The sequence below is a fragment of the Moschus berezovskii genome, chromosome 28, assembly GCF_049115385.1.
Source record: "Moschus berezovskii isolate FMDL1 chromosome 28, NW_MosBer_1.0, whole genome shotgun sequence".
In the NCBI taxonomy this organism is placed as follows: Eukaryota; Metazoa; Chordata; class Mammalia; order Artiodactyla; family Moschidae; genus Moschus; species Moschus berezovskii.
Genome location: NC_142487.1, coordinates 30,283,658 through 30,354,447, shown reverse-complemented (window position 1 = coordinate 30,354,447; position 70,790 = coordinate 30,283,658). Strand labels below are relative to the sequence as shown.

Genomic DNA, 70,790 nt, shown 5'->3' with positions numbered 1-70,790 from the left:
TTTTGCACACCGTCGTTGTTGCGCCATGGTTCTCGTAGTTCTGCAAGTGAACTTGCTGGGTTATCCATGAGCTCGGCCAAGGTGGCTTCTTGGCTTTGTGCCGTGTGACAGATGAACTCGGTAAAGGACCATTGGAAGAGCACGTGCAGCTGTTCCAGTGCCGTGAGGCAACTTCACGTGCTATTTTAAGGAGATAAGTCTTCAGTTTTATACTCGCTGGAAATCATTGCTTGCTTGCTACTTTATATTTTATTATTAAAGAATAAGGGCTTCCCTGGTGGCTCAGTCACTGAAGAATCCCCCTTAATGCAGGAGATTGCCTGCACCACAGGAAACCCATGTTCGATCCCTGGGTCTGGAAGTTCCCTGGAGAAGGAAATGTCGGTCCACTCCAGAACTCTTGTCTGAAAAAGCCCATGGACAGAGGAGCGGTCACCAAGAGTGAGACATGACTGAGCACGCATGCGCCCTTCAGGGCCCCAACGGGGAAGCTGAAAACCCACCCTCGCCTCCACCACTGGCAATAGTAAGACGGTGGCCCATCACTGCAGGCGGGAATCAACGGGCGTCTTGGACTGACCGCCCTAGGACAGTGTAAGAGAAGGGGGATTTGAGGGCCTCTTCTGTGTTTAACCCTCTGAGAGAGTTCTGGAGGGAAGCATTCATCACGGTGACACTGAGAAGGCAGTGAACATATTAAGGACACCATTACCTGATCATCATTTCATGTTATCACAAATAGAAATTAAGGAGGATTTCTTTTTTTAAAAATTGTTTTTATTTTGTTTTTTGGCCACATCTAACAGCATGTGGGGTCTTAGTTTCCTGACCAGGGATCAAACCCCATGCCTCCTGCAGTGGAATCCCTGAATCTTAACCACTGGACTACTAGGGAAGTCCCTAAGAAATTTTTCTAATAAAATATTCTGATTGATGTCTGTTTTTTTCTGTTGTGAATTTTACTCACTGTATTATTGTGAATATTGAGGGCTTCCTGGTGGCTTAGCAGTAAAGAATACACCTGCCAATGCATGAGACACAGGTTCCATCCCTGGGTTGAGAAGATCCCCTGGAGAAGGAAATGGCAACCCACTCCAGTATTCTTGCCTGGAAAATCCCATGGACAGAGAAGCCTGGCAGGCTACAGTCCATGGGTAGCAAAAGAGCTGGACACACTTAGTGACTAAACAACTAAACACTATTGAGAAAGAGAGAGAAGGATGGAGGGAGAGAGGGAAGGAAAGAAAAATCTGATTCACTTTAGAGCCTAAAAAGATTTAGCCAAAGATTCTACTAAAACGTGCACCGAATCAGACTTCCACTTATCCAGTCTTTTCTTGTATGTATTGAGTTGCTGCAGAGTACTAAAAATCCTCCAAGAATTTAAGGCATTTCATGTATTTTATTATAGTCAATACAGAATTCACGATGTTATATTTACATATACAAGAAAAATAACAGATTTTAAGAGCCAGCCAAAGTTGAAGCCCTTACATTGGTCTTCCGAAGGTAATGTGGCCACTTAACCAAGAGTTCACTGATACAAACAAGTCAAGAAAATCTAATCTCCCAATCTATTTCCCACTGAGTGGATCATATCACCTGGACAGCACTTAAATGACACCCCAAAGATGAGAGACAGAGGCTTGTCTGTAGCTATAGCTTCTTCCATGATAACCCTCATCTGAGGCTTCACCAACTCGTGGGATAAGCTGGGAGATGTCCTAGACCCATTTTGCAGAGGAGCAAACTGAAGCACGGAGGAGGCTGAGGTATGAACCGCTTTTAGTTGTGGTTTGTCCCTGCGCCTCCTCCGTGACCCTGAACCTTGCTCCACTCACTCTGCTCAGGGAAAGGCCAGCTTGCCACAGAAGACAATTGTGTTGGTGTGAAAGTGCCTGATGAAGAACAGGAAGGGGTGGTTCGCCACGAACTGAGCTCGGATGGGAAGTCTTTTTACTACCAGGGCATCACCAGTGGCCGCAGCTGCCTCCGTGCCCTCCTCGTTGACCTCCACGAAGGACTTGTGGATGACCTTTGATACAAAGAGGCCCTTGACTGGTGATATTCCAGAAAGATCTGCTTTGACCTGACTGAAGATGTCTGTCATCCCGAGGGACTCTAACAGGGAATTGAGCTCGTACTTGATCTCCAGTTTGAATCTCGGGAGATGCACTTCCACATCCCTCTCCACCATGTTGGACGGGCTGGTCCATTCCTGAAAGGTCTTTGAGTTCAGCTGCTTTTCTACCTAAGAGACAAAACACAGGTGAGCCCGCAAGAGCTGAACACATGCCCTCTGTGTTAAATGCTATTTGTTTTCTAATTCTTGGCGTCAATGCAACATCAATCTCTTCTCTACCTTTGCAGTGTGCTCCAGTCCCATCTGAGAACAGTGGAAGCCTCGCGTGCGGCCACACCTGCCCTCTCCTCTTGTCTATGCCTCACTGATGCTCCGTTATTAACTTGTCAGTGTGAACCCTACACTCTTTGGCCTCATTTCCTCAGCAGGTAGGCATCTCTTAAACTCCCTCTATTGCCGTGAAGTCCTTGTGCTCCGTTTCCCGGATGAATTCAACCATCTCTTCTGGGCGTGTGCATCTGAAACATGAGTCACGTCTCCTTTATGAGCTGGTTTCGCCGCTCTAATCCCTCGTGTCCTGCCCTCATTGTGTCGGAAGCTTCTGAACCCTGGATGCCCTCTGCCTTCACCAACAATTCAGTTCCTGGGTCTGTGCTCCGATTTCCCCCCAAGCAGCCTCACAACTCAGACCTCTCACCCTACATCCAGTTTCAAGAGTTTCTGAAGCCTTTCAAATTCTACCCTTGGTCATTTGAAACTCTCTGTTCAGACCTCCCCGCAGCTCCAAACCAGTATGTCAAACCCCAGCAATCTACTACAAGAGTTGAAAACTTTTTTGTCACGTTTTTCCCCATCCTGACAGTATAAAATCAGACATAAAGGCGGTTTTAATTCCTAAGCCTCTTTTCCTTCTGTGCTTTTCTGCCCTGATCCAAGTGACCATGACTTCATGTCAGACCCACCTCACTCCCTCATACTTCTAAGGCATTTGCACGTGTTCTTTGCACTGGTTGAAGCAACAGGTATTGCCTTTGTTCCACTCCATCTCCTACTTATCCAGTGAGGCTGGCATTGAGTTTACCCTACTAGGATACCTTCCTGATCTCCTCAGTCAAATTTGGACTCTCTGTGCTTCCACATGGCTTTCTGCAGGGTCTATCACAGCGCTCCTGACACATGCAACTCGTGTTGTAACCACACATTCATCTGTGTTTCTAGAACACAGCAGAGTTTCCAGCTTGCTGTAGACACTCACTGTTTAGTGTATGAATGAATAAATGAACAATTAAACAAATGAATCACAATTTAATAACCATTTCCGGGACATCCCTGGCAGTCCAGTGGTTAAGACTCCACCTTTCCAATTCAGGGGGCATGGGTCTGATCCTAGTTGGGGAACTAAAAATCCACATACTTCACAGTCCAGCCCAAAGGTAAAAAAGATCACTTCTAAACTGCTTCCAATTGCTCTATACCTCCAAATATCTTCCACTGAAGCCCATAGACCTCCAGAGACCTGAGCTCCCCCTGCAGTGAACCACACCTCTGCCACACGTGTTCTCACAGCCGGGACTGTGCTGCTTTTAGAGCTCCAGAGCATGCATCCCAACCCAGGGATGTCCAGAAGACTTCCCTACTTTCCAAACCTAGGGATCGAATGCAGGTCTCCCACATTGCAGGCGGATTCTTTACTGTCTGAGCCACAAGGGAAGCCCACTACAGAAAGAGGTTTCCCAAATGTCCAATGGCCAGCCTGTGTGCGTGTGTGTATGTGTGTGCGTGTGTATGTGTGTGTGCGTGTGTATGTGTGTGTGCGTGTGTATGTGTGTGCGTCCGTGTGCGTATGCGTGCATGTGTGTGTGTGCGTGCGTGTGTATGTGTGTGTGCGTGTGTTTGTGTGTGTGCGTCCATGTGTATGTGTGTGTGTGTATGTGTGTGCGTGTGTTTGTGTGTGTGCGCGTGTGTATGCGTGCGTGTGTGTATGTGTGTGTGCGTGTGTATGTGTGTGCGTGTGTATGTGTGTGCGTGTGTTTGTGTGTGTGTGCGTGTGTATGCGTGCGTGTGTGTATGTGTGTGTGCGTGTGTATGTGTGTGCGTGTGTATGTGTGTGTGCGTGTGTGTGCGTGTGTGCGTCCGTGTGTATGTGTGTGCGCGTGCGTGCGTATGCGTGCATGTGTGTGTGTGTGCGTGCGTGTGCATCTGCATCTGTATGTTTGTGTGTACTGGTCCCACAGGCACCTCTGCCTCCAGATGCCCTGTTTTTAATGTAAGAATAGACTGTTCTCCCTGAATACATCATCCTGAAGTCAGGGACTTGGGGATGTCCACCCTTTGCTCTCATAGCACCTGGGCAGAACTGCTGAACCGGGTAGAATTAGTGACTGGCAGCACCGTATGGTCATGAAATGCACACCGTGTGTGCACACATACACCGTGTCTTCACTGCACATCAGCATTCTCATAACCTCACCTGGCCTACGTCAGCCGTGCCCACTGGAAGCAGAATGATCATACTGAGTGTGTTGTTGACATAGGGCAGCTCCAGAACCTGCATCTGTGGGTCCTCGATGAGGGCCAGTTTAAACTTCCCAATCTGATGCATCATCTCCACGGTTACACTTTTACCCTATGTTTTTGGAAAAGAGTTGCAATTAGACGGTACAGTTACACATGTGCGTGTACAGGTACGCGTGCTGATTTTCCTTTCAGAATAACAAAGATAACTGCATCAGCACCAGAAAGGCATGGGTAAAACAGAAATGACAAAGTACACCCAGAAATGACAGAAAGTATTACATTGCTTTGCAAAGGTTATAAGTTTTTTAATTTTAAAATGTCTGTGTTCAGATAATATACATACTAATAAAAATGATAACATCTATGTTTCCCCAAAACACAGGCAAGGTCTCTAGATAAAGTGATTTATGTGGGAAAATGAGATTACAGGATCATCTCCTTTTTTTGGATCTAATTAGAGACTTTCCGGGAGAAAAATAGTACAACCAGCTCTGCTGCGCTTCTAGAGAAACTATTTGCTAGAGAAAGCAGGTCTGGAAGAATGAAGACCTAGAAGAACAGTAAGAAAAGGACAGACTTTCTTCTGTTCCTGATCACCCCATTAGGTGCCTTGTGAGAAGGTTTACCGTCACTTCATGGGAGCAACAAAAACTAAATTCATGGAAACACAAGGCCTAGAACCAGCATTTTCACTGAAATTTTCTAAATTGTCTTTAATGGATATGGCATTCTCCGAAATTGATCATCCATCTGAAAATAAAGTACTCACCTTATTTAACTGAAAAGGGGTTTTAAACGTCTCTCGTTCCTGAAATTTATTCTGCCATTGTCCTTTGAAATATATGGCATTCACCAGGACCATGACACATGAGGGGTCAATCGTGCCTTTTCCAAAGAGGTTAGTGACTTTTCCTTGTAATAAAAAAATAAATAAATAATAGATTTGAACTTATTGATAGTAGAGAGCTGAAGAGTTACAAGAAATTTGGATCCTTTGTTCAGGCTAATTATAGATTTGAGATGCCAGAAGAATTCCTTCGTCTGTGGCCATAAAGCATGTTCTTGTCAAATGAAGTTTATTTCAAAGAATACTGAATGCTTTGTTACTTCTAATCAGAAGTTGGCATTCAAGGATTACCAAGTCTGTTAGCTGTGAATCAACCTGTCTTGTAACTAGTCATTTCCAATGCTTTCTTATACATAGCTGGTGTTCTTTTAAAATTCCATAATCATCTCCTATAGTGTGTTAGTCTCTCAGTCATGTCCCAATCTTCGTGACTCCATGCACTGTAGCCCGCCAGGTTCCTCTATCCATGGGATTTTTCAGGCAAGAATACTGGAGTGGGTTGCCATTTCCTTCTCCAGGGGATCTTCCTGACCCAGGGATCAAACTTGAGTCCCCTGGATTGCAGGCAGATTCTTTACCATCTGAGCCACCAGGGAATTGTCTCCTGTGGCTTATTTTTAATATCTTTCAGACTTTATAGTTACCAGTACCTCACCAGTTCCAAATACTTTACATATTCCAAGGATTCACTGGTCCTTGCAGTATGCTAACCTTAGTGTATCACAAGCATATATGCCAACACTTGAAGTAAAAATGTATCTGAAAAGTCAGGATTTATAAATCTATACCAAGAATTTCTTGCTGTAAATATATTGATCAAAACGGAACACCAAGCCCTCTTGGAGCATTTTGGAGTGTTGCAATTTATAGCATTTTTGGGGAATATAATCTATCATACAATATGAAACAGGGGTATATGAAGTATCAGATTCTAACTCGATGAGAGCTTTCATTTTTATTGAACTTTTGGGCCAAACACAATACCTAGCATGTAATAACAATGATGAACATCATTTGCTTATATATTTACATATGTGTATACATACATATATGTGTATATATATATATATATACACACACAAATGAATGGATACATAAATAAACACACAAATTCATGACAAAATGATGATAAGTCTAAACAAATACACAGCATGAAGATCTGTAATGACAGACAACACTAATCAATCTATGCTCAAAATTTTTGCAGAAGTTTTATGTGCCAGGCATTATTCTAGGCACAGAAGCCTAGACTGAGGCCAGAACACTAATCGAAACAAACGCCATCTAGTTTCCTCCTTAACATTAACTCAGCAAGTTTATCAACACAGCTCAAATAAATTTTGGAGACACGTGGTTGACTTATCCTCACCATCAGTTTTACTTTCAACCCAAGCATTGATGGTTCTCCTTGTTTCTTCCACAGACCGTTCAAAATCAACGGTTTGCAGCCTGGCTTGATACAGTTGCTCAGAACAGTGTAAGTATCGCTGTAAAAGAAAGGACAGTTGCATATCACCAAAAAAATAGTGTGAGGAAAGTTATCGCTTAACTGGATTCTTCCGTGCCTGTATCCAGGGAAAGCTTAACTGAGAGCAAAACCTGGCCCTTGACCCAGTTCTTGCCCTGAGCTGCGTCCAGCTACGGCTGGAATATGCTTATGTGACGGCTCACAGCCCAAGCAGTGGGAGTTTTTCCAGACATAATCCTGGGATATCAGTATCTTCTGACACAGACCGAGACAACCTAATGAAATTAATGGGGAGCTTCTCAAGTCAGCGTCTCATGTCAGATGTAATCATTGTCTCAAGTCAGCATCTATTACAATTACGTCCAGATCATGAAAGCTTTGAGGGAGACCAAAGAATGAGAGAGGGGCCCACGGTTGCTAATCCCCTCACTTCGGGCCCTCTCCGTAAACGTTCTCTGTACACTTCTCCGGCTATAGAAGGAAATACCTCTGAAATATCTGTGCTACCAAGATAGGCCACACTAAGTTGCAAAAACTCTGACAATCCAAATCTTGCTGAGTATAAGACGTAGCCTGCACCACCAGGCTAGGGAAGAACATTAGATAGTCAAGGCTGCATCTCGCTTCACCCAGCTGACATTTGAGTTGTTGTTGCCCAGTTGCTCAGTCGTGTCTGACTCTTTGTGACCCCGTGGGCCACAGCATGCCATGTTTCCCTGTCCTTCACTGTCTCCCGGAGTTTACTCAAGTTCATGTCCATTGAGTCGGTGATGCCATCCAACCATCTCATCCTCTGTGGTCCCCTTCCCCTCCTGCCTTCAATCTTTCCCAGCATCAGGGTCTTTTCCAATGAGTCGGCTCTTCTTATCAGGTGGCCAAAGTATTGGAGCTTCAGTCCTTCCAGTGAATATTCAGGGTTGACTGACATCTAAGTCACACTGGTCAAACCAAAGCTGTGTAACTGAATCTAGGATCTCACCTCAACCGTCGCAGAATAATGTGGTATTTAATTTACAGGAAGATGGGTTTAGATAGGGGTCCAGTCTAGGCTTTGTCACTTTATGTCTGTGGCCTTTATAGAATCTGCTTCATGACTGTAGAACTGATAACAGTTTTATAACTACGTCTTACAGGACTACGTAAGAAATATATGAGATTAAGTAGAGTGACTGGCACGTAATAAACACTCAGTACAACTGTATAGATGAGTGCCATTGGAAAATGGTATCATTATTGTTAGAATTTGGGAACTAGAAAGAACGTAGTCTAATCCTCTCATTTTACAGGTGGAAGGGATTTGTCCAAAGTCATGCCTCAATGGGAGCAGCTCTCTTGGCTCCCAGCCCAGTGTACTTTCCATTAACTCTCAATATTCTGCCATTAAGGACCTTTGAAAAAGAGATGAGAAATATATTTTGTTTTCTTTCTGGTTCATAAGGGATAATTATTATCAAATTTGGTTGTGCTTCATCCATGACCTTACTCTTGGACAACATTGGAAATTTGCAGGAAGTTATGTGACATTTCACAACCTTAAATAGGAGTTTGGTAAAAACCATTTCACTGAAACTCTAACTTTGCTCAAATGTAATCTCTTGAAGATGAACATCATGTGACGCTTCTTATCCTTCATTTTATTTTATAATGTGAAATTCAGAGGATGCCAAGAAAGCTGCTGGCCTCTGTTCCAAAGGGACTTACCTCATGGAATGCCATCGCCTTTGTCCCGTAGAGTCTGTTGGCAATGCTGAGGGTATAGTTAGGGTCTGGCCGATTGATGTGGGAGAAAAGGACTCCTAACTCTGAGTGAATCCTTCCAGCTTGGCTGCACTGAAGCACCAGTAAATAAAGAATGGAGTATTAAGTTGCTAGATTTCTTGCCATTAGAGAGTATAAATAATGTAAAAGCAATAACCAGACAGTATGACGTTTGCCTCTGAATAGAAGGGCCGTGAACATGAACAAAACCAGAGTTGGCGAGCTGAGAGCCTTCTCCTTCTCCAGATTTCCTCTCCCGCAACAACCTCGGCACTCTGGGACTTTGGCTACAGACCGTGTGCAGAGCTGTAAACCGCTGCAAACACACATGGACTTGTCAGCTCTCATGGTTTAATCCAAAACCAGACATTTTAATGAAGAGATCCTAGTGGGGGTCTTCAGAGTGATCATCCAAGTTTGATTGTTGCCTTTGTACCTAAAGAATCATTTTCCTTCTCTAGCCATCATGCTCCTTTCAATGTCTCCATTTTCTATGTGGTCACTTAATCAAATACTGAGCTCTTCATTAAACTGAACAGACACACCCATCTGTCTCTGACAGGAGCAATTCATTTAAGCAGGTGGCTTTTAAAAAATTTATTTTTTATTATTTTTTTAAAATTTTAATTGGAAGCTAATTACTTTACAATATCATATTGGTTTTGCCATACATTGACATGAATCCACCCCAGGTGTACATGTGTTCTCCATTTTGAACCCCCTCCCATAAATGAAGGATAGTTGCTTTACTGAATTTTGTTGCTTTCTGTCAGACCTCAGCATGAATCAGCCATAGGTACACATATATCCCCTCCCTCCTGAACCCCACCCAGCAAGGTTGATACAGAGCCCCTGTTTGAGTTCCCTGGGACATGCAGCAAATTCCCGTTGGCTGTCTAGTTTGTATATGGTCATGTGAGTTTCCATGTTACTCTCTCCAAACATCTCACCCTCTCCTCCCCTCTCCCCGTGGCTTTGATGCATCTGAATTCATGGAAATTGTAGGGTTTATGCGTATATTCCCCAAAGTGAATGTTCCCAAACTATGGGCTCTAATTTCCTAACAATAAGGGTTCCGTGAAGCAAGTATTCTATGACTCTAGGCATTTATGTCTTTTCTCAATCAATCACAATCAAGCATACATATATTTTCATGTGGCAGTTCTATTTAATTTTGATGTCAAAAGGCATCCTTTTATTAGACAGAACAGAGACCATAGTCCTGAAGCACGTGGGTTGGGTGACATCAGGCCCTGTTTTCCTGCTATAGAATTAAAAGGTAAAGCATCGTGTTCTTTCTCAGTCCCCTCATTGAACTGAAAGCCTGACCCTGCGTAAAAGAGCCTGACAGGCTGACCATGGGGCACAGTCCATAAGAGAGCAGAAGATCGAATGAGAACGACAAAAATCAGATGATAGAATCAGGGGCTTTACTGTGGCTGCTATTATCCTCATGTCAAGTCTTATTGGCCACAGTCACCCTCAGGAGGGTTAAAGGAGGAAAGCAAGGACTCATCACTTGCGCTCTTATGAATCAATAAAGTGCTCTGCCGCTCAGCGCCTGGACTGTATTATTTCTTGGTGCTCTTTTATCAAAGAGCATTTGACAGCTCAGCAGAAATATTATCATACCTTAGCCAAGTCCTTGAACTCTGGTCCTGATGATTCTACAATATGATTAAAGTGAAGCACCTAGAAAAAAAATGAGATAGATTGGCATCAGAAGCAACATATAGTCTATAGAGGCTGACAGTTACAAGTTTTTCCACTTCAGATAAAGACCTAGTAAGAGCTAATGTTCAGTGATATTATATTCCAAATCCTGAACTAAGCCTTTGCATATCTTACTTAATCCTCCCAACAACTTTTAAAGTAGATCCTGTTATCCTCATTTTCTGTCAGGGAAACTGAGTTCATGAGGTTAATCCACTTGGCCCCCTACCCTCATTGCCTGTCTGGCCCCAGGCCCTGAGTTCTGGCTCAGACTCCTCCGCCACCCCCACCCACTGTTGCGGACCAGCACTGACAGTGCTCTTCTGGGGTTGTGCAAAACACCGCACAGTTCCCCACTAGATTATTTATTTAAATGCAAGAAAATCCTAAAAGTGCATCAAAATATGAAATAAAGGACAAGAAATAATAAGATGTGAAAATACCCTGGGAGTTGTTAAGTGACATTCTTCTAGACTTTTCACAGAAAAAAAAAAATGCTCCTCTGTCTATGGGATTTCCCAGGCAAGGATACTGGAGTGGGTGCCGTTTCCTCCTCCAGGGGAGCTTCCCAACCCAGGGATCGAACCTGTGTCTCTTGCATCTCCTGCCTTGGCAGGCGGATTCTTTACCATTACTGCCACCTGGGAAGCCATACATATGTAAACACATGTATGAACGTGTGTATAAGTATGCATGGTGGAAAACCACTGCATATCAGCTTATGTCAGCATTCTTTCTTGGCCTCAGTTTAGTCTCTGTTTCCCCATCTGTACAATGGGAATAATGAGCCCTGCGCCTCACACACAGGGCTGGCACGAACTGCAGATGTGTATCTGAGCACTGTAAAAACTAGATAACTTTTAAACAGTCTTTTTTTTTTTTACTCAATTTGGTCATTTTTTTTTAAAACACTATTTTTTCATTTGGAGTATAATTATTCTACAACACTGTGTTAGTTTCTGATAGAAACTCATTTTATTTTAAGTTAAAATTGTAGAGGGCAAGAATCATACCATATATGTGTTCTCTGGCATGTTTAAATAACTGTAAGGATAAACTATGAAAGTAAATTTCAGTCATTTATGTGTGAAAGTGTCGATGGCAATGCATTCTGAGCGTGGCATGCATTGTTATTTGCATTATAATGTATAGCATTATCTAAGCCATTAGTCGTAAGAAATATGCTTTGCCCACAAGTGGTTCTTCTTTCACAAGATGGCAGCATTTTCTGGGTATGGAGGTGTAAGTCACTCTGAGGAAGACCCAGGCCACCCAGGATTCCTGCTGTGTCCAGTACCTTCTCCATCTGCTCTGCGCTGTCTCCTCTGGCTCCCAGGAGGATCATACTAAGAGCATAAAGAAGACTCAGCGGGGAAAAGAAGACATTGTCTCCTGCGTGGTTATAGTTCAGCTCCTTGAACACGTCCAGACAAAATTCAGCGTTTGCTCTGCTGAGGGAATCCATTCGAGGCAAAGCCCCACCTGAGAATGGACGGGAAACAAAATCTCAGACTCACCTGGAGGCACAGATACTGTCGAGCCATATCACACTCCATGAACGCAAGCGTCTGAGCTTCACGAAAAGTTACAGCTGTTGTCACACTTTCTGAGGAGCCGATAGATGCTAGGGTGGGGGCGGGGCCTTCACAGTAGCTTTTTATTCTCATGAAGAGAAGATTTACTGTTCTCTTCAACCAGTACTTCAAAGCTCTCTCTCTATGGCTTGTGTACATTTAAAAGTGACGGCTAATTTTTCTGGAACAAAAGCACAGAAGAAATTGGATCCCTCGGCCCTTACTTTCCATGCTTTAGGGACTCTCCTCATCCTGGAATTTGTACAGAAAAATCCTCGGGCTACACAGCCCAGCCGAAAGAGATCCTCCCAGCCAACTCCAGTCTGCACAGCCTCCATCCTGCCACTCCTGCGCAAGCAAGGTGAGAGACAGTGGGCAAACGTGGATGATACTCTCTGCACACTTCATCACCTTGGTGAACCTTATTTCCTATCTCCTCCACAAGAGTAAGGGGATCCTAGAAAATAGGTCATGCACCCAAAGGTGGCCAAAGCCTTCAGCCCAGCATGATGTCAGGAAAAATGGAGGAAGAAAGGAGGAAAAATTGAGAGGAAAGTAAAGATGCTGGGAATGAGTGCTCTCTAAGGACAGCGGCACATCGGGAAGGAAGAGTTTATTTATTGGGCCCCCCAAACATTTACTGAGCACTGCCAAGTGCAGAAACGATGGAGCATCATCTTGCCTCGGGAACGTTTCACTTTCTAGGGCCCTCCACTGCCAACAAACACTTCCTTCCTTTAACTTCCTGGTCGTCATTCTCTCTTTCCCTGTCACTGGTTCATCCAACCTCACCTCAGCGGCCACCTCAGCCTCTTTTTCAGGATTTTTCTCACATTCTCAACCTCTGGACACAGTAACACATCAGGATGCAAATCTCTGCCTTCTATATGATTCTAGTTTAGTTGCTCAGTCACGTCTGACTCTTTGTAACCCCATGAACTGTAGCCCGTTTGGCTCTTCTGTCCTTGGGATTCTCCAGGCAGCAATACTGGAGTGGGTTGCCATTTTCTTCTCCAGGGTATCTTCCCAAACCAAGGATCTAACCAGCATGTCCTGCATTACAGGCAGATTCTTTACCACTGAGTCACCAGGGACGCGCCCCTCCTCCCAGCCTTGCATTGCATTTTTTAATATATTTACCACATATATTATAAATGTGTGTTTTATACATTATATATACATGACTTTATGTAAATATAAGCAATGTTTATGTTTGTTTATATAAATAAAACACATATATGTACTATACATGAATCTATTGCCTGACTTTCTCGCTAGAGTACTATCCCCATTAAAGCAAGGAGTTTGTTTTTATGCTTTATTCCAGCACCAGTCCTGACCAATTCACTAAATATCGATGATACACAGATGTACACAGAATACTGAGGAAGCTCACGGGGGACAGAACTAACCCAAGAGTCACAGGAAGTCTTCCTGGAGGAGGTGATGTCCTACTACCCCTTGAAGAATGAAACAAGTCACCCAGGTATACACATAAAGGAAGATCATTGCTGACAGAAGGCAAAATATGAGCAGGGACTCAAAATCCTGAAAGAGAAATTTGCATCATGAGAGTGCAATGTAGGAGGCCAAAGGTGGTGGTTGGCAGGACCGGAGATTGGGCAGAAATGTCCCGGGGGCCTTGCACACCCCACTGAGGAGAGATCAGAGGGGGCCCGAGGGCTCACGGAGTCGGGGCTCCAGGCTGCCTGCCGGAGCTAGGGTCAGCTTTGTGAGCTCTCCCTCTTGGTCTCCTGACTTGGATTCTCTTCTCAGAGGTCTCCCTCTCTCCCTTTCACAAGTTGCTCTAACAGCCACCACTGAAACTCTTGCTCACAATCACTCCAGCAAGCACGTCTTCCCTCTTTCAGACACCTTCAAATTCTCCCCACACAGCACATTTTTTAAAATGTTAATTGCCTGCTGTTCAGTCCTTCCCTTCCATCCCCCTATTCTATGCTGAGAGATGGATTTCAAGGTGCAGTTTTCATGTAGAATGTCCTTCAGAAAAGGCTTCCCACTTCTCAGGAATAAGCCGTGATTGGTTTAAGCCAATTGAGGCATTCTGTATCCCACATCAGTGAAAAAAACTTGAAAGTGTATGTCGCTCGGTCGTGTCTGACTCTTTGCGACTCCATGAACTGTAGCTGACCAGGCTCCTCCATCCACGGGACTCTCCAGGCAACAGTACTGGAGTGAGTTGCCATTTCCTTCTCCAGGGGATCTTCCCTATCCAGGGATCAAGCCCACATCTCCTGTATTGCAGGCAGATTCTTTACCATCTGAGCCACCAGGGAAGCCCTAACTGGTAAAAACTTTCACTTATAAGAAGAATAAGATCTAATGTACAGCATGGTGACAATGGTGAATGATACTGTACTGTGTGCTCAACGGTTGCTGAGAATAGATCTTAAGCTTGTTCATCACACACCAAAGAAAGGTTTAACTCTGTGAGGTGCGCGCATGCGTGTGTGCTAAGTCACTTCGGTCGTGCCTGACTCTTTGCAGCCCTATGACTGTAGCCCTCCAGGCTCCTCTGTCCATGGATTCCCCAGGCAAGAAGACTGAGTGGGTCGCCATTTCCTCCTCCAGGGGATCCTCGGGACCCAGGGATCGAACCTGCATCTCCTGCCTCTCCTGCCCTGGCAGGCAGGTTCTTTACCCCTAGCACCACCGGGGAAGACCCATCACTATATGTTAAATATATAGCCATTCTTGTCAGTCATCCCTCAGTAAAGTTGGCGGGGGATAAATGAATAAAATCTTAAAATCGGAAGCTGTGGCAAACCTTGCTAGTAAGGCAGCAGATTTTGCTGCAAGACTTCTGGAAAATTCCTTCTGATATAAAGAGACTCTCAGAAGGAAACCAGTCCTCTTCTCTGTTTTAGGGTTGTTTTGCCTTCATGTGGCCACTGATGCAGCAGCTATTTTGTAACCAAGCCAGGGTGTCAGAGAGCATGATGGAAAGAATCTGAGTCTCTGATGACACACCTTTGAGTGGAAGCATTAACCCACCTGGATCTGCCCTACCTTTGGACATTTTTTGTCCTGTAAAATGATAAATTTTCCCTATTGTTCAAGCCATCTTATCTGAGTCTTCTGTTTCTTGCAGCTAGAGGCATCTCAAGTCTCTAGGAATTGCTTTACACATCCCTGTCCACCTGGACCAATTAGACCACTGACCTCACGTGCGTGCTTTTCTACATCTTTTCCTTCATTAGTCCCACAGGGAACTGGAGTGATTTCATTCTTCTTTGTCTCATCTTCTAGATCACTGGTCCCCACCCTTTTGGGGTTGGGGTTGGGCTAATGCCAGGGACTGGCTTCGTGGAGGATAATTTTTCCAGGGACCAGGGTGAGGGGTGGTTTCAGGATGATTCAAGCACATTTATTGTGCACTTTATTTTGAGTATCATCACGTCAGCTCCACCTCAGGTCACCAGGCATTGGGTCTGGAGGTTGGGGACCCCTATTCTACATGACAGCTGTGCCCCCTTTTGGAATGCTAGTCTAGGGTTATAATCTCTAGGCTATTGAGACAGGTGACCAACATACATCTCCACCTGTGTGTATTTATTTTAGTTACTAACTTACCTTGTTTGCCACCCATACCCACCTGAGCTGAGCTCTCTGGAAGTGCATTCTCTGGTTGCTGATTTAGGCATTGCATAGAGTTTCTCACTAACCGCGATTCGCGCACTGGGAGCCAAACAGAGCCAAGGGCCAAAGCTTCAGAACTGGGACAGGGAGGAGAGTGCATGGCTTAGCATTAATCAGGCAGAGAGAGACTGAAGGGAAGTGTGTTGCTCGTGGACTTTCAAAATAATGGCCCATGACATTTATGTGGTTAAAAAGATGACCACACATCCCTGTCATCAAAACTCATTGTCCTAAAATAATCTTAAGGAATAGATGCTGCGTGTTCCAATCACCAGCCCACCCAGCCTGGTTTCATGGAGTCTGACGGTTATGTTATACCGAGCCTGCACCGTACCCTTCTCTGCCCCTCCCAGTTTTTTAAAGCTATAACTCAAAGGTTGGGCTGGTCTTACCTCATGAAAATACTAGTCCGTGCCTTTGACAAGATGCTGCTCTGCAAGTTACTGTCAGTGCAGCGCTCTGTACCATGCCTGATAATAACCGTGTCTCTGGGAGCTCTTTGTTTAGTTACCTTGATAGTATTTTAATAACCAAAGCACATTCCACAGTGAAGCATGTCCAAGCCAGACACGCTTCACAAGGCATTCTGGGTAACGCCAGGTTCTGGGATGCAATTTCTGATTTACAAGCAAATGTGAGTTTATTCTTCTTAAATCTTTGTCTTATTCTCATTATAAAACAACCTGCCTACATAGCATAGGTGCTGTAGCCCAACAGTTACTGGGACACCTAGGAAGAGTTTGGAATATACTGATAGAGTATTTATTGTGCTATTTTTGCTGTTGTTCAGTTGCTAAGTTGTGTCTGACTGTAACTCCATGGACCATAGCCCACCAGTCTCCTCCCTCCATGGGATTTCCCAGGCAAGAGTAATGGATTGGGTTACCATTTTCTGCTCCAGGGAACCTTCCTGGACCAGGGATCAAACCTGTGCGTCCTGCATTGGTAGTGGTTTCTTTACCCCCGAGCCCCCAGGGAAGCCCTTATTGTGTACAGGCACCCTCCTTTCATTAAACGTTTCATGTGTTTGTGTCTGCTTTTTACTCATAAGCATAAAAAGTTGAGGTAGTCACATCTCTCCGTTCTTAGCATTGGGCTGCAGAAGTCATCCTCTCCTTGGCTTATTACCTTCAACCCAACAGATCCCCTTTCTCCTCCATTCCTATAGAAGACAAAACTTGTTTAAAGCACGTTCTTCTATTTATGTGTTCATGTATAATATTGTTTTCTTTATATATGCGTTTTTTACTTTCATAAATGAGCTTATGTTGATTTTTTTATTTAGTATTATGTTTTTTTAGATTCATCCATGAGGACTTCCTTGTAGTCCAGTGGATAAGACTCCAAGCTCCCAGTGCAGGCAGCAGGCAAGTTTGAAATCTGGTCAGGGAACTAGACCCTATATGACTCAACTAAGAGCTTGCCTGTAGCAAATGAGAGATCCCACGTGCTGCAGCTAAGACCCCGTGCAGCCAAACAAATGAATATTTTTTAAAAGACTCATCCATGTTACTCTGAAAACATAATCTGTTACTTCTGGGTAACTGTGAGTTTATGCTTTCACCGCATTTGGTGTATCCACTCCTTAGGGACAGACACCCAGTGGCCTCCTAGTCTACACCATCAGGAGCACTGCTGGGTGCATCCTACACACTCCCTTACCCACCTGGGTGGGAACTTCTCTGTAAAGCAAACAGCTGGATCACAGGGCTCAGGTATGCGCCAATCACCACAGACACATTACTCAGACTCTGTCTTGCAGAATGGGTCATGTTACCCTGGTGTTGCAGATGAGACAGTAAGGACCTGGGAATTCACACACTCAGTTCAGTTCAGTTCAGTTCAGTCGCTCAGTCGTGTCCGACTCTCCGCGACCCCATGAATCACAGCACGCCAGGCCTCCCTGTCCATCACCAACTCCCGGAGTTCACTCAAACTCATGTCCACAGAGTCGGTGATGCCATCCAGCCATCTCATTCTCCGCCGTCCCCTTCTCCTCCCGCCCCAACCTTTCCCAGCATCAGAGTCTTTTCCAGTGAGTCAACTCGTCGCATGAGGTGGCCAAAGTATTGCAGTTTCAGCTTCAGCATCAGTCCTTCCAATGAACATCCAGGACTGATACCACCAAGTAAATAGGGCCCATCTCTTCTGAGGCCTACGCTTTTTCCACATACTGTCATACACTATTCATATTAGCATTTCTGTGTGTGAGTGCACGCATACGTGTGTGCATGTGCAGGCCAGGTCACTTCAGTCGTGTCTGGCTCTTTGCGACCCCATGGACTGTAGCCCGCCAGGTTCCTCTGTCCGTGAGGATTCTCCAAGCATGAATACGGAGTGGGTTGCCGTTTCCTCTTCCAGGGGATCTTCCTGACCCAGGGATCGAACTTGCGTCTCTTATGTATCCTGCATTGGCAAGCAGCTTCCTTACCACTGCAGCCATCTGGGAGGCACCTGTGCAAACTTTTACTTGAGATGAGATGATCTTATTTTTATTGCACTATGATTGTTATAAAACAGGGATGATTATTATCCCTATTTTATAATGATAGCATTCTACCAGAAAAATTAAAAATTTGTCCAAGATGCAAAGCATTAATAGGCTTAATCTGATAGTTAATAAAACAGTATTATTTACCTTACTTTCCAGTTGGATTTTATCATTTTTCAAACATTTAAAGCACAGAACCAAGAAGGAAAACTTCAGGCTCAAGTTTTTCTTAAAATTATTAGGAATATGTAATTAAAATTAATTAATGAGCTATGGTATTTGTTTATTGGCAAGACTGAGTTTTAACTATTGTTAATCCAGCACTTGAGAATTCTATTTCCTCCATTTATTTTCCAAAATTCCACCTTTCTAGCTGTTCGAAGAGTTCTTCCCCAACAGAGCCTGTGTTAATCTTACATTCAACTGATTTTATGCGGTTTCCTTAACTGAACAATTTCCTCTACACCTGGTGACCGTGCGGACACAGGTAATCATGGATAAGTTTACAGATTCGTGTTCATTGCATAGGCTAGTCTTCATCACTAGATTTAACATTTATTGAAAGCGGGGAAATTTTACCTGGAAATTATCAGTGTATTGCACAGTCACCCAGGAATCAATATGTATTAGCAACAGGGACATTCTACACATTTTACAACTTCTGGTCTCATTAATATTACCCAGTCAGTTTCAGGATAGAGGAGCCCATGGATCACAGAAGCCCCAAGGCACATGGATCTCACCAGAGATAAAAGCTGCAGTCCATGGAGTCACAAAGAGTCATACGTGACTGAAAGACTAACACACACACAGGGAAGATGGCACCCAGGCAGCGAGGGCAAGCTGGAAGTGTCCTTAGTGGCAGAAGGACTTCAAAGTAAACCTCACAGACAGAGAAGCACAGACATTTTCTTTCAGTGTGCCTCTCTATCTGCTTTTAGGGTAAATAAAATCCCTCCAAAGCAGTGGAGACGTGTCATCTGGCAGTGTCATGGGGGAAAAGAAAAGACAGAAAAATAGAAGGATGCCCAAGGCTGCAGCTCTTCTAGGTTGAGAAAGGGAGACTTCTGTTCAGGAAATGAGGAGAGAACACGCCTTGCTGTTGAGTTGCTAACTCGTGTCCGACTCTGTGACCTCATAACCGTGGCCCACCAGGCTCCTGTGTCCATGGGATTCTCCCAGACAAGAACACTGGAGTGGGCTGCCATTTCCTCCTCCAGGGGATCTTCCAGAGCCAGGGATGGAACCCGTGTCTCCTGTATTGGCAGGCAGATTCTTTACCAGTGAGCCACCAGGGAAGCCCCTTAGAAGGGGATACTGACGACTAAGAGATTGCGAGAAGACTCGGGGTCTGGGTCTGTCCTTCTGGGGGAAATACATCTCCCAGGGTGGCTAAGACACCAAGTTCTTAAAACCTAGTGCAGAGCCTGGCTAAATTCTTAACCATTTCATACAACAGCTTTTCTAGTGCCTCTTCTCCTTCCCTAAATCAGGGCTAATCTTTTACTCCCAGGCTCCGTCCTTCAAACTTTGTAAATTTCACAATATGCTTATTGATCCTAGAAGTAGTAGGAGCTTTAGAATGGCCACCCCATCACACAGACACAAGCCATCAGATTTTACATTTGTTTACAGAATGCAGTTTTACCTTCAGAGACTAATGTTAGAGCCCTAAGAAGAAACTTAGACCCAGAAAACTAAAAGAATTCTTCCCCACACATGAGGTTTTTACTAAGGCATTTCCAGTGAAGTTGAGATCCTCTAAGGAACAAAGACATTCTTCATCACATGGATGTGATAGCCATCGTGACCAGCTGTGTTCTGAATAAGAGTTATTAGGGAGTCTATAAAAAATATCCACAGAGTTCTGTTTTACTAAACGAATCGGAAATCTGAAATCAGTTTCACCTGCCTCAGAGATTTAAAAATGCACACTATCAGAGACATTCAGACCGGTTAAGGTGTGTATTAACAGAAAACCGCCCTCGTTACAGAGTAAGCTCCCCTCAGCGTGGTTCCTGGCAACCCTGTTCAAATGCCACCGTTTATTGCCTCTGTCTGTTCCCCTGTGACTAGAAGCACAGCTGAAATGATAAAGCACAAAGCTACTTCTCTTTACCTTTGCTGTTTTTCGGTGGTGAAATGGACAGTCAGGCAGGAGATATGCAAGCTGCGTCTCTGTAGAGGAAATATAAGCCTTTACGTTCGGCCCCTCCCTTTCCCTGTGTGCCCTTCGTGATTCAACTCTCCACCTGCTGGGCGGAAAGGACGGCTCTGAGGGGGAAGTCCTTCTGAGAGGCCCCGAAGCTGCGCCGGGGGGGCTCTCAGGAAAGGACGGCTCTAAGGAGGAAATCCTTCTGAGAGGCCCCAGAGCTCTCAGGATAGCCACCAGCCCGAGGTGTGTCTCCCAACGCTGGAGAAGCATGCATGTCAACCTCCCTCCGCTTTGCTAATGGGGAAGCATTGTCGAGCCTAACCTCTGTTCAAGAAGATAAGCTGTCTTTCTCAAGAGAATAACTTGAATCCATTCAAGTCCATGGTGCCATACTCAGTATGGGAAGGGTAGCTGGAGTCATGAGCATGCACAGAGCTACTCCAGGGGAAGCTCTCTAGCCATGAGCAAAGCTGCCTGACCTGAGGCACGTTCATCCTGAGATCTCCTGAGCTCTGTTGCAGAAGCAATCTGCTGGCAGGTAATTCCCGTCCCATAAAAAGAGCACAAGGATGAGCTCAAGCAAGAGTTATTCTGTGGTTTTCATTTAAAAGCTTGCTAGGAGCCATGAGCCACCCTGCCTCAGGTGCGTTAGGAGGTGTGAGCCAGTGCCATGTGAGAGAGACTAGAGATGACGGGTGAAAACTGGAGACAGAACAGTGTTTGGGGTGCACAGGCACCAGGATCAGCACCCTGAGTGAAGGCCGCTCCCCCCAGGCTCCCCGGCCGTGCCATCCAGGCTGACACCCACACCACAGCCCAGAGGGGAGCGGGAGAGCTGAGCTGCGCCACGCACAGCGAGGGGACGCTCTGCACTGCCACACTGCTCTCTGCATCCCCGGCAAACACGTCCTCTCTCCGTCAAAGCTCACCCTCCACAGACACAGAAGGAGAAGAGTCAGGTTTGCAGGTATGCCCCTACTCTGCACTGTGCCCGCGAGAGTCTCTGGAGAATACTTGCACACAGCCATCTGCACAGAATTAAAAGGAGTCCCAAACCTGCCCCACCTTTCTCTGCTCAGAGAAAGTGCTTTCTGATGGGAGCCCCTTCCAGTGAGGAGTTTCTGGCATTTGGAATCGTCATATCCAACGTTAAGGCTGATTCTCCACCTTTTCATCTTGCTCTGATCTATTTTTCTTGTTGTTGAAATTTAGTTGATTTATTATGCTGTGGTAGTTTGAGGGGTACAGCGAAGTGACTCAGATTTTATACATATATATATATATTCTTTCTTCAGATTCTTTTTCATTATAGATTATTATGAGAAGGAAATGGCAACTCACTCCAGTATTCTTGCCTGGAAAATTCCACTGAGAGAGGAGCCTGGCGGGTTACAGCCCACGGGGTCACAAAGAGTCAGACATGACTGAACACACACAACGATAGGCTATTATAAAATATGGAATAAAGTTCCCTGTGTCTATCACCTGAACTTTTTAAACAGTTCAAGGAAGAACCTGGAGGCAACTCGGAAGGCCCAAGTGATCTCCGCAGAAGTTGCTTGAACTTCTAGGTGCGGAGTCTAGGATGCAACACATGGCAGAGCATCTTGGAGAAGGGCCCGCCTTTCAGGTGAAGTTGTGATGTAAGACGATACTGGAGGAAGAAGAGCTGACGAGGCCTTCTGTCTGCAACTGCAGCCTAATCAGACGGGGAGACAGTGAGTGGCGTGTGTCAGACCATTCCTCCCTGCCTCCCTTCCCAGAGGAAGGAGTCAGCAGAGCAGCTACGTGAGCCGGGGCCCTCCTCTGGCTTCAGCTGAACAATTGGTGAAGGGTGAGGAGGGGCCCAGAACCAAGAAGCTGAAGAGCTGCCGGGGGGCTGAGAGCCTCTGGAGGGACGAGACCACAGCAGGGAGGGAAATGGGCAAACCGGGGCCGGTTTAGACTGAGTTAGTTGCTCTTAGCCCCCAGCAGGTGCCCCACGGAGCGGGGACCAGCCACCTCCATGGGGCCCCGTTTGGCTTCCTGACCCACAATCACGAACAAATGAAATGGTTCTTTTAAGACACTTAGTTCTGGCATCATTTGCTGTGTGTGTGTTAGTCACTCAGTCGTGTCCAACTCGTTGCAGCCCCATGGACTGTAGCCCGCCAGGCTCCTCTGTCCATGGAATTCTCCAGGCAAGAACGCTGGAGTGGGTTGCCATGTCCTCCTCTAGGGGATCTTCCAGACCCGGGGATCGAACCCACATCTTCTGCGTCTCCTGCATCGGCAGGCAGGTTCTTTACCGCTGAGCCACCTGGGAAGCCCCGCATCGTTTGCTACTCGGCAACTGAGACATTAAAGGGCCAAACAAATCGAAAGCTACCAGAGGAAAGCAGATACACTCGTTTGCTTCTCTTCCCCATCAAGTCTGGCTCTATGCCAGTGGCAGGGAGTATAAATCGATTCATGAAACACCAGACCCTGTGAGCGCACACCGCTCTCAAGTTCTGGCCATTCTGCCAGGATCTTGGCTGCCGTCCTTAGGGGAGATGCACCCAGTTCAATTATCACCATAAAATTCTTTCACCTGTAGCTTTACAAGCAGAGTCAAGGATTAGCTGGTTTCCTTCTGTGGCATGAACATGTTCAACTGGCAAACAAATACAACAAGGAGGAGCAGAGATGGTGGTTCACAGCCTTTCTTTCTAACTCTTCTTCCTTAGAAATTTGTCAAAAACCTTACTTGAATATTCAACCAATATTTACGGGATCCTATGGACAGAGAAGTCTGGTGGGCTACAGTCCATGGGGTCACAGGAGAGTTGGACACAACTTAGTGACTAGACAGCAACTAGGTGCCAGCACTACTCTAGACTGCTGCAGGGAATAACCCCCTCCCCCAGACTCCCTGCTTTTTCAGGGATCTTTTCTGGACCACACGGATCTTCTTGAGACTTCCTGGTTTTGCTTCTGTCCCTCTGCCCTTGTTCCAGGTAGGTCCTGATGTTCTTATTACAAAAATAAATAAATAGTAACAGAGGTACCCTTATTGCTTATTAACTATCAGAAATTCTGAGTTTCCAACTCTATCTCCAGTTATTAGTGCACCCTCTTCATCAACAATAGAGATGAGGGGTCTTCCCCCACTCGCCTAATGTCTGCTACTAGTTATCCCTTGTCCTAGAGAACAATTCTCTTTCCTCTACAGGCCCCACAGCTTCTGCTTGGATGTGTGGTCTTTCAATCAGATCTGCTTGTCTCTCACTGGAGTGGTAGAACACTGCATCTGAAATGAAATGGAACATGTGCATGTGTAGTCAATCTGTCGTGTCCAACTCTCTGCCACCCCATGGAGCCCACCGCCTGGGCTGTCCATTCTCCAGGCAAGAAAGCTGGAGGAGGTTGCCATTTCCTCCTCCAGGGGATCTTCCCGACCCAGGGAGGGAACCCGTGTCTGCTGTGTTTCCTGCGTCTCCTGCATTGGCAGCCAGATTCTTTACTACTGGAGCCACCTGGGATGGAGCATTGATGGTGTGCTGAAACTGCAGGTATCTGACGCCTCTGTGGAGCCCCAGCATACCCTCCTCTGACAGCCCAGGGCCCTGAATTTTTGCCAGTTTTTCTTACCAGGGTTAATCTGCTTCCTGGGTTTCTCAACCTTTCAGCAAATCACCTCCACCCCAACCTGGCACCAGCCTCTAGGTTTTCATGTTCCTTAGAGACTGCAGTCCACAGGGCTTGTGTTACTGCATGGGGAAACAGAATTCAGCTTCTCAAAGGGAGGCTTACCCAGGAAATATACAGTCAGACAGGTGGGAGTTACTGTACAGCAGCCACACTGTTGGTTTTAGGTTTCCAACCTGTGCATTGAGTGTCGCTGACAGCAGGAAATAGTGAATATTATGTGCGCTTATTATCTGAGGTTTATGTTTACGATAGAGTCTTATTTGCAGAGTTTAAAAGAAAAGAAACTTTTGCAGGGCTAAGATCCAAAAGGGAGCATCCGGGGCAGGAAGAGAAGTTGTTTTTAGCGGATGTGAGGGGTGGAAGTTGGTATACAAATCACAGAGTAAATGCAGAGTCGCTAAGCAGTTGAATTAATGGGCTCTTTGGGGAGGCTTCCCAGGTGGCTTTATTGGTAAAGAATCCACCAGTCAATGCAGGAGACCCAGGAGATGTGGGTTCGATCCCTGGGTCGGGAAGATCCCCTGGAGCAGGAAATGGCAACCCACTCCAATATTATTGCCTGCTAAGTCACTTCAGTCGTGTCCGACTCTATGTGACCCCATAGACGGAAGCCCACCAGGCTCCCCCGTCCCTGGGATTCTCCAGGCAAGAACACTGGAGTGGGTTGCCATTTCCTTCTCCAATGTGTGAAAGTGAAGCCACTCAGTCGTGTCCGACTTAGCGACCCCACGGACTGCAGCCTACCAGGCTCCTCCATCCATGGGATTTTCTAGGCAAGAGTACTGGAGTGGCTTGCCATTGCCTTCTCCGATATTATTGCCTAGAGGGTCCCAAAGAATTAGACACAACTGAAGCAAGTTGGCACATGCACACACTCTTTTATAAAAGAGATAAATATAAAATATTTATCACATCCACTTGTAAAATAAAACAAAGATTCAAAACAAAACACTAGATTTAATAAGCATAAGTATACTAAAAATTTCTATAGCTGTTGTTCAGTCGCTCAGTCATGTCCAATGCTTTGAGATCCCATGGATGGCGGCATGCCAGGCTTCCCTGTCCTTCACGATGTCCCAGAGTCTGCTCAAACCTATGTCTATTGAGTTGGTGATGCCATCCAACCATCTCATCCTCTGTCGTCCCCTTCTCCTCCTGCCTTCAATCTTTCCCAGTATCAGGGTCTTCTCAGTGAGTCAGCTCTTCGCATCAGGTGGCCAAAGTATTGAAGCTTCACACTAGGCAATAAAAGAAGCGGGGACGGAGCCGGAAGTCAAGGTGAGGGACAGAAGCAGAGATAGAAGCGGAGGGGAAGGATGTGGGTGTGTGTGCTCAGTCGTGTCCGCCTCTTTGCGACCCGTGGACTGTGTAGCCCGCCAGGCTCCTCTGTCCATGGGATTTCCGAGGCAAGAATAACTGGAGCAGGTTGCATTTCCTCCTCCAGGGAATCTTCCCAACCCAGGTATCAAACCTATGTCTCCTAGGTCTCCTGCACCGCAGGCGGATGCTTTACCGCTGAGCCATCAGGGAAGCCCAGAAGTGTGATGGGAGTCAGAGGAAAAGAGGAAAGAAACAGAGAAACTGCAGGCTGGTGGGGAGGGAGGGGGAGGGGGTTAAGGAAGAGACCGTGGCCCTCGTGGCCCGCTGATTGAGGTCACATGACTAGTCCCATCTCCTGGGCCATCTGAGAAAATGTTCTTGGCCTCGTTTTCCTGGGTTGCATGTCAGGCAGGTGGAGCAGATGGTTTTCTGGAGTTCCTTCTCTGTGCTGGTCGCGCCCATCTCTGAGGCTTGAAGGTGGCTCCATGCGGAGGCTCTATCACAGCAGCCCTACTGAAAGCTTGCCCTGCTGTTCATTTTGCTGAATGTTTAATCTGCTTGTAGCCTTTTAGTCCTTTAAGTATATTCTGTAATTTATTGCATGCCTCTATGATTACTTGCCTCGCTGAGATTTTGGTCCTAGCTGTTATTAATGCTGTGATCCAGGCAAGAAGGTCTGTACAGTGTTGAGCCCTGAGATTCTGGAAGCATCCTGGGCAGGAACGTCAGAAGTCTGCTCTGTTGCCTAACTGGTTGCTCCTCAGGGAAGAGGCAAACCAGGGTTTCTTCTTCCGGTTACACGGCACCATGAACAGTGACAAGGAGACCACACTTGTCGTTCATGTTTGTTCAACTTATTAGAGAACAAAACTAGCAGAATCACTGGAGCTTGTTCATGGGAACCAAACAGTGCAGAGTGCTAAGGTTTTGAGGTTTACTGTGCTTAAACAATGCTCCCAGATTCCTCAGGCGGCCTCACAGAAAATCAGCGTCACCCTCTTGAACATTAAGTCTAACCACAGGCTATGTATTGGCCCCGAAAGTTACTTATTCACATCATTGAATGTGTGCTTACTGGAAGAAATTTCCAAATAAGTGGTTGAGTAACGTGAGTGGGAGAATCTGTCTCTCCTTTTTACATTTTATCTTGTCCAGGACCTCAGACAAAACTGGTACTGAGGGAGCATACAGAACATACTTGTTTAATTAGTGATGCTGAATCAAATGAACCAATAAATAATTAATGTACAAATGACTGAGGTTGGCTTGTGATGCCAGCAGACATACCAGAACAGGTTTCTATGTCCAGTCATCCCTGAATCCAACTGCCTCAACAGTTGGGAGAAATTTATGGAGGAAATTTGGCTCATCATTCTAATTTAACTAAGTGTGAAAAGGATGGATTTCAGCTTGTATATATGAGAGTTGGACGACACGTCAAAGTTCACTGAGGACGAACTGCTCCTCTTGCACAAGACAAACCAGGGAAGCTCAGATCTTGTGTGTTTGGTTAAGGCCTCACTAGGACTCGGTCCGGCTGTGGCCAGTCTCCACCTGGACCATTAGAGCTCTTTATCTTGTTGGTATCTGAATCGTCCTTTCTTTTAACTGCGGCCTGTGCCCAACCAAAAGTCCTGCAGGAAATTATGGGGGATATTCTTCTGCCTTTCTCAATGAAATAGATCAACATATTCCAAAATTTATAGCCTCTCCTTCTGCGGAAGAACCACCAAAGGAATACTCTAAAAGTTGCCCAGAAGGACTCCCCTGGTGGTCTAGTGGTTAAGACTCCCCGCCTCCAATGCAAGGGTAACGGGTTCATCCCTGGCCGGAGAACTAAGATCCCACATGCTGTGTGTCCAAAAAAAAAAGATAAAATTTGCCAAGAAAATGGCAAGCTGGTTTGTGACCCCCAGGACTGGAGGAACAGCACAGCAGTAAAACATCATATGTCCCTCCCTCAGACAGAAGGGAGCCAGATCCAGCAATTCCTGATATCGCCCCCACTGGAAGAAAATAAGCTGAGTAGGCTCACTCTTCAGGCTGACTGGATAGGGACCCCTCTAACACTATTAACTGCGTCTCTGGTATGGGGAATGAGTGGGAGCTTGGCCAATCTGAATGCCTTTTTTTTCTTTTTCTTTCCTGACTACCCTAGCTAGAACTTCCAAAACTATGTGAGTAGAAAAGGAAAAAGAAAGTGCCTGTCCTTAAGGTAGCCGCTTTAAATTTTCACTCTGCAGTGTGAAGCGAGCTGTGGGTATTTCATAAACATCTTTTATCATGTTGAGGAAATACCCTTCTGTTTCTAATGTGCTAGATGCTTTTATCAAGAAAACGTGCTGAGTTTGTCTAATGATTTTCTACATAAATTGAGACGATCACACGGTGGTTTTTCCTCTTCGTTCTTTGTCTCTGTGCTGTTGGTGGTGGTAGTTTAGTGGCTCAGTCGTGTCTGACTCTTTGCAACCCCATGGACTGCACCCCACCAGGCTCCTCTGTCCATGGGATTTCCCAGGCAAGAATACTGAAGCGGGTTGCCATTTTCTCCTCCAGGGGATTTTCCTGACCTAGGGATCGAACCTGGATCTCCTGATTGTCAGGCAGATTTTTTTTACTACTGAGCCACCTGGGAAGCCCTAATGTGCTGTAGAAGCTGATTATTTCAATGTGTTGATGTATCCTTGCATTCTAGAAATAAATCATACTTGGTTATGATACATAGTTCTTTTAATATGCTGCTGAATTCAGTTTGCTATTATTTTATAAGAACTTTTGTATTAGTATTTATGGGAGATACTGGTATGTAACTTTCTTTTTTAGTGTTTATTTAGCTTCGGTATCAGGGTAATGCTGCCTCTATGGGATGAGTTAGGAAGTACTGTCTCCTCTTTGATTTGTTTGAAGTGTTTGAGAAGGATTGGTGCTGTTTTCAAATATCTGATAGAATTCACCAGTGAAAGCCATTAGTGCAGGACTTTTCTTTGTGGGGAGAAACAATGAATTTTAGTGAACACAGAATAAGACCTCAGCCTTTTCATGATAGATGAAGTATAATCCATCCACCATCCTGTCAATTAAATATCATTCTCTCTCCCTGGATTCTCTCTCTCCTAATAACTTTAAGAAGCCCAGGGTGGTTCCAAGTTGAGATATACAGGAAAATCATCAACCTTACACTTTTTTTTAAGAGAAAATACCAGAAGTCTGTGTTGTCCCACGTCTTGTACGGCTGAGTTGCTGTTGCAGCCACTGCCACACGGTGTCGCTAGTGGTCCGGCCAGAAAGAGGCCGCGTTTGGAGGCACACAGCAACATGGTGGCCTGAACCTGGCCCCTGCAACAGTGATGTCCAAACCTTTTGTTCAAGAACAGCTCAGAACTTCTGTTCCAAACCTCCTGTAGTTTTTAGTAGACATCTAAAATTTGTCCGTGCTGTAAATAGTTATAAAAGATAATTCATGACCTACTCTGAGCGTTGCTGTTTTGTAATAAAACTGTCACATCACATTTTAAAATGCATCCAGTGGAATCAACCCTAAGATACTCACTATCATCCATCTTCAAAATACATAACAAGCCCTGTAGCTTTCTAATATGTTACAGTATTCCTCCTTACAAGGAAGCTGTATTTCTACTCCACTTTCTCCAAAAAAATTTTACCCTGATTTTATATTTTACAGTCTTTTATTGATAACTTCAGAGAAGGCAATGGCACCCCACTCCAGTACTCTTGCCTGGAAAATCCCATGGATGGAGGAGCCTGGTGGGCTACAGTCCATGGGGTCGCTAAGAGTCGGACACGACTGAGCAACTTCACTTTCACTTTTCACTTTCAGGCATTGGAGAAGGAAATGGCAACCCACTCCAGTGTTCTTGCCTGGAGAATCCCAGGGGCGGGGCAGCCTGGTGGGCTGCTGTCTATGGGGTCATACAGAGTTGGACACGACTGAAGTGACTTAGCAGCAGCAGCAGCAGCATTGATAACTTTGTCATCTTTGCTTTCAAATGAAAATATTTATAAATTTAAAATATGAAAGATTCTTATTTTCTATGATGCTTTTTCTCTAAATTAGAGACCTAAATTTCATAGGTCTCTTTTGGATTGAATTACCACCACACTTACCTTTACCACACAAGTGAAAAAATAATACATTAAAAATTCAATAAATGATTATGAAAACAAAAGCTAATTTTTTATTGGAACAGCATTCTCATTCTTAATGAGAGTCAGACCAAAATTATCCATATTGTAATTTATGGTAAAAATGTAAACTACTAAAAATTCATTGGTTCTGCATCTAACATAGAATCTTGGACTTTCTTAATAACTAACTGGTGTAGCATTTAACACTTTTAGAGATAAAGTAAAACGAGGAGTTCTTTCACAGGAGAAAATAATCATGATGAGATTTGATGAATTAATTGAATGATTTATAATTTTGATAATTGACAATTGATAACATTAATTGAATGATGAACACCATATCTGAAAAAAAATTTTCATACATTTTATCCAATGAGACTTGAAAATATATCATCCAGTAGAGCATTCCAGTTGGTTTGGTATTTTCTTGTCACTGACATTAAGCATCAAGAACAGCAGAAAAGAATTTGCTACACATAAACTCACTGGTAGAAAAATATTTGATTTCAGTAGATGCCCTCTGCTCTGGTCTCCAGAGGAGCTCAATCTTGACCACAGTCAAAGCCTCAAAGAGGCTAATATTATTGAACATATATCATTACTCCCACCATTCCCCATCTTAATTTATGTATATTCTTAATTCAGAACAAGTCAATATGAACTAAAATACCCACAATTCCCCCCTTTCTTGGCCATTCCATGTGACCTGTGGGAACTTAGTTCCCTGACCAGAGATTGAAACTTTGTCCTCTGCAGAGGAAGTGCTGAGTCTTCACATGTTACAGGAAGCTGTATGAAAAGGGGGAAGGCAGAACCCTGTGCGTGGGTCTGTGTGCCTTGATCCATCAGTAGAAGAGTTTTGACTTTGTTGCTCCAGGGAGTTTCTCATCAGGAAGATCTGAGCAAGGTGACAAGGTCACTGTTCTTTTGTGAAATGCTGGTGGGTTAGGAAACCTGCCCCTGTGAACACAGGAGATTCTCAGGTAGCTACATTTGGAGACAAGAACCCATGCACTTGAGATATTGAAAAGCTAGAGCAATAGAAACAGCCCCGTAGACACCTTGAGATTTACTCTAACAGAAAGACCACTGTTTGAGATGATGTGTGGGCAAGGGAAGGGCCCCACCATCAAATTCCTGTCTCATGGAAAATATCCGGGCTGTTTCCCCTCAAACTGTGAAAGTGATCCGTCTCGACTAATGAGATCGTTATTTGTAGTGGGTTGAATAGTATCCCTCAAAAATGTATGTCCTTGGAGAACTGCAGAGTGTAAACTTATTTAGAAATAGGTGATTTATTAACTGGGTGATTTAATAACTGGGCTTCCAGGTGGTGCTAGTGTGAAAGAATCTGCCTGCCAAGGAGGAGACACAATAGATGTGGGTTCAATCCCTGGGCAGAGAAGATCCCCTGGAGAAGGAAATGGCAATCCACTCCAGTATTCTTGCCTGGAAATCCCACGGACAGAGGAGCCTGGTGGGTTACAGTCTATGGGGTCGCAAGAGTCAGACACGACTGAGCACAGCTGCAGCAGCACGGGTGGAACTAGATAAAAGATGGCCGATGAGCTCAGGGCGGGTCTTAGTCCAATGACTGAGGTCCTTATAAGAAGAGACACACAGAAAAGAAGGTCATGGAAAGAAGAGGCACAAGCCCAGGAACTCCGGGAACCACCAGAAGCTGAAAGAGGCCGAGAAGCATTCTCCCCTAGAGCCTTCAGAGAAAGTGTGGTCCTGAGAACACACTGACTTTAGACTTCAAGCCTTCAGAAGCAGGAGAGGATGAATAGTGTGAGTTGCTCCATTGTATCTGACTCTTGGCGACCCCATGGACTGAATGCCTGTCATTTTTAGCCTCAGTATCAGGTCCACCACGATAGCAGTTCTAGGAATCGAACACGCTGCGTGAGAGCAGAGGAAGAGTGCCCTCCCACACTCCCTGCCTGCATTGCTAAATGACCTTAATTTACTAGAGCAAAACTCAAGGATTTTAGCTGTTAAAACAATACTTCCAGAGAAGGATGTGCATATCATTGGGAAAATACTGTAAATCAAAATAAATATTGACCAAATAAATAATTGAATGTACTGAGTTTCAGGAAAAATAATTTTACATAGAGTTATGTCATCATGTACTTTGTGAAGAAATCCTGTACTTAGGGAGATGCCTCTGGGATCATTTCAAGGTCAGAAGTTTCTTGTGCAGTAATAGACAATTACTGGTACCTTGGGGAATGGATGCTCTCATGCTTGGGCAACTGGGAAACTGAAGGACGTGATAATAACTATTCCTGGCAGTGCTGGGAGATGATTCCCAGAATCACTTCCAGAAATGCAGAGGCTAGTTTCAGAAACAGTGAGATGAGAAGTGCATGCTGATGGAGCAGTCTGGCTCAGGAGGTGAGGTTTAGCAAGTCACTTGTACCCCAAAATAAAGGATCCTTGGCAAACCTCTCTCGTGAATAAGTCCCTGCTTCTACATTACACCAATCCTTAATTTTTAAGAACTGACAAAAATTAAAGACAAAGATAAAATATTAAAGCAACAAGGGAAAAATGACAAATAATATACAAGGAAACTCCAATCAGGTTATCAGCTGATTTCCCAACTCTGCAAGTCAGAGCGGAATGACAGGGTACACGTAAAGTGATGAAAGGGAAGAAAGTTCAACCAAGAATGTTCTACCCAGCAAGACTCTCATTCAGATTTAATGGTGAAATCAAAAGCTTTCCAGACAAGCAAGAAATGCTAAAGGAACTTCTCTGGGCAGGAACACAAGACAAGGAAAACACCCACAGAAAATAAACCCAAAACAATTAAGAAAATGGCAATAGGATCATATATATCTACAGTTACCTTAAATGATAAAGGATTAAATGCACCAACTAAAAGACAGACTGGCTGAGCTGATGAGAGTGTGCGCATGTGAGCACTTCCACTTAAACACACCGCTCAGCTTGCCGCCCCCAGGTTGTATGAGATTAGTTTATATTGTCAGGTTAGCCTTGCTCCCACTAAGGCTTGTGATTAAATCATCTTTTATTTTTTGCCTGGCTATTGATTGTGAAAACTGATGAACATCTTTTACTATTGTGATTATGTAACTGTTACTCATTAATACCATTATATCATGATTGAGCAACAGAAAAATAATAAAATTATAAAGCACCAAAACTACCATTTAATATAAAAGCTTGTATTCACTTTTTAAAATCCAGATGCATATTGGAACTATCTTGAAATTTTTTGAAAAATACAAATGCCCAGTAATGCTTTTTTTCTCCAAAGCCTCTGATGTGTCTCTAATGAGCAGTCACGTTTTGGACTGTACGGTGACCTTTTCCTTTTATCTCGTTCCTTTCATTTTTTCCGTTTCATATTCAGGGTTCCTGTTTCATCTAGTTTATGTTTTCTAAGTTCTCCATCTCTTCTTTTTTTTTTAATGTTCTTTCTCAAACTTTTATCAAGGGCAGTGAAAAGCTTTGTATGTGTGCGTGCGTGCTCAGTCGCTTCCGTCGTGTCCGACTCTCTGTGACCCCACGGACTGTAGCCCACCAGGCTCCTCTGTCCATGGGATTCTTCAGGCAAGAATACTGGAGTGGGCTACTATTCCCTTCTCCAGATCTTCCCAACCCAGCAACTGAACCTGCGTCTCCTGCATTGCAGGCAGATTCTTTGCCACTGAGCCACTAGGGAAACCCCAAGCTTTTGCATACATATATATAAATAGTATGTATAAAATGCGTATTTTAGAAAATTATGAACTTTTGCCTAACTAAAAGATTTATGACATTTTTTATTCCTTTTGTTTGATTTAATATGAATAGAATGCTAGATTTCTAATTTTAAAAAAATCAATATGCAACACTCAATAAAGGTTTACTGTATGGCACAGGGAACTATAGTTAATATCTTTCAGTACCCCATGATGGGAAATAATCTGAAGAGTAGTGTGTGTGTGTGACTGAACCACCTTGCTGTGTACCTGAAACATCATAAGGCAATTATACTTCAATAAAACACATATTCATAAAAAACTGGAGAAGTAAAACAAAGTCCTGAGCATACCCATATCCCATGGAATCAAGTTTTTATCCCTCCAGAAGGTTCCATCTATACTGGTATTCTAGCGACAAGCATTAACAACAATTCATATTGTTTTATTAAAGAACATTTTCAAATAGGCATTAAACATCATGGATCCAATTTTTAAGGGTCAAGAAAAGCTCTTGGAGGAAATTCATCTAGAACAGAGATGTAAAATGAAGCAAGAATCACCTCAACTGTTGCGACAAAATGAAAGTTTTGCAGTTGCCCAGCACTGGAAGGAGCTGGGACAAAGTGGAAAACCTAAGGGCGTGGAGGCAACAGGTCACTCAGTGAATATCAAGGAGCATGTGCAAGATGGCAGGTAGGCACATCCTGAAATGCCTGGAGGGCCAGAAACTTAAAATAGGACACAGGGACAGAGAAAGAACAATGGCAGTAGGAATAAAAGAAAGAGAATACCGCGTTTCCTGGAGTCATGGTGTGAAGAGTCTGGTAAGGAGTTGCCCTTGAGAAAAGATCAGGAAAAGGTCAAGACCATGGGGAAAACTCATACTTCACAAAATTCATACTTCACATACTTCGTACAAAAAGGGAGTGCCTGCACTGATTTTTCTGGGTGGTAAAACAGGAATGCCAGGGTGAACCAGGGAGGGAATTATAAGAGATCAACAGGGAACAGCTTTGGATTTGATTGAAAGCATAGATTAGGATGACTGTCCAGGGTGGGAATGGAGAAGGCAATGGCAACCCACTCCAGTACTCTTGCCTGGAGAATCCCAGGGATGGCAGAGCCTGGCAGGCTGCCGTCTATGGGGTCACACAGAGTCAGACACGACTGAAGCAACTAAGCAGCAGCAGCAGACGCAGCTAGGGTGGGAATGGAAATGTGGGAATGAGTGGAGGGCTGGAAGTTTTATGCATTTGTCTTTATCTTACTTGATAAGCCTACATAGAAGACGAATTCCCTAGCTGATATCTTTTTATATCTTACTGCAGTTGGTTCTCCTCTGAGAAAATTAAAGCAAAGCTTATTAACCCTATTCTGATGTCATTCAATGTGTGCACACTTGTATCAGCATCTGTAGGGAACATTGCAATTGGCAGGGATCCTACTGATGGACGTTTGAAGGATCTTCCCTCCTAACCAGTTTCACTACGACGGGCACAACCACATACTTGGTAAGAAGGAAGACATAAAATGCTCCCTGGATGTGCAACTCAGTAACGCTGACAAAGCTTCACGCCCTTCACAAGGAAGTAAAGGGTGAGGAAGACAGAGGAGCCGCTTCTTAACCAACCAATAATGGCATTAGAAAGAGCAAGATGGTTCCTGAAGGTGCGATTGCCTCTTGAGTTTTATTGGGTTCCTTGATTCCCAAAGACATAAATCAGGAATTACAGACTTGCAAAATCCTCTGAGAATTGCTGAGTCTCCTGTAACACTTTTGTGACATCAGGGTGTCATAACCTTGTCTATGAAGTGCCGGGAGCACTTTTCAAAGACAGGAGGAGGGGTTGGGGTGGGGAGGACGGTGCAGTTTCTATTCAAACTAGCCTGATATCTCTGCATATTTAGTCAAACTCCTAGTCTTTACCAGTGAGTACCTTTTCCTCAAAGCCATGAGGAAAGTTGCCTGACAAATCTTGAAAGCTTATTCTCAGAATTCAGTCCTGGTTGAAAGTTCCCTTGAAGACCAACTGATCTTACTTTGTCCCCTGGGCTCCTCCAGGCCCAGCCAGGGCTCCTGGCTTCTGTCTCTGGGCTCACAGCCCTTTCTCTCTGAGCCCAAAGACGTCCATCCTGCTCCGGCCGGGGCCCCGCTCTCTGACGGCGCCCGCGGCGCAGCCGTGACTGGGAGCTCTTAGCCCTCGTGCTTGTTGCTTTTCTCCTCGGTCTTTTCTCCTGCTCTTTCCTTCTTCTTTAGACTCAGCTCCCCCAGCAGCCTCCAGCAGACTCCATCCTCGCTCAGCCCACCCAGTCTCAGCTCAGGGGTCTCTGACCTCCAGAGTCGTTCGGGGGTCAGGACACACGTAACCAGGAGGAGCCCTGAGAGCAGCAGGGCTGAGCTCAGGAATCATCTTTCCGGTTCAGACACACAGGCCTCGCCTTCCTCCATCCCTGTGCTTCCGGGGCTCTGTGGTGGGTGAGTCTTGCTGTGAGTGAGTGATGTGCTGAGATAGCAAACTTGGACCAAGCACAGTGCTGAGTGCCGGGGTGCAGAGAGCACTGGCAGCCCACACACGCGTGCTTTCTCCTGGCCTCCTGGTGGGAAAGTAAACCGGTGCAGCTGCTGGGGAAGGCAGGCTGGTAGTTCTTCTAAATCAATCACTGAGTAACAATCGACCAATCAATCAATCAAACATAAACTTACCACTGACCCAGAAAATGTACTCTTAGGTAAATGCCTAAGAAATATGTCCACAGTGAAATTTCTACATGAGAGTTCATGTTGGCATTATTCACCATAGTACACAAAACCCAAATGTACATCCACACATAAATGGATTTTTTAAAAGTGGGATTTCATATGATGGAGCATAATATAGTTATATAAAGTAATGATGCACCATTTATTCAACAGCGTGGATGAACCTTGAGAATATTATGCTGAATGAAAGAAGCCTGATTCAAAAAAAGCCACATACTGTGCAATTTTATTTATACGAAATACTCAAAATAAACAAATCCATGGAGACAAGAAGCAGATCAATGGCTTCCAAAGAGGGGAAGGAAGAATTGTGTAAGGAGCTTCCTGGGGAGTAATGAAATTATTCTAGAATAGATCATGGTCATGGTTGCATAACCCTATCTGTGGGCTAAAAGCCAATGACTCATAGTTTTAAAAGATGAAATCTACACTACAGACATTTCCTGAGATCTACAGGGGGTTGATTCAAGGATACCTCAAGGATATAGAAATACTCAAATACCTTGTATGAAATGACATAATACCTACATACATTCTCCTTTATACTTTAAATCACCTCTTGATTTCTTATAATACTTAATACAGTGTAAAGGCTATTTGAAGAGTAGTAAATACAGTGGAAAGTAGTTCCTGATGTGGGGCAAATTCAAGGACTGTTTTTTGGAACTTTTTAGAAATTTTTCCAAATATTTTCAATCTGCTTGATTAAGTCCATGGGTGTAGAACCCTTGGGTTTGGAGGGCTGACTATATATGAGTTGTGACTTGGTTGGAAAGTCGGTCCACAGTACAAACACTCCACACCCTTTCAAAAGGGAAATATTGGACCAAATGCCATGGAATTGCAACCCTTCCACTGACAACCATGCCTCTGGGAACGTGTACTCTGGAGGAAAACATGTTCTTTTGTCCACCTTTATTCCCTTCCCACAGTGACTCATTTCTGCTAAACCCCAGCTGGATAGAGAAGTCTGGGGGAATGCTGAGTGAGCATGGTTTGACCTTCTCTGTAAGCCACATCCCCAGAGGGAAAACAGCTCCAATCCCATTCCCCACTCACTGCGCGGTGTCTCTGGGTGGAGGCCAGCCTTCCCTCCAAGTGACTGTGGGTCCCATGGAGAACATGGAGACCCATTCCCACCCCTTAAGATTTTGTGGGATGACATGATATCTCTTGAGAGGGCAGAAAAACAGTTTCTTTTCATCTTAACATAAGGAGATAGGTCAGTAAAACCCCAGAGTCTGTCTACACACTTCCCTGTGCGAATGAGTACACACACAGCCTGCTTGAACCAGCTACTTGCCTGGAGAAGTAACCTGAGAAATTCGCTGCCTTATATGCCTGGGCTTCTGTTCCGCTGCTCTGCACCTTGTTTTTGTCACTTGTGAAATGGGGAACACAGAGGCACCATCCTGAAAAAGGTGTTAAAGAGGAAAACGGGTCAATACATACTCCCTCAGTAAAAATCATATTTTCCTGGGATCCAAAATCACTGCAGATGGTGATTGCAGCCATGAAATTAAAAGATGCTTGCTTCTTAAAAGAAAGCTACGACAAACCTAGACAGCATATTAAAAAGCAGAGAAACCACTTTGCCTACTAGTGATAAAAGTCCATCTAGTCAAAGCTGTGTTTTTCCAGTAGTCATGTATGGATGTGAGATTTGGACCATAAAGAAAGCTGAGCGTCGAAGAATTGATGCTTTCAAAATATGGAGCTGGAGAAGACTCTTGAGAGTCCCCTGGACTGCAAGGAGATCAAACCAGTCAATCCTAAAGGAAATCAACCCTGAATATTCATTGGAAGGACTGATGCTGAAGCTCCAATACTTTGGCCACCTGATGCAAAGAGCTGACTCACTGGGAAAGACCCTGATGCTGGGAAAGATTGAGGGCAGAAGGAGAAGAGAATGGCAGAGGATGAGACGGTTAGATAGCATCGTCAACTCAATGAACATGAATTTGAGCAAACTCTGGGAGTTAATGAAAGACAAAGAAGCCTGGTGTTGTCCATAGGGTCGCAAAGAGTCAGACATGACAGAGCAACCGAACAATACCAACAGTAAAAGTCAGCAGTTTTTAATATTGCTGTATTATGGGAATGCAACACCCTTGAGGAGAATACAGCTTCAGTGACAAGATCGAACCGTGGTGTTCAAAGAACAATTTTTATCTTTTTTTTTTAAACCAGCGTTTGATTCTATTGTCCTGACCATGAATTGGAAACTGGTTTGTTACAGTACAAGCTGATTGAGAAATGTAATTCTGGAGCTCAAACAATTTATTTTTTTGATACATTTTTGTGTAAAAATCAGAAAACTGCCCACCAGATGGCCCCTATTTATCCATTTTTCTCCTCACTGAGAGCGGGTGGCTGCAGGGAGGCAAGCTTCCCTCTGACCTTCGAACGCCGGGACCCTCGGGGCGGGCTGCCGGGCTGGGTGGGATCCCCGGCCGAGGCCGCGCTCCTGCCTTCAGGGGAGGCCGCCTCTCCAGGCTTCCCAGGTGGCGCTAGCGGTGAAGAACTCGCCTGCCAGTGCAGGTAGAAACAAGAGGCCTGGGTTCGATCCCTGGGTTGGGAAGACCCCCTGGAGGACAACATGGCACCCCACTCCAGTATTCTGGCCTGGAGAATCCCATGGACAGAGGGGCCTGGTGGGCTACAGTCCGGGGGGTCGCAGAGTCAGACACGACTGAGGGACTTAGCGCGCGCGCACCCCTTCTCCGCCTGCTGCTGCTGAGACACCTCGCCAGCATCTCTTAAGCTGAGAGTCTGAAATATTTTCCTGGTGATACAGAATAATTGTTAAGGAAATGGTGGTCAGGCTGGAGAAACTCTTTCAGAATATAGATTAGAAAATGCAATTTTCTAATTGCACTTTTTTATTAATTACTAGAAGTGGCCTTGAAGACAATTCAACATGTAAGAGAAGAAAGACTTGTTAAGGATTCTTTCTCATTGGGAATAGTAGCTTAGGGCACATGGAGAAGTTGGAATTTAACTTTATTCTCACTGGTCTTAGAAAGACACATACATCCTTTTCATATGAGCTAATGATTACAGGTCACAGTTTCTTCCACAAAAGAAAAGTACATACAGGAAAAGAACAATAACTTTGTCTTTACTCATAGAGACTTCATGCTCATGAAAGTGATGGATAGCCTGGTGAAGAAATCAAAAGCTGATTTACTTGAAACACCAGCTTCTGTGAAAAAGGGGAGGGATCGAGAGAGGCATATATTCAGGAGCTGAGTGCTCGGAGAACAGACTTACAGGCCGCCCGCCCACCTCTGCTCGCTCCAGGAACACAGGTAAGTGCTTCCAGAAGCTCTGCTGAGCTACATGAATCCTTTCTGAAAATAACAACAAGGTGTTATTTAGCTATACAATTGTACATCATTTATCTGTTTCATTTTGTCTGATTGTATTTTATTATTTAGCCAGAGCAAAAGTAAAACAATTTTTCATCTGCTTTAATCTTTAAGTAATTTATTTATTTCCAAAAAACAAATGCTTCCTTAGGAGGAAGTGTGATGAGGGGTAGGAGGTGTAGAACCCACAAATCCTTCAAGAAAAATGTAGGACTTCCCTGGTGGTCCAGTGGATGAAAATCCGCCTGCCAATGCAAGGGACGTGGGTTCCATCCCTGCTCTGGGAATATCCCACATCCCGCGGGACAACTAAGCTCGGGCACCGCAGCTAAGGAACCAGAACTCTAGAGCCCGTGCTCCACAATAGGAGACACGCCACAGAGAGAAACTGTGCATCTCACCTAGAGAAGAGCCCCCGTTCTCCAAAAATCAAGAGAAACCCTGCTCACTGCAACAAAAGACCCAGTGCAGCCAATTTTTTTTTTTAGTTTTCTTAAATTAAAAAGTGGCAGAGAGGTGCCTCATGATAGCTGGCTGGATGTTATCACATCAATCTTTGCTTTGGTATCTGTTATAAGGTCTTCTCTACCATCTTAGTACAGCAGGTAAGGAAGAAAAGATAAAGATATTCTATTCGTTTTATTCGTTTTTACAAAAGCTTTTTTTTATAGTCTTCTAAGCACGTACTCTTGCCTGGAAAATCCCATGGATGGAGGAGCCTGGTGGGCTGCAGTCCATGGGGTCGCTAGGGGTCGGACACGACTGAGCGACTTCACTTTCACTTTTCACTTTCACACATTGGAGAAGGAAATGGCAATCCACTCCAGTGTTCTTGCCTGGAGAATCCCAGGGACGGGGGAGCCTGGTGGGCTTCCGTCTATGGGGTCACACAGAGTCGGACACGACTGAAGTGACTTAGCAGCAGCAGCAGCAGCAAGCATGAAGTATATACATTGAAAACAACTTTGAAAGTAAAAGGAAAGAAGCTACAGTTCCAAATGGCGCAGTGGTAAAGAATGCACCTTGCTAATGCAAGGGACATGCATTTGATCCCTGGGTTGGGAAGATCCCCTGGAGAAGGAAATTGCAACCCACTCCAGTATTCTTGCCTGGAAAATCCCTACCAGGCTATAGTCCGTGGGGTGGCAGAGTGGGATACGACCGAATGACTAAGTACATACACACATAGTTGGCAGAATCCCACAACTCACATATAAGACATTTCTTTTAAGAAAATTTTATTATAGACTAACAAGCTTCCCTTCACTAGAATGATTATAAAATGCATCTTATGCTCTCCCAGGACTTCCAGACCACATTCGGTCACCATGAGTTCCCTCAGTGAAGCAATCACCCGCCTTGCAATCGATCTGTTCCACCAGATCAGAAAATCAGAGAAGGAAAACATCTTCCTGTCCCCTTTCAGTATCTCATCCGCCTTAGCCATGACTTACTTAGGGGCCCGAGAAAACACCGCATCAGAAATGCAGAAGGTAGGTGGCAGCTGCCTTTCCGTCACAGGTTCGCGTGGCTTGTCTGCTGGCTGGAGTGCAGATGACCACAGGCCTGGCTGTCCCCGGGGGGCCCACAGAAGCTCAAGCAGCCCCACGACTGGGTGGGCACAGAGCTGTGGGGGCATACTCTCCCACAGGGCTCCCCACCCACCTCCTGTGCCTGGACTTCTTCTGGGGGCTGGGATGAACCCCTGCAATCGCCCAACAGCCAGGGGTGAGGCGCTAATGGAAGAGCTCACTGGAAGGGAGGCGCTGACTAAAATCCCATGTTTTTAGTGTTTTTTAACTGTACATGGAACAACAGACTGGTTCCAAATAGGAAAAGGAGTACGTCAAGGCTGTATATTGTCACCTTGCTTATTTAACTTATATGAAGAGTACATCATGAGGAATGCTGGGCTGGAAGAAGCACAAGCTGGAATCAAGATTGCTGGGAGAAATATCAATAACCTCAGATATGCAGATGACACTACCCTTATGGCAGAAAGTGAAGAGGAACTCAAAAGCCTCTTGATGAAAGTGAAAGAGGAGAGTGAAAAGGTTGGCTTGAAGCTCAACATTCAGAAAACTAAGATCATGGCATCTGGTCCCATCACTTCATGGCAAATAGATGGAAAAACAGTGGAAACAGTGTCAGACTTTATTTTTTGTTCCAAAATCACTGCAGATGCTGACTGCAGCCATGAAATTAAAAGACGCTTACTCCTTGGAAGGAAAGTTATGACCAACCTTGATAGTATATTTAAAAGCAGAGACATTACTTTGCCAACAAAGGTCCATCTAGTCAAGGCTATGGTTTTTCCCGTGGTCATGTATGGATGTGAGAGTTGGACTGTGAAGAAAGCTGATCACCGAAGAATCGATGCTTTTGAACTGTGGTGCTGGAGAAGACTCTTGAGAGTCCCCTGGACTGCAAGGAGATCCAACCAGTCCATTCTAAAGGAGATCAGTCCCGGGTGTTCATTGGAGGGACTGACGTTGAAGCTGAAACTCCAATACTTTGGCCACCTCATGTGACGAGCTGACTCACTGGAAAAGACTCTGATGCTGGGAAAGGTTGGGGGCGGGAGAAGGGGACGACAGAGAATGAGATGGCTGGATGGCATCACCGACTCTGTGGACATGAGTTTGAGTGAACTCCGGGAGTTGGTGGTGGACAGGGAGGCCTGGCGTGCTGTGATTCATGGGGTTGCGGAGAGTCGGACACGATTGAGCGACTGAACTGAACTGAACACATTTCCTCAGCAATGGTTACAAAATAAACCAGAATTCTTTAAAGTGACTTGTTTTGTGCTTTGCACACACAGTTTGTGTTTCCTAAGGAGCAAATGCTTGTATTGAACTTTTCTTTGACTCTCTTTGGGTTTTTCCTTGTTTTTTTTTGGTTTGTTGTTATTTAGCGATTGCTTTCCTTGTTTGGATTCATTCTTTCCTTCCTTCCTCATTTCTTTTTTATGTACCTCGAGTACGTAGGTTTCTGAAGTCTCCTCGTCCCACTTCCTGTCTCCCCCAGGTCCTTCACTTCAGTGAAGTCGCAGCCAGCACAGAAGGAGGAGCCACTAGAGACCCCGTGAGTCACAGGACAGCCCTGGATCTAGAAGGAGGCCATATATCCAAGAAGGTTATCGGTTAAACTGGGAATTTCAGATAAACTGGGGAAAGTCCATTTTTAGAGGACATCCTAGGCAAAAATGCTCTCCTGTTGGCTCAGCGGGCAAAGAACCCACCTGCCAGTGAAGGAGACACGAGTTGGGGCAGGAAGGTCCCCTGGAGCAGGAAATGGCAACCTCTCCAGTGTACTTGCCTGGGAAACCCCATGGACAGAGGAGCCTGGTGGGCGTAGTCCGTGGGGTCACAGAGAGTCAGACACGACTGAGCACACATGCCCGGGCACTAGGCGCAACAGATGAACAGAGTTGTCTCTGATACCACGTCACATGCTGATCTCAGACATTGTTTTCTGAAGAGAAGCGTGTGTTTCAGAGCAGAGGGTCTACACTTCAGCTGAAGGGCTCTTTTTGTGTGCCGACCATGCCGTCTGCACGATCTTAGTTCCCCAACCAGAGACTGTTCCCCAACAAGTTCCCCAACTTAGTTTCAAGCACTGCTGAAAACCTGGCTCTGTCTCCTTGGAGAAGTCACTTAGTTCTCTGAACGCTCCTGTTTTTAGATGAACTGAGCTAAAGACTCAGATGCTGCTGCACAGCTGCTAGCAGTGTCCCAGGCACACAATCTTTCTGCACCGGGAAGTGTGACCACTAGTGTGATCACAGTGAACAGCCATAGAGCACAGCCAGCCGGTCTTGAAAGATCATCTCACCAAGGAGTATGACAGGACTGAATGTCATAATCTAGGACAGTATACAAAGTGCATGTTCTCACACAGTTGGTGACTCTTAGAGATGCAATACGATTCATTAGGCCCCAAGAAGCTCAAGTTTAACCAATCTCTAAACATTCAAGGGGCTTAACTCATGACTCAGATAGTAAAGAATCTGCCCACAATGCGAGAGACCCGGGTTTGATCCTGGGTCGGAAAGATCTCCTAGAGAAGGGAATGGCTACCCACTCCAGTATTCTTGCCTGGGAAATCCCATGGACAGAAGAGCTTGGCAAGCTGCAGTCCACATGGTCACAAAATGTCAGAAGTGACTGGGTGACTAACACACACACAAACATTTAAGACAGTGAAGACACAACCCAGGAGTGAAATGGGGCTGGACGTGTAGTTCAAAAGAGGAAAGATTGGAGTCTATTAGAGAAGGAAGAAAGAATTACCTGAAAGATTGAATGTAAGTTTATGAAGTATATTTCCAGTAAAATACACCAAATACGAGGAAAGAACAGTCATCCACAGAAGTACCAAAATCTAGGTAATGATCAAGAGACTTATGTAGGTGCAGTATTTGTGTTGTTAGAGAATCCAGTGAGCTCACTTTTTGGTGTTTGAAGGTTGAAAAGCCAGGAAATGTTCATCATCACTTTCAAAAGCTTCTGATGGAATTAAAGAAATCCACTGATGCCTATGAGCTGAGTATCGCCAACAGGCTCTATGGAAGAAAAGATTTTACGTTTCTCCAGGTGAGTTTTCTGGTCTGTCACACCTTTAGTCTGCATCCCGGCTCCTTGGGCCCCATCTCCTAATGGGGGGGGGCAAGCAGAGGAGCCTGGTGACCCACACTGGGACATTTCTCCCAGGGGTGCTGGGCTCCCCGACAACAACCCCACCCGCTGGAGTGTCCAGAGGCTGATAGCACACCAGTGAGGGGGGGCTAGGGATTGGCCTATGAACTCTGCTTGATCCAGATTTAACACAATTTAATTTGGGAATATCTACATAGTTACTGATAAATTACTCTTCATTCTTCCTTTCTTCCTGCTCATGTCATAGGAATACATGGATAATGTTCAGAAATACTACCTGGCCAGTGTGGAATCTGCCGATTTTGTCAGTGCTGCAGAGGAAAGTCGAAAGATGATTAATTCCTGGGTGGAGAGCCAAACCAATGGTAGGTTATGAGAGAGTCACTCATTAAAAATCACTGTTGAGTCCCCGCTGTGTGTGAACACAGTGCTGGACCGACTGGGCTGCCAGGAGCGGGGTGAGATGAGATTGCAGAGGGTGGGGAGGCCCTGCAGGGGGTGGATGGTCCACATCAGTGCAGAGAGAAACAGGCGGGGAGTCTCCCAGGACCAGCCCCCTGCAGGCACAGCTGAGTCTGGATGACAGTGTCTTTGTGGCTCCCAAGTCTCTGCTCAGACTTCAGGTTGATTCATAAATTTTTCTTTAAAATAGAGGTTTAACTTCTGGATTATGATCCATAAGAGAAAATATGAAAAGAGTTCCTTTATACTTTCTTAGTTGGGAAACAAGCCGCTCTCCTTTAAACCATCCTTCTTGCAGAAACGACCACCCGCAGGAGGAGGTTCCTGGCCCACGTCCCCCTCCCACAGGATTGTCACAGGTGTCCTCCACACCCAGGGAGGGGGCTGGACAACGTCTCCATCCCAAGAACCATATCCTACCTCCCTTCCGAAATAGAGGACTAACCTATAGCAAATCAATGTGCAGAATGAAGAAGAAAACAGCCCGGGGAATGATGTCTGAGCACGTGTTCTAGATTTTAGTGTTCATATCATTTGTCCTAAAGAACATTCAGGCCCATTTCCTCTGATTGCTGAGTTCAAATTTGAAAATAGCAATCAAAGAATAAGGTGAAGAAGAACAGAAGAATAGAAGGAAGGATTGAGCAAACAAGAGCTAAAGCTATTGAGTGAACAGGAAGGGAGGAAAGGGAAGAAAGAAAACTGACCAGTAAACTCAGCTGAAAGCAGCTCATCGGGATTCCTTGTGAGATGACTGAGGTCCCCACACACACAGGCAGCACACCTTCTCAGTCAGGAGCAGGGGCGTCTCCGTGAGAGCGACCTCATCAGGCTGGAGCCATGAGCAAAGCCTCACCTGGTGAACCACTGGGCAGGGAGTCCCTCACGGGATGACTTGTGTGAATATTTAACCATCAGTTGCAACTTTCTAAACATCTTCCAGACAAACCACTCGTGCCTTTCATGACAGACCTTTGATTTTCTGTCTTTGCAGGAAGAATCAAGGATCTGTTTCCCAAAGACTCTCTCGACAGCTCTACTGCTCTGGTTCTAGTGAACGCCGTCTATTTCAAAGGGCGGTGGAACCAGGAATTTAAGAAAGAAAGTACTGTGGAGGAAAAGTTTTGGCTGAACAAGGTATTGTCTATAAGTTATGCATATAACATAATGTAACTACATATGCACTGTGAAATGTAAATACATATTGATTAATATATAACTGCAGGTAGAAGATAAAATTCATCAAGACTTATTTTTTTGTCTTTTCTTTTTTTTTACTTTATTTAGTTGGGATCCTCTGAAGGAATTCTTGTCTCTAATTCACAAAATTTCCAGATCATCTCTTAGAGGACGTGTTTGGTATCTGAACAAGATTATTTTTCTTTATGACTTATGCCCATTTAGCACTTTTTGCCACATGAATTTATTGCAGGATACAAGCAAACCCGTGCAGATGATGAAACAAACCAGTCATTTCAATTTCGTGTCCCTGGAGGACGTGCGAGCCAAGATCCTGGAAATCCCGTACAAAGGCGAAGAGCTAAGCATGGTGGTGCTGCTGCCCAGTGAAGTAGACGGTCTGCAGGAGGTAAGACCTGGCGGTTACAGCGCTCCATGCTATTGCTTAATCTCCTAGTGATGCAGCGCTTGTGTGGGTGGCCTGCTCATAGTATGATGATAGTGACTGGCAGAGCTCAAGCACATAACAAAAATGTAAAGTCAATATGCTAAGTGTCACAGTATAATATGAAGACTGTACCAAAATCTGAACACCACGAGTCAGAATAATATTCTGATGAAACTGTGGAGTGTCAGTTGACAAAACAATATACCTAGGTACAAGCATGAGTATATTACAACTGTAAGAATCTCCGTTGTAATCCAGGTGACTCATCTGAAGATGAAGAAATTAATACATATGTAATGGACACATGGAAATATTTGCAAGTTTACTCACAAACAAAACAAGAAAATTAAAGCAACAGAGTTTCCATCGTACTCCTGCTCATGCTCTGTCGTGTCCAACTCTTTGTGACCCCATGGACTGCAGCCCACCGGGCTCCTTGTCCATGGGATTCTCCAGGCAAGAACACTGAAGCCAGTTGCCATTTCCTCCTCCAGGGGAACTTCCAAACCCAGGGATCGAACTCGAGTCTCCTATGTTTCCTTTGTAGGCAGATTCTTTATTTGCTGAGCCCCCAGGATAGCAAAGTTTCCTTCAGTTCAGTTCAGTTCAGTTCAGTTCAGTCACTCAGTCATGTCTGACTCTTTGTGACCCCATGAATCACAGCACGCCAGGCCTCCCTGTCCATAACCAACTCCTCCCTTTAGCCCACTAATTCACAGAGGTTTTTTAGACTGTCAGCAAATGGATTTATCTTGAATCCCAGTTTTTAATTTGGAAGTATTTGGTTTCTAAGTACTCAAAACTCATTCACAGTCTCATTTCTAGGAGGTCAAAGGCGGGAGGAGGGGAAATTATACAATTTTCTTCTTAGCTTTGCTATCATAAAGTTAATATATAAAAACACCAATAAGACCATCTGTCTTAAAAGGATATCCCATGAAAGGCCATCTATAAATACCAGAACAGCCGATAAAGATACAGAAGAGGCAGTAAATTTGCCACACTCAAAATGCACACCTGGCAACACTGGAAATCAAAACTTCATAGGGAAAGTAATATCACAGTCATTGTGACAAGTCCTCAGGATACTTGTCTCCTGCTCCAAATTCCCCGTTATCAGTGACATTGGGAATACCTGTCCTAGGATTTTATCCTATAGCAACAAGTTGAAACAATGGAAAAGCTGTTGGACATAAGTGACTCAAAATAATGAAAATTTTTAAATAAGAAACAATGGTATGTATTTGTATTACCTTACCTTAGTTTTGAAACTGACATGCAGTGAATGCTTAAAAGATATTACTTAAATAAATATAGATGTCTACTGTATCAATTTAATGACAGTATTATATAGCCACGTAAACTTGATTAGAGAAATGTTTATTGAAAAATTTTACAAATAGATCAAGCAAGAAAAAGGAATAAAATTAGGATGTAAGCTGTAAATGTACTATGTAAAAAATTTTGGACAAAAGAAATTAACAAGAGAAGTCTACTGAAAGCAAGCATGCCATAGATAAACGGCATAAGCAATGGACAGTTCATCTTCTACAAATAATTTTATTTAACCATCCTGTTGGTGCATATATATGTGAATATACATACATTTGTATCTTTATGTGCATTGCTGTGCTGTACTTAGTCGCTCAGCCATGTCCGACTCCTTGCGACCCCATGGGCTGTAGCCCGCCAGGCTCCTCTGTCCAGGGGATCCTCTAAGCAAGAATACAGGAGTAAGTAGCCTATCCCTTCTCAAGGGAATATTCCCAACCCAGGAATTTGACCAGGGTTCTCTGCATGGCAGGTGGATTCTTTACCAGCTGAGCTACCAGGGAAGCCCTGTGTATTTATACACACGGATGTATTATGTGTACATAAATAAAGACGCTTCCCTGGTAGCTCAGTTCAGTTCAGTTCAGTTCAGTTCACGCTCAGTCGTATCCGACTATTTGCGACCCCACAAATCACAGCACACCAGGCCTCCCTGTCCATCACCAACTCCCGGAGTTGACCCAAGCTCATGTCCATTGAGTCGGTGATGCCATCCAACCATCTTATCCTCTGTCGTCCCCTTCTCCTCCTGCCCTCAATCTTTCCCAGCATCAGGGTCTTTTCCAATGAGTCAGCTCTTTGCATCAGGTGATCAAAGTATTAGAGTTTCAGCTTCAACGTCAGTCCCTCCAATGAACACCCGGGACTGATCTCCTTTAGAATGGACTGGTTGGATCTCCTTGCAGTCCAAGGGACTCTCAAGAGTCTTCTCCAACACCACAGTTCAAAAGCATCAATTCTTCGGTGCTCAGCTCTTTTTATAGTCCAACTCTCGTATCCATACATGACTACTGGAAAAACCACAGCCTTGACTAGATGGACCTTTGTTGACAAAGTAATGTCTCTGCTTTTTATTATGCTGTGTGCTGCTGCTAAGTCGCTTCAGTAGTGTTCAACTCTGTGTGACCCCATAGACAGCAGCCCACCAGGCTCCCCCATCCCTGAGGTTCTCCAGGCAAGAACATTGGAGTGGGTTGCCATTTCCTTCTCCAATGCATGAAAGTGAAATGTGACGGTGAAGTAGCTCAGTTGTTTCAGACTCTAAGCGACCCCGTGGTCTGCAGCCTACCAGGCTCCTCCATCCATGGGATTTTCCAGGCAAGGGTACTGGAGTGGGGTGCCATTGCCTTCTTCGAATATGCTGTCTAGGTTGGTCATAACTTTCCTTCCAAGGAGTAAGTGTCTTTTAATTTCATGGCTGCAATCACCATCTGCAGTGATTTTGGAGCCCAGAAAAATAAAGTCAGCCACTATTTCCACTGTTTCCCCATCTATTTGCCATCAAATGATGGGACCAGATGCCATGATCTTAGTTTTCTGAATGTTGAGCTTTAAGCCAACTTTTTCACTCTCCTCTTTCACTTTATCAAGAGGCTCTTTAGCTCCTCTTCACTTTTTGCCATAAGGGCGGTGTCATCTGCATATCTGAGCTTGTTGATTTTTCTCCTAGAAATCTTGATTCCAGCTTGTGCTTCTTCCAGCCCAGCGTTTCTCATGATGTACTCTGCATGTAAGTTAAATAAGCAGGGTGACAATATACAGCCTTGGCAAACTCCTTTTCCTATTTGGAACCAGTCTGTTGTTCCATGTCCAGTTCTAACTGTTGCTTCCTGACCTGCATACAGGTTTCTCAAAAGGCAGGTCAGGTGGTCTGGTATTCCCATCTCTTAAGAAGACTTACTTGATTATATAATATATATTGAGGACTCTGTTATTTTTGCCTCCTAGGATAAAACCTAATAAACTGAATCTCCTGTATTCACGTGTACTGTGAAGATAATTGTTTTCCATACATTTCAACCCAAGGTTAGGTGGGCTCCATGACCACTGAGATTCCTGACAGTTATTCCTTTTCCACTGTTACAGGTTGAAGACCAACTCACTACTGAGAAGTTAATAGAGTGGACGAGCCCACAGAATATGGGGAAGAGACAAGTGGATTTATACCTGCCTCGGTTTAAAGTGGCAGAGAGCTACGACCTCGTGCCCACACTGCGAGCCCTGGGGATAGTGGACGCCTTCCATGATGGGGTGGCCGACTTCTCGGGTATGACCGGGAGCCGCGATCTGGTGGTGTCGATGGTCGTCCACAAGTGCTTTGTGGAGGTGACCGAGGAGGGCACGGAGGCCGCTGCTGCTACCGGTGTGGGTGTTGGTTTAACATCACTACCATTTCATGAGAGTTTCCGCTGTGATCACCCTTTCCTGTTCCTCATCAAGCACATCAAGACCAACAGCATCCTCTTCTGTGGCCGAGTCTCTTCCCCTTAGATGTCCTTGGCCAGCGGTCACACTCAGGGACATTCACAGAGCTGTTCCCAGAGAGTGAGTGCTGGTGTAACAGGTTCCCTTGGATTTATTTTCCTTTCCAAACTTATAGCCACCACTGAGAATGTATTGGATAAAATACTATGTTTGACTCTCTCTCTACAAACACATGTAACCTACTCTATTCCCCATGAAAACTCCTTGGACAAAATGTTCACTATATTTTAAAGTTATTTCCATACTCTATCTTCTACTAAGATTGAAATATCATAGCTCTTATCTCAAAAGTTATATTTACTTTTCAAACCTAGACATTCACATTTATTTGAGTTCAGGTGGTATGTGGGACCCTTACATGTCTAAATGTTTTAATTTTCTGAAATGCATTATCAATAAAACTATGACTTGTTCATGTCATTTGTTGCTCATCCTTTTTTTTTTCAATAAAGTGCAAGTGACCCACCACACATAGAAAAGATCATATAGAAAGATATTATCATATATAGAAAATCAAAAGAGTACAGCATGATGAGATTAAAAAGGTAGACTGTTATCAGAACATGAAAGGCTTTGTAACCCTTGTTAAGAGCTTAAATATAAGCGTCTAGAACTCAGACTTAGGATACGAACTGAATCTCTAAATAGATAAGACAGATGATATAAATTTTAGAGTTACTGAGAGAAATATGGTAATTGTAGCTAAAGGCAAAGATGGGATCAGACTGGGAGAGCATACAGTGAGAAGTGCTGGCATATGACCCTGAAGGCCACCAATCCATAAATGTCAAGAATTGACAAATTTTATTCCCTAAAACATAACTTTTCTCAGGCCAAGAGGAATCATTTGGAGATGATATGTTTATTACATACATTGGCATGATGGTTTCACAGATATATAGTCACCTCAAAACTCACAACATTCATACATTAAATATGTACAGCTCTTTATATATCATTCATACACAAAGAAAGTTATTTTTGAACAGAAAATAATAAAAATCAATACGTGATTTTAAACATAAATAATAGATGCTTAATAAAGAATATAATGCATACACACCTCAGGACAGGCTCCCCTGGTGGTGAGGAGTCTGACTGCCAAGCAGGAGACCTGGCTTCAAAAAAGAGTTGGACATGACATAGTGACTAAACAACACAGCACCACAGGATACCAACTTGTCCCCATTGGATTGGAGAAAGCTAAAATCAAAAGACTGGTCAAACCCTGTATGGAGAAAAAGCGGATCAACCAGAACTCTCCCACACCACTGGCAGGGATTCGAAAGCTGCAACCACTTAGGAAAACAGTCTTGCAATTTCAGTTTTTCCATCTTTATTAAAATATTATTGGCCCATAGCATTAAGTTGAAGGTGAACATGTGGTATACTCATTTTCTACATACAAATCTGATACTCTTATTTTCTACAAAATGACCACCAGTACAGCTTGCACCAATACCGCTCTCTCATCACAGTACTGTCATTTCTTTTTCGGGAGGGGTGTTGTTCAAGAACAGCTGTCACATTGTTGATCTCTAAGGGAGAGGGGAAGCTGGGGTCTCCTATGCTGCCATCTGGGTGATGTCTCCAGAAAACCATATATCTCCTTGGCTGAGCAATGCACTTCTAGAGAAAGTCTTTCTCAAGTACACAAAGTGGCACATATCAGTACTTTCTTACAAAGTTAAAAGCATGACCAGACAATTACCAGACCAGTGATTCCACATCCTGATTTTATCCAAGAGATATGAATACATCCACTACAAAAGGACTAAGACACAAATGTTCACTGAAGCCTTATTCGTAATGGCCAAAAAGCTGGCAAAACCTCAAATGTCTAACAGGTGAACAAAAATACAAACCAAAGAATAGTACTTAGAGATAAAAAGGAAAAATCTACGGAAGCAACATGAACTCCTACACGCCATGCTGTGCAAACAAGAAACTGGAAAGAGTGAGTACATGTTATATGATTCCACTTACATGACAATTTTACACTATGAATAAATGTAGTTGGGCTTCCCTGGTGGCTCAGTGGTAAAGAACCCACCTGATAATGCAGGAGACATGGATTTGATCCCTGGGTTGGAAAGATCCCCTGGAGAAGGGAATGGCTACCCTCTCCAAGATTTTTGCCTGGAGAATCCCATGGACAGAGAAGCCTGGTGGCTACAGTCCATGGGGTCGCAAAGAGTCAGACACAACCAAGCGACTAATCAACAACAAATGTAGTTACACCTCAATACAAGAGACCTTTGAAACACTTAGAACAATATGATCATAGGAAATAATAGTAAAAAATACAAAAAAGTGGTAGACAATTATTAAACATGAAAGCTAGTATTTTATTGAATGAGATGGATCAGAGCATATCCTGTGCTATTTCACTTAAGATAAAGATGTATACTGCTAAACACTCATTGGTTGTGTGGCTAACATAGAGTCTTGAGCTTTGCTATTGGCATGTTGAATCACCAAACATTTCCAGAGATAAAATAAATGAGGAATCACCTTCACAAGAGAAGATATTTATGATCGGATTAATAACACAAAGTTTATATATTAATTGAATATTACGCACTGTATTGGCAAGAAATTTTATAAGTTTCATTCATGGGTTTAACCCAACGTATCTTAAAACTGTGTAACCATTAAACACTCCAGAGTTTTGGTATTTCCTTGTGTTTGAATAAGTATCAGGAATAACATAAAAACGTGTCCGGTATAAACTCATAGGTAGAAATATCACATTTAGTTTCAGTATATTTCCAGATGCTCCTCTGATTGGGTCTCCAAAAGAACCCAATCTGAAAATACTGCAAGATTCGAAAAGTTACGTTATTAGTGAAAACTTGTCATTACTCCTTCTGCCACCTTGCCTTATTATATGTACGTTTTTATTCAGAACAAGTCATTCTGAGCTAAACTCCTGCCCTTCCGGTGCGGCACTCTTCGCAGCTCACAGGAATCTGCGTGAGACAGGGAAGCAGAGGCCCTGTGCGCGGGCCTGTGCGTCTTGATCCATCAGTTAAGGAGTTTGTCTTTGCTGCTCCCGGGCATTTCTCATCAGGAAGATTTGAGGGAGGTGACAAGGTCACTGTTCTTTTGTGAAATGTTGGCAGGTTGGGAAACCTACCCCTGTGAACACAGGAGATTCTCAGGTAGCTACGTCTGGAGACAGAACACAGGCCCTTGAGATGTTGAAACTTGGAACAATAACGACGCCTCCACAGGCGCCTGGAGGGGCGCCTCCAACTCTTGCTCCAAGGGGTTGCTGGGGGCAGCCCTCAGCCTCCAGCACTCGGCCGCAGTTCCAGGCCCGCCGCGCAGGGCTCAGGCGCTCGGCCTCCCTCTGCGCCGTCCGCCTCCTCCCGCTTCCCTCTCCCTGCCCCCTACACGCTCTCTCTGCACGCAGCTCTCCACGAGGGAGCTCGGGCAGCAGGGCTGCACCACTGGATGCACCTCGGCCCTGGAACTGACCCTCCAGGGAGGCCTCAGGAAAAGCCGCGCCCGGGGCAGCCAGCTTCCCGCGCTGCCCACCCGTCCCCACCTTGAAACCAGCGCTTGAGCCCCCGGGCTCCGAACTGCTGCCAGGAGACGTGGCCCCGGAACCAGAGGCCAGCCAGAGCGCGTCTCACCCTCCCGCTTCTGGGTTCTGGGGAGGAGACGCTCCGCAGGAGCCTCGGCAGAGCCGGCCACTCGCTCAGGCCTGCCCTGCGAGGCCCCAGCCGCCTCCTGCGCTGCTCCCGCAGAGCCGCGGACAGGGTGGCCTCCTGTCCCGGGTCCGCGCTGCGCAGGTTGTTCAGGATCGCGTGGATACTGATAAATGTCTCCTAGTTATGGAAAAATACTGCCGTGGCTTCTCTCCAAACCCTTACAAGTGTTTAGTTTGGCTGATGGGATTGCTGATTGTACCGGACTGAAGAGACCTTCCTCTGCCCCTCCCACCCCCCAGTTTATTTCTAATCACAGAGTGTGACCTCATTTGTAAACAGATCATAGACATAACTAGTTAACATAAGATCGTACTGACTCAATCTGGGTCCTCATCTGATGACTGGACCCTTATATGAAAAGAAGAGACGCAGAGACGACGGTCATGTCAAGACAGAGGCACAAGCCCAGAAACTCTAGGAACCGCCGGAGGTAGAAACGGTAAAGAGAATCGTCCCTGGGAGACTCCCGAGGAAGTGTGGTCCTGAGAACACCGTGATTCTGCACCTCAAGCCTCCAGAAGTGGGAGAAAATAAACACCGGTGCTTTTAAACCTCAGTGTGGGAAGCTCACGACAGAGGCCCTAGGAACCTAACACAGGGCCTCACAGCAGAAGAGAAGTCCCATCTCACACTCTAATGTCTAAACTGTTACGTTACAACAGTTTACTAGAGCAAAAAATCAACCATTTCAGCAATTAAAAATACATTGAAAGAAGGACATGAACCTCATCAAAACAACATTGTAAATCAACATTCAGTGAAATGCCCTGAATTTCAGGAACAAATCTTTTACCTGAAGTACAGATAGTTAGGATGTTTTGTTAAGTGATCATCAAATGCAGGGAGGAAATCACTGGAAAGAGTTAGTCAGGCGTTTCTTGTGCAATAATAGATGATTACTGGAGTCCATGGGAGTTGACATTATCTTGCTTGGATCACTGAGAAACTGAAGGTGCTGATGACAGCTGTCCCTGGCAATCCTGGTGAGATATGTGCTAAAGCCAGAATCATGTCCGGGAACACAGAGGCTGGTTGCAGAAGTCATAGGGGAGGGAATTGATGGTGCTATCATGGTCTCAGAGTTTGTCTCAGAGGATGAGGCTTAGGAAGTCAATTGTCACCAAATGTAAAGAAGCCTTGGCAAACCTCCCATGTCATTAAGTCCCTGCTTCTAGCACTGTGGTAGAGACCCTTCACTAAGTTTAGTACTAAGTCATAGAACATAATTAAGAACTCAATGAATGGAGAATGAATCATTAAGAAATTATAAAAATAGATAAACACATTTTGTGATCACCCCTACATTCAAATGGAATCAAGAAGCCTTCGTTCAAATATAAGAAGCCAAGAGTCAGTGATTCCTAGTTCATGCACAAAGAAAAGTCTCTCTTTCTGCATTCTACCAAAAAATTAAGAGACCCATAAAAGCAAATCTGGGAGGTAGTGCGATTTTTCTGATATGATAAGAAGTTATTGAATAAAATTTTGACTAAGGACTTACTCAGTCCTTCCTTAATATGTAATACTAATCAATTCAAGGGGCTTCCCAGTTGGCACTGGTGGTAAAGAACCAGTTTGCCAACACAGGAGACATAAGAGACCCAGGTTCAATTCCTGGGTCGGGAAGATCCCCTGGAGGAGGGCATGGCAACCCACTCCAGTGTTCTTGCCTGGAGAATCCCCATGGACAGAGGAGCCTGGTGGGCTACAGCCCGTAGGGTCACAAAGAGTGGAAAACGACTGAAGTGACTTAGCAAACACACACGAAATCAATTGGAACGTTAAATGTCAACAGAAGACTGCTGAAAGGAAGGCTTGTAGAAATGGCTCTAGACACAGATGTGAGAGAGGGTTGGGTGGCGCTAAGCATGGGGTAGGGTGACTGTCCCGAGTGGGACTGGAGGCACGGGAGTGGGCAGACAGGTGGTGGAGAATGCACTGCCTCAGTGTGCCATGACACACCTACAGACAAGGCCATTCCCCAGCGAAGGGACATCAAGGTAAATCTGATTCATCCTGTTCAGATGCCACTAACATTGTACAGATCTGTATCTGTACTAAGGGACATCAAGGTAAACCTGATTCATCCTGTTCAGATGCTACTCACATTGTACAGATCTGTATCTGTATGAGAATATTGAAACAGTAATCGGCATACATCCTATTATTGAAAGCTTGAAGGATTTTCTCAAGTAACCAATTTACCTGCAGATGGGTATAACCACATACGTAATAAGAAGGAAGAGATAAAATGCCCCCTAGAATGTGCACCTCAGTAAAGCTGATGAATCTTCACGCCCTTCACAAGGAAGGAGGAAAACAGTAGGGAAACTGAGCTATTTTTGAAGCAACCTACACGGGCTTCCATCTATGGGGTCACACAGAGTCAGACACGACTGAAGTGACTTAGCAGCAGCAGCAGCACACAGGTATTAGAAATAGTGGGATGGTTCCTGGACGTGTCATTTCCTCTTCAGTTTTATTGGATTCCGGGATTCATGACGCCAATGATGTTGGTACATTTAGAAAATACCCAAAGACAGGTTGGCAAGTACTGACTTGCAACACCGTCTGAGAAGTGCTGAGTGTCCTGTGGCACTGTGGGACATCATGGTGTCTTCACCTTGTCTGATACCTGCCAGGGGCACTTTAGAAAAGGAGGGGGAGAAAGATGTGCTGTGGTTTCTCATTTGAACCAAAGTTGCCTCTAAATTTAAGCAAAATCCTTTGCTTTGCACATATACTCAGTCGTGTCCCATTCTTTGCCACCTGTGGACTGACTGTTGCCCGACAGACTCCTCTGTCTGTGGGATTTCCCAGGCAAGAATACTGCAGTGGGTTGCCATTTCCTCCTCCAGAACAAAATCTTCTTCAGTGAGTGCCTCTTTCTCAAAGCCAGCCTCTGCACCACCAGCCTCGGTAACTTAGTCACAGGAGGAATCAGCTCAGTGTGGTTCCCTTGAGTCCCCTGGGCTCCTCCAGGCCCAGCCAGGGCTCCTGGCTTCTGTCTCTGGGCTCACAGCCCTTTCTCTCTGAGCCCAAAGACGTCCATCCTGCTCCGGCCGGGGCCCCGCTCTCTGACAGCGCCCGCGGCGCAGCCGTGACTGGGAGCTCTTAGCCCTCGTGCTTGTTGCTTTTCTCCCGGTCTTTTCTCCTGCTCTTTCCTTCTTCTTTAGACTCGGCTCCCCCAGCAGCCTCCAGCAGACTCCATCCTCGCTCAGCCCACCCAGTCTCAGCTCAGGGCTCTCTGACCTCCAGAGTTGTTCGGGGGTCAGGACACACGTAACCAGGAGGAGCCCTGAGAGCAGCAGGGCTGAGCTCAGGAATCATCTTTCCGGTTCAGACACACAGGCCTCGCCTTCCTCCATCCCTGTGCTTCCGGGGCTCTGTGGTGGGTGAGTCTTGCTGTGAGTGAGTGATGTGCTGGGACTGCAGACTTGGACCAAGCACAGTGCTGAGTGCCGGGGTGCGGAGAGCACTGGCAGCCCACACACGCGTGCTTTCTCCTGGCCTCCTGGTGGGAAAGTAAACCGGTGCAGCTGCTGGGGAAGGCAGGCTGGTAGTTCTTCTAAATCAATCACTGAGTAACAATCGACCAATCAATCAAGCAAGTGTAAACTTACAGTTGACCCACATATTTCATTCTTAAGTATATGCCTAAGAAATTAAAACATACATCCACACTGAAATTGCTAAATTTTACACAACCCTAAAAGAGTGTCTGAAACCCTGCCTTCCTCCCTAATGACTGTGGGGTCCTTGGAGGAGAAATTAGGGACACATTCCCACCCCTTCAGATTTTGTGGGAAAACATGATCTCTACTGAGAGGGCAGAAGACACAGATTCTTTTCATCTAAACACAAGGAGATTTGTCAGTAAAGGCCCAGAGTCTGTCTACACCTCCCTGGGGGGAATGGATACACACGCAGCCTCCTGGAACCAGCTACCTGACTGGAGAGCTCACCTGGGCAATTCACCACCTTAGACACCTGGGCTTCTGTTCAGTCACTCTGTGGCTCATTTCTGTTATCCGTGAAATGGGGAAAACAAACTCACCAACCTAAATATGGTACTAAAGAGGAAACTGGGTGAATATAAAACCCCCTCAGTAAATAGTTATTAGTTTTTAATATTATTCTATTACAGGAACACCGGATGCTTTAAGAGATGAGACTCCAGTGATGAGACTCAGCCATGCCATTCAAAGAACACACTTTTTTCTCTTTTTCTTACAGACATTTGATTCTGTTGTTCTGGTCATGAATCGGAAGTGGGTGTGCTGCAGATCAGGATGATTGAGAAATGTTGTAGTTCTGGAGCTCAAGCTATTTACTTTTCTCAGAAATCTTCATACGAAAACATTAGAAAACTGCCCTTAAAATGGGTCCTGTTTGTATCTGTTGTTCTTCTCACTGAGAGCAAGTGAGTCTGCTGGAAAATGAGCTACCCTCTGACCTTAGCAGTCAGGGCACAGCTGGGATTAACCGCAAGGACAATGGGGTCACGGGGAGGACCGCACCAGGGTCCAGCCTCGAAGGGAGGCAAATCATACCTGGTCTCCATCTACAGCTGACACACTTTGCCAATTTCTCTTAAACTGAGACGTTGAGCTATTTTCCTGGGTATACAAAATATTTTTAAAGAAACAAGCCTTTTCAGAACTTAAAAAATGTCAGCTTTTCAATTGTTTGTGTTAGAAGTGGTCTTAAATATGAGTCAACATGTATTAACAAGAGAAGAAAGATTTCTAAGGGTTATTTCTGGCTGGACCTAGTTCCTCAGGGCATGTGAAGAAGCTGGAACATAAGTGTACTGTCACTGGTGTCGCAAAGGCACGTACATGCGTTTCATATGAGCCAGGGATGGTAGGTTACAAATTCTTCGGTAGAAGAAAAGGACGTCCAGGAGTTGGTCAATAATCTTGTCTTGACTCATGGAGACTTCTTCCCCATGAAGTTGAAGATAACTGGTGAAGAAATCAGAAGTTGATCTACTTGAAATACCAGATGCCTTGAGGAACGGGAGGCGGCTGGTAGAGGTATATATTCAGGGCTAAGCACGCCTGGCACACAGGCTTACAGGCTGCCTGCCCACCTCTGCTTCCTCCAGGAACACAGGTAAGTGCTTCCATCTGCTCTGCGTAACTACAGGAATCCTTTCTTTAAATAATAATGAACGTGATGTTTTATCATGCGTGTATTAAATATTTCATTTGGTATGATGGTATTTTACATATTCTGCCACAGTAAAAGAACTTTTTCTCCTGATTTAGTCCATAGGTAATTTACTTATTTCTAAAAGAAAACCCACGCTCCTTCAGGAGCACAAGTATCAGGGGTAGGCTGTCCAGCATCCACAGATCCTTCATGTAAGGCACGGAGGTACATGATGGGAGATGGCTGTATGTTACTACATCAGTTTTGCCTTCGAATCTGTTATAAACTCACTGGGAAGGACCTGGAGGCTGGGAAAAATTGAAAGGAAAAAGAAAAGGGAGCAGCAGTGGATGGGATGGTTATACAGCATCACGGACTCAATGAATATGAATTTGAACAAACTCTGGGAGGTAGTGGAGGACGGAGGAGCTTGTCCATGGAGTGGAAAGAGTTGGACACTACTTACCAACTGAACAACAACAACAAAACATCTGTTATAAAGCATTTTTTACCCACTCTTGTACAGTCAGTAAGGAAGAAACAATAAAGATGCCCTATTGTTTTTTAGAAAATTTTTCTTTAAATACTAAGTTCAATAGTCGTCTAATTATGAGATGGATACAAGTACATCTCCTAATTATGAAATGTATAACATAAAGTTTCTATTATATTTAAGAAAAGTTTTCTATAAAAAAGGCTTCCCAGGTGGCACTAGTGGTAAAGAACAAGTCTACCAATCCAGGAGCTATAAGAGCTGTGGGTTCAGTCCCTGGGTGGGGAAGATCCCCTGGAGGAAGGCATAGGAACCCACTCCAGTATTCCTAATTTCAAAAGTCTTCTAATTACTAAATGTATAAAAAAGAAAAATCTTAGTTGCCAGAAATCCACAACCCACACATAAGGCATTTCTTTTAGAAATTCTCATTGCAGACTAGCCTTCCTTCACTAGAGTGATTATAAAATGCGTCTGTTTCTCTTCCAGGACTTCCAGACCACATCCAGCCACCATGAGTTCCCTCGGTGAGGCAATCATCCACCTTGCAATCGATCTGTTCCACCAGATCAGAAAATCAGAGAAGGAAAACATCTTCCTGTCCCCTTTCAGTATCTCATCCGCCTTAGCCATGACTTACTTAGGGGCCCGAGAAAACACCGCATCAGAAATGCAGAAGGTAGGTGGCAGCTGCCTTTCCGTCACAGGTTCGCGTGGCTTGTCTGCTGGCTGGAGTGCAGATGACCACAGGCCTGGCTGTCCCCGGGGGTCCCACGGGAAGCTCAAGCAGCCCCACGACTGTGTGGGCACAGAGCTGTGGGGGCATACTCTCCCACAGGGCTCCCCACCCACCTCCTGTACCTGGACTTCTTCTGGGGGCTGGGATGAACCCCTGCAATCGCCCAACAGCCAGGGGTGAGGCGCTAAAGGAAGAGCTCACTGGAAGGGAGGCGCTGACTAAAATCCATGGGAGACACCTTTCCATGTTTCCTGAGCGATGAATGTAAAATGAGACACGATTCTTTAAAGTGGACAGCGATCAAGCAGCTTTGCGTTTTGCACATACAGATTGTGTTTTTTAAGAAGCAAGTGTTTGCAGTGAATATTTCTTTCTCTTTTTCTTTGTTCCCTATGGTTTGGGGTTTTTTGTTTGGTTTTGTACTTGGTTTGCACTTTCTTTCCTTTCTTCTTCCTGACTTTTTTCTTTCTTTTTTATCAACTGTGATGCACACAGATATATAGGGTGACCCTTCTTTGCACCACTGTCTGTCTCCTCCAGGTCCTTCACTTCAGTAAAATCGCAGAGAACGCAAGAGGAGGAGCCACAAATGATCATGTGAGTCACAGAGCACTGGATTTAGAAGATCATGTATCCAAGAGGATCATGGTTTAAACTGGAAATTTCAGACAAAGTGGGAAAAGTCCATTTCTCGGGGCCATCTTAAGTGAAACACAGTGGACAGAGCTCCTGCTAATTTCATATCACATGTGTACTTCACCCCCTTGTTGTCCTGAGAGCAGAGCAGCATGTGCTTCACAGGAAGGGCTCTGAAACCCAGAGGGGCTTCACACTGCGCTCTGTTGTTCAGGAATGACAAATGTGGAAAATACAACTGCTCTGAGCCACAGTAACTTCATCCCAATTAACTGGGGACAATAAAATGTCTGCTGCAATATATACAAATCCATGTGAAACAGAATAGCAGTGCCAGGAAAATGAAAACTCTGATATGTATCATGTATTTTATTATTATTATTATAGCAAAATAATAATTATAGTATTTATAACATGTTTCTAACATTCAGTTCAGTCACTCAGTCGTGTCAGACTCTTTGCAACCCCATGAATCACAGCACGCCAGGCCTCCCTGTCTATCACCAACTCCCGGAGTTCACTCAAACTCATGTCCATCGAGTTGGTGATGCCATCCAGCCATCTCATTCTCCATCGTCCCCATCTCCTCCCACCCCCAATCCTTCCTAGCATCAGATTCTTTTCCAGTGAGTCAACTCGTCACATGAGGTGGCCAAAGTATTGGAGTTTCAGCTTTAGCATCAGTCCTTCCAATGAACACCCAGGACTGATCTCCTCTCGAATGGACTGGTTGGATCTCCTTGTGGTACAAGGGACTCTCAAGAGTCTTCTCCAGCACCACAGTTCAAAAGCATCAATTCTTTGGCGATCAGCTTTCTTCACAGTCCAACTCTCACTGGATAGTATTAATTAACTCATAATATTAATATTATTATTGATACTATTAAATCATGATGTTAGTTCATATTATTAAGACCAATAGGTAGGTATCAAAATATATTATGGAAAGTGATTGACTGAGAGCTATTGTTTATAGACTAGGCCAAAACTCTTAGATAGCAAGTTTAAGGTTCTGGATTGAGACAAGCCTGAGTTGAAAACCTGGCTCTGTCTCCTTGGAGAAGTTACTTAGCTCTCTGCACTCTCTTATCATTGTGTGAATTCAGCTAAAGACTTAGAGCTGCTGGTGCACAGCTGCTAGCAGTGTCCCAGGCACACACGGCTCCTACACAGAGAAGTGTGGCCATCAGCATGAAGAGCCGTAGATCAGAGTCAACAGTCCCACCAGGAGTGTAACAGGGCTTCCCGTCATAACCTAGGACCATATGCAGATTTCACTTTCTCACACAGGTGATGACTCTTAGAGACGCACTATGGGTCTGGCCCGCAGGAAGCTGAACTTTAGCTGAGAAGTTTACCCTAACCATTGCAGACAACTAAAACACAATGCAGTGGAGGAATGGTGCTGCATGGGTGGTTCAAAAGAGAGAAGAGTGGAATGTGTTTGAGCAGGAAGAAAGAATTACCTGGAAGACTGACTATAAAGATTCAGATCAGATCAGTTCAGATCAGTCGCTCAGTCGTGTCCGACTCTCCGCGACACCATGAATCACAGCACGCCAGGCCTCCCTGTCCATCACCAACTCCCGGAGTACACTCAAACTCATGTCCACAGAGTCGGTGATGCCATCCAGCCATCTCATTCTCCGTCGTCCCCTTCTCCTCCCGCCCCCAACCTTTCCCAGCATCAGAGTCTTTTCCAGTGAGTCAACTCGTCGCATGAGGTGGCCAAAGTATTGCAGTTTCAGCTTTAGCATCAGTCCCTCCAATGAACATCCAGGACTGATCTCCTTTAGAATGGACTGGTTGGGTCTCCTTGCAGTATAAGGGACTCTCATAGGAAGGTTATATCCAGTAAAACACACCAATTAGGGGAAATAAGCACAACCATCATCCCTGGGGATACCACCCTCTACACAGGGATCTAACAGACCTCTGGGGGTGTAGTGTTTACATTGATAGAGAATCCAATGAGCTCACTTTTTGGTGTTTGAAGGTTGAAAAGCCAGGAAAAGTTCATCATCACTTTCAAAAGCTTCTGATGGAATTAAAGAAATCCACTGACGCCTATGAGCTGAGTGTCGCCAACAGGCTCTATGGAGAAAAGGGGTTTCCGTTTCTCCAGGTGAGTTTCCTGGTCTGTCACACCTTTCGTCTGCATCCCGGCTCCTCGGGCCTCATCTCCTAATGGGGGGTTGGGAGGGGTGCAGAGGAGCCTGGGGACCCACATTGGGCATTTCTCCCAGGGGCGCCGGGCTCCCAGACCACAACCCCACCCGCTGGAGTGTCCAGAGGCTGATAGCACACCAGTGAGGGGGGGCTAGGGATTGGCTTAAAAAGAACTCTGCTTGATCAGGATTTAACACAATTTAATTTAGTTTGGGAATACCTACATAGTTACTGATAAATTCTTTTCATTCCTGCTTTCTTCCTGCTCATGTCATAGGAATACATGGATAATGTTAAGAAATTTTATCTAGCCACCGTGGAATCTGCTGATTTTAAAAATGCTGCAGAGGAAAGTCGAAAGATGATTAATTCCTGGGTGGAGAGCCAAACCAATGGTAGGTTATGAGAGAGTCACTCATTAAAACCACTGTTGAGTCCCCGCTGTGGGTGAACACAGTGCTGGACCCTAACTGGGCTGCCAGGAGCGGGGTGAGACGAGATCGCAGCGGGTGGGGAGGCCCTGCAGGGGGTGGACGGTCCATGTCAGTGCAGAGAGAAACAGGCGGGGAGGCTCCCAGGACCAGCCCCCTGCAGGCACAGCCGAGTCTGGATGACAGTGTCTTTGTGGATCCCAAGTCTCTGCTCAGACTTCAGGTTGATTCCGAAGTTTTCCTTTAAAGGCTTAACGTCTGGATTCTAATCCCTAAGAGAAAATATGAAGAGTTCACTTTTGCTTTCTTAACTGGGAAACAAGCCGCTCTCCTTTAAACCATCCTTCTTGCAGAAACGACCACCCGCAGGAGGAGGTTCCTGGCCCACGTCCCCCTCCCACAGGATTGTCACAGGTGTCCTCCCCACCCAGGGAGGGGGCTGGACAACGTCTCCATCCTATGAACCGTATCCTACCTCCCTTCCAAAATATAGGCTTAACCTACAGCAACTCAGTGTGCAGAATGAAGAAGACAGGCAATGGAAACAAGAGACTAAGCGATTGAGGGAACAGGAAGGGGGGAAAGGGAAGAAAGAAAACTGACCGTGAAGATCAGCTGAGATCAGTTCTTCAGAGTTGATGACCTGTTCATCAGTTCTGATGAAGAAGGTATTGTCAGAACTGATGACCCAGAATTCTTGGGTCAGGAAGAGCCCCGGGATGAGGGCACGGCAACCCACTCCAGTATTCTTGCCTAGAGAATCCCAAAGACAGAGGAGCCTGGAGGGCTGCAGTCCGTGGCCTCAGCACAGCATGGCATCTTAAATATCATAGAAATATCATGGCATCTTAAACATCAGAAATCAGCTCATCAGGATTCCTTGTGAGATGACTGAGGTCCCCACACACACAGACTGAACACCTTCCCAGTCAGGAGCAGGGGCATCTCCGTGAAGGCGAATCCATCAGGCTGGGGCCATGAGCAAAGCCTCACCTGGTGAACCACTGGGCAGGGAGTCCCTCGTGGGCTGACTTGTGTGAATATTTAATCATCACTTGTAACTTTCAAAGCATCTGACAGATAAACCACTCATGCCCTACATGACAGACCTTTGGTTTTCTGTCTTTGCAGGAAGAATCAAGGATCTGTTTCCCAAAGACTCTCTCGACAGCTCTACTGCTCTGGTTCTGGTGAACGCCGTCTATTTCAAAGGGCGGTGGAACCAGGAATTTAAGAAAGAAAGTACTGTGGAGGAAAAGTTTTGGCTGAACAAGGTATTATCTGTAATTTATGTATATAACAAAGTGTAGCTACACATGCACAGTGAAATTTAAATACATAGTAATTAATATATAAGCAGCAGCATATAGAAGATAGAATTTGTCAAGGCTTATTTTCTTGTCCTTTTTTTAAACTTTATTTACTTGGGATTCCTTGAAGAAACTCTTATCTCTAAGACACAAATTTCCCAGACCATCTCTTAGGAGGCTGAGTTTGGTATCTCAATAATATTATCTTTTTTTTGGACTACTGCTCACTTGGCACTCCTTCTGCCGCATGAATTTATTGCAGGATACGAGCAAAGCTGTGCAGATGATGAAACAAACCAATCATTTCAATTTCGGGTCCCTGGAGGACGTGCGAGCCAAGATCCTGGAAATCCCGTACAAAGGCGAAGAGCTAAGCATGGTGGTGCTGCTGCCCAGTGAAGTAGATGGTCTGCAGGAGGTAAGACCTGGCCCTTGCAGTGCTCCATGCTATTGCTTAATCTCCTAGTGATGCAGCGCTTGTGTGGGTGGGCTGCTCATAGTTTGGTGGTACTGGCTGGCAGCATAGAACAACAACAACAACAAAATAACGTCAATATCTTAAATATCAGTGGTTCACTGGTAAAGAATCCGCTTACAATGCAGAAGCCAGAGGAAACAAGGGTTCAATTGCTCGGTCAGGAAGATCCCCTGGAGTAGGAAATGACAACCCCCTCCAGTATTTCTGCCTGGGAAATCCCATGGACAGAGGAGCCTGGAGGGATACAGACCATGGGGTCACAAAAAGACTCAGACCTGACTTTCACATGAAACAAATGTTGTTTCATTTATGTGTGCATATTTATATACATACACATCTATAAATTTGTATAGTCATTTCTATATAAGCGTATATATGTAAAGTTCAGTCAGTTCAGTTCAGTCGCTCAGTAGTGTCCGACTCTTTGCGACCCCATGAACCACAGCACACCAGGCCTCCCTGTCCACCACCAACTCCTGGAGTTCACTCAGACTCATGTCCACAGAGTCGGTGATGCCATCCAGCCACCTCATTCTCTGTCATCCCCTTCTCCTCCTGCCCCCAATCCCTCCCAGCATCAGAGTCCTTTCCAGTGAGTCAACTCTTCACATGAGGTGGCCAAAGTATTGGAGTTTCAGCTTTAGCATCAGTCCTTCCAATGAACATCCAGGATTGATCTCCTTTAGAATGGACTGGTTGGATCTCCTTGCAGTTCAAGGGACTCTCAAGAGTCTTCTCCAACACCACAGTTCAAAAGCATCAATTTTTCGGCAATCAGCTTTCTTCACAGTCTAACTCTCACATCCATACATGACCACGGGAAAAACCATAGCCTTGACTAGACGGACCTTGGTTGGCAAAGTAATGTCTCTGCTTTTTAATATACTATCAAGGTTGGTCATAACTTTCCTTCCAAGGAGTAAGCGTCTTTTAATTTCATGGCTGCAATCAGCATCTGCAGTGATTTTGGAGCCCCCAAAAATAAAGTCTGACACTATTTCCACTGTTTCCCCATCTATATCCCATGAAGTGATGGGACCAGATGCCATGATCTTAGTTTTCTGAATGTTGAGCTTCAAGCCAACTTTTTCACTTTCCTCTTTCACTTTCATCAAGAGGCTTCTTAGTTCCTCTTCACTTTCTGCCATAAGGGTGGTGTCATCTGCATATCTGAGGTTATTGATATTTCTTCCAGCAATCTTGATTCCAGCTTGTGCTTCTTCCAGCCCAGCGTTCCTCATGATGTTCTCTGCATATAGGTTAAATAAGCAGGGTGACAGTATACAACCTTGATGTACTCCTTTTCCTGTTTGGAACCAGTCTGTTGTTCCATGTCCAGTTCTAACTGTTGCTTCCTGACCTGCATACAGATGTCTCAAGAGGCAGGTCAGGTGGTCTGATATTCCCATCTCTTACAGAATTTTCCACAGTTTATTGTGATCCACACAGTCAAAGGCTTTGGCATAGCCAATGAAGCAGAAATAGATGTTTTTTTGGAACTCTCTTGCTTTCTCCATGATCCAGTGGATGTTGGCAATTTGATCTCTGGTGCCTCTGCCTTTTCTAAAACCTGCTTGAACATCTGGAAGTTCACGGTTCACATATTGCTGAAGCCTGGCTTGGAGAATTTTGAGCATGACTTTACTAGCGTGTGAGATGAGTGCAATTGTGCGGTAGTTTGAGCATTCTTTGGCATTGCCTTTCTTTGGGATTGGAATGAAGACTGACCTTTTCCAGTCCTGTGGCCACTGCTGAGTTTTCCAAATTTGCTGGCATATTGAGTACAGCACTTTCACAGCATCATCTTTCAGATTTTGAAATAGCTCAATTGGAATTCCATCACCTCCACTAGCTTTGTTTGTAGTGATGCTATGGCCCACTTGACTTCACATTCCAAGATGTCTGGCTCTAGGTGAGTGATCACGCCATCGTGATTATCTTGGTCGTGAAGATCTTTTTCGTACAGTTCTTCTGTGTATTCTTGCCACCTCTTCTTAATATCTTCTGCTTCTGTTAGGTCCATACCATTTCTGTCTTTTATTAGCCCATCTTTGCATGAAATGTTCCCTTGGTATCTCTGATTTTCTTGAAGAGATCTCTTGTTTTTCCTATTCTGTTGTTTTCCTCTATTTCTTTGCATTGATTGCTGAGGAAGGCTTTCTTATCTCTCCTTGCTATTCTTTGGAACTCTGCATTCAGATGCTTATATTTTTCCTTTTCTCCTTTACTTTTCACTTCTCTTCTTTTCACAGCTATTTGTAAGGCCTCCTCAGACAGCCATTTTGCTTTTTTGCATTTCTCTTCCATGGGGATGGTCTTGTTCCCTGTCTCCTGTACAATGTCACAAACCTCTGTCCATAGTTCATCAGGCACTCTATCTATCAGATCTAGTCCCTTAAATCTATTTCTCACTTCCACTGTATAATCATAAGGGATTTGATTTAGGTCCTATCTGAATGGTCTAGTGGTTTTCCCTATTTTCTTCAATTTAAGTCTGAATTTGGCAATAAGGAGTTCATGATCTGAGCCACAGTCAGCTCCTGGTCTTGTTTTGCTAACTGTATAGAGCTTCTCCATCTTTGGCTGCTAAGAATATAATCAATCTGATTTCGGTGTTGACCATCTGGTGATGTCCATGTGTAGAGTCTTCTCTTGTGTTGTTGGAAGAGGGTGTTTGCTATGACCAGTGCGTTCTCTTGGCAAAATTTTATTAGCCTTTGCCCTGCTTCATTCCGTGCTCCAAGGCCAAATTTGCCTGTTACTCCAGGTGTTTCTTGACTTCCTACTTTTGCATTCCAGTCCCCTATAATGAAAAGGACATCTTTTTTGGGTGTTAGTTCTAAAAGGTCTTGTAAGTCTTCATAGAACCATTCAAGTTCTGCTTCTTCAGCATTACTGGTTGGGGCATAGGGTTGGATTACTGTAATATTGAATGGTTTGCCTTGGAAACGAACAGAGATCATTCTGTCGTTTTTGAGATTGTATCCAAGTACTGCATTTCAGACTCTTTTGTTGACCATGATGGCTACTCCATTTCTTCTAAAGGATTCCTGCCCACAGTAGTAGATACAATGGTCATCTGAGTTAAATTCACCCATTCCAGTCCATTTTAGTTCACTGATTCCTAGAATGTCTACATTTACTCTTGCCATCTCCTGTTTGACCACTTCCAATTTGCCTTGATTCATGGACCTATAGCCAAGTTATAAATATATAAAAACATTTATTTGCTCATATGATATATATTCATGACTGTTATCTTTTCTTCCTCAGAGAAAATCTAATAAACTGAATCTCCTGTATTCATGTTTACTGTTAAAATAAAGGTTTCCCAGATGTTTCCAACCAAGGTTAGGTGGGCTCCATGACCACTGAGAGTCCTGACAGTTGCTCCTTTACTACTGTTACAGCTTGAAGATCAGCTCACTGCTGAGAAGTTGATAGAGTGGACGAGCCCACAGAATATGGGGAAGAGACAAGTGGATTTATACCTGCCTCGGTTTAAAGTGGCAGAGAGCTACGACCTCGTGCCCACACTGCAGGCCCTGGGGATGGTGGACGCCTTCCGTGATGGGGTGGCCGACTTCTCGGGCATGACCGGGAGCCGCGATCTGGTGGTGTCAAAGGTCGTCCACAAGTGCTTTGTGGAGGTGACCGAGGAGGGCACGGAGGCCGCAGCTGCTTCCGGTGTGAGTGTTAGTGTCTCATCAGCGCCGTTTCATGAGAGTTTCCGCTGTGATCACCCTTTCCTGTTCCTCATCAAGCACATCAAGACCAACAGCATTCTCTTCTGTGGCCGAGTCTCTTCCCCTTAGACGTCCTTGCCCAGCATCCACACTCGGGGACATTCACAGAGCTGCTCCTGGAGCGTGAATGCTGGTGTAACAGGTTCCCTGGATTCGTTTTCCTTTCCAGTCTCACAGTCACCACTGAGCGTGTACTGGTGGAACTATGAATACTACGTCTGTCTCTCTCTCTCCTTCTAGAAACGTCTGTAAACTTACTCTGTCTCCCCATGAAAGCTCCTCTTTGCACAAAATGTTCAATATATTTTAAAAGATTAGCTGATTCATGTCAATGTATGGCCAAAACCACCACAATATTGTAAATGAATTAGCCTCCAATTAAAATAAATTAATTAAAAAAAGATTATTTCTATACTCTATCTTCTACTAAGCTTGAAATATCATAGCTCTTACTTCAAAAATTACATATACTAAATTATATATACTATAAGTCATATATACTCTTCACCTAGGCACTCACATTTATTTGAATTTAGGTGATATGTGGGACACTTACATATCTAAAGTTTTTGAAATTTGTGAAATATATTATCAATAAAACAATGATTTATTCATGTCGTTCATTGCTTTTCCTTTTTTTTCTTATCAACAAAGTGTAAGTGAACCACCACACATAGAAAAGATAATTTAGAAAGATATTATCATATATCGGTTCAGTTCAGTCGCTCAGTCGTGTCCACCTCTTTCAGTTCAGTTCAGTTCGGTTGCTCAGTCATGTCCGACTCTCCGCGACCCCATAAATCACAGCACACCAGGCCTCCCTGTCCATCACCAACTCCCGGAGTTCACTCAAACTCATGTCCACAGAGTCGGTGATGCCATCCAGCCATCTCATTCTCGGTCATCCCCTTCTCCTCTTGCCCCCAACCCCTCCCAGCATGTATGAGGAAGTGAAGTCGCTCAGTCGTGTCCGACTCTTTGCGACCCCATGGACTATAGCCTACCAGGCTCCTCCCCCCATGGGATTCTCCAGGCAAGAGTACTGGAGTGGGTTGCAATTTCCTTCTCCAGGGGATCTTCCCGACCCAGGGATCGAACCCAGGTCTCCCGCATTCTAGGCAGACGCTTTAACCTCTGAGCCAGCAGGGAAGCCCCAGCATGTGTAAAAATTTAAAGTAGCAGAGCATGAGGAGGTTGAAGAGGTGGACTGTCACCAGCATGTGAAAGGCTTTGTAACCCACGTTAAGAACTTAAATATAAGAACCTAGAACTCAGAGGTGGGATACAAACTGAATCTCTAAACAGGTAAGGCAGACAATACTGATAATAGACAGATAATAGAGTTACTGAGAGAACTACGGTAATTGTAGCTGAAGGCAAAGATGGGATCAGACTGGGGGAGTGTAGAGTAAGAAGGGCAGGCCTACACATGACCCTGAAATACACAAATACTTAAATGTCAAGTATTGACAGTTTTCATTTCCTAAAACATAGTTCTCCTTAGGGCAGGAGGAATTTTTGGAGGTGACAGACATGTTTACTACATAGATTGGAGTGATGGTTTCACAGATGTATTCCATCTCAAAACTCATGAAGTTGCATATGTTAAACATGTGCAGCACTTTCTACATCAGTCATACATCAACAAGGTTATTTTTGAATGGAACAGTGAAAATCAATATTTTATGTGATTTAAAAAATAAAGATAATAGAAGTTTAATAAAAAAATCTCATGTTCATACAAAATACCTCTCCCCAGGATACCACCTGGTCCCCATTGGGTTCAGTTCAGGTCAGTTCAATCGCTCAGTCGTGTCTGACTCTTTGCAATCCCATGACTCACAGCACACCAGACCTCCCTGTCCATCACCAACTCCCGGAGTTCACTCAAACTTATGTCCATCGAGTCGGTGATGCCATCCAGCCATCTCATTCTCTGTTGTCCCCGTCTCCTCCCACCCCCAATCCTTCCTAGCATCAGAATCTTTTCCAGTGAGTCAACTCGTCGCATGAGGTGGCCAAAGTATTGGAGTTTCAGCTTTAGCATCAGTCCTTCCAATGAACACCCAGGATTGATCTCCTCTCGAATGGACT

The 70,790-nt window shown here is 44.7% G+C and overlaps 3 protein-coding genes across 5 annotated transcripts; 2 read left to right on the top strand and 1 right to left on the bottom strand.

Annotated features, from left to right (window-relative positions):
- Positions 1-1,394: 1,394 nt before the first annotated feature.
- On the bottom strand, positions 1,395-20,281 carry SERPINB11 (serpin family B member 11). The gene is made up of 8 exons (XM_055416843.2): positions 20,231-20,281; positions 11,684-11,868; positions 10,306-10,365; positions 8,617-8,745; positions 6,817-6,934; positions 5,370-5,512; positions 4,554-4,709; positions 1,395-2,251 (listed from the first exon to the last, which is right to left on the bottom strand). The coding sequence occupies exons 2-8, from the start codon at positions 11,849-11,851 to the stop codon at positions 1,847-1,849; spliced, it is 1,179 nt and encodes a 392-aa protein (XP_055272818.2). The 5' UTR covers positions 11,852-11,868; positions 20,231-20,281; the 3' UTR covers positions 1,395-1,846.
- Positions 20,282-39,142: 18,861 nt separating this feature from the next.
- Positions 39,143-50,238, top strand: LOC129549910 (serpin B3-like). Of its 2 annotated transcripts, none has more exons than XM_088833406.1 (8): positions 39,143-39,195; positions 40,559-40,748; positions 42,283-42,339; positions 43,722-43,850; positions 44,161-44,278; positions 45,370-45,512; positions 45,808-45,963; positions 49,420-50,238. In XM_088833406.1, the coding sequence occupies exons 2-8, from the start codon at positions 40,584-40,586 to the stop codon at positions 49,822-49,824; spliced, it is 1,173 nt and encodes a 390-aa protein (XP_088689532.1). In that variant the 5' UTR covers positions 39,143-39,195; positions 40,559-40,583; the 3' UTR covers positions 49,825-50,238. The 2 variants fall into 2 exon arrangements, with proteins under 2 accessions (XP_088689532.1, XP_055273481.1); XM_055417506.2 differs by having other exon boundaries at positions 42,283-42,390.
- Positions 50,239-58,540: 8,302 nt separating this feature from the next.
- Positions 58,541-69,300, top strand: LOC129549909 (serpin B3-like). Of its 2 annotated transcripts, XM_088833408.1 has the most exons (8): positions 58,541-58,655; positions 59,677-59,866; positions 60,467-60,523; positions 62,559-62,687; positions 63,009-63,126; positions 64,294-64,436; positions 64,735-64,890; positions 68,361-69,299. In XM_088833408.1, the coding sequence occupies exons 2-8, from the start codon at positions 59,702-59,704 to the stop codon at positions 68,763-68,765; spliced, it is 1,173 nt and encodes a 390-aa protein (XP_088689534.1). In that variant the 5' UTR covers positions 58,541-58,655; positions 59,677-59,701; the 3' UTR covers positions 68,766-69,299. The 2 variants fall into 2 exon arrangements, with proteins under 2 accessions (XP_088689534.1, XP_055273480.1); XM_055417505.2 differs by lacking the exon at positions 60,467-60,523 and having other exon boundaries at positions 68,361-69,300.
- Positions 69,301-70,790: the final 1,490 nt, after the last annotated feature.

What these genes read in the sequence shown, in the direction of transcription:
- LOC129549909 (XM_088833408.1), top strand. Translation starts at nt 59,702, where the DNA reads ATGAGTTCCCTCGGTGAGGCAATCATCCACCTTGCAATCGATCTGTTC. An exon ending in CCGCATCAGAAATGCAGAAG is followed by an intron (nt 59,867 to 60,466) that starts GTAGGTGGCAGC and finishes TGTCTCCTCCAG; the next exon opens with GTCCTTCACTTCAGTAAAAT. An exon ending in AAGTAGATGGTCTGCAGGAG is followed by an intron (nt 64,891 to 68,360) that starts GTAAGACCTGGC and finishes CTACTGTTACAG; the next exon opens with CTTGAAGATCAGCTCACTGC.
- LOC129549910 (XM_055417506.2), top strand. Translation starts at nt 40,584, where the DNA reads ATGAGTTCCCTCAGTGAAGCAATCACCCGCCTTGCAATCGATCTGTTC. An exon ending in AAAAGTTTTGGCTGAACAAG is followed by an intron (nt 45,513 to 45,807) that starts GTATTGTCTATA and finishes AATTTATTGCAG; the next exon opens with GATACAAGCAAACCCGTGCA. An exon ending in AAGTAGACGGTCTGCAGGAG is followed by an intron (nt 45,964 to 49,419) that starts GTAAGACCTGGC and finishes CCACTGTTACAG; the next exon opens with GTTGAAGACCAACTCACTAC.
- SERPINB11 (XM_055416843.2), bottom strand. Translation starts at nt 11,851, where the DNA reads ATGGATTCCCTCAGCAGAGCAAACGCTGAATTTTGTCTGGACGTGTTC. An exon ending in AGTTCAAGGACTTGGCTAAG is followed by an intron (nt 8,746 to 10,305) that starts GTATGATAATAT and finishes CTGGTGCTTCAG; the next exon opens with TGCAGCCAAGCTGGAAGGAT. An exon ending in AGGCGATGGCATTCCATGAG is followed by an intron (nt 6,935 to 8,616) that starts GTAAGTCCCTTT and finishes TTTCTTTTACAG; the next exon opens with CGATACTTACACTGTTCTGA.